This window comes from Microtus pennsylvanicus, chromosome 11 (genome assembly GCF_037038515.1).
Source record: "Microtus pennsylvanicus isolate mMicPen1 chromosome 11, mMicPen1.hap1, whole genome shotgun sequence".
Lineage (NCBI taxonomy): Eukaryota > Metazoa > Chordata > Mammalia > Rodentia > Cricetidae > Microtus > Microtus pennsylvanicus.
The window spans coordinates 62,929,349-63,001,437 of NC_134589.1; the positions used below are offsets into that span (position 1 = coordinate 62,929,349).

General features: G+C 41.8%; 4 protein-coding genes and 1 pseudogene across 4 annotated transcripts; 4 read left to right on the forward strand and 1 right to left on the reverse strand.

Annotated features, from left to right (window-relative positions):
• The first annotated feature begins 2,648 nt into the window (after window positions 1-2,648).
• LOC142860764 (olfactory receptor 2T29-like) lies at window positions 2,649-6,237 on the forward strand. Its single transcript, XM_075992484.1, has 3 exons — window positions 2,649-2,679; window positions 5,096-5,097; window positions 5,260-6,237. The coding sequence occupies exons 1-3, from the start codon at window positions 2,649-2,651 to the stop codon at window positions 6,235-6,237; spliced, it is 1,011 nt and encodes a 336-aa protein (XP_075848599.1).
• An 11,041-nt stretch (window positions 6,238-17,278) lies between these two features.
• LOC142860784 (olfactory receptor 2T29-like) lies at window positions 17,279-19,654 on the reverse strand. Its single transcript, XM_075992506.1, has 2 exons — window positions 19,637-19,654; window positions 17,279-18,250 (listed from the first exon to the last, which is right to left on the reverse strand). Exon 2 carries the CDS (start codon window positions 18,221-18,223, stop codon window positions 17,279-17,281), a length of 945 nt encoding a protein of 314 aa, XP_075848621.1. The 5' UTR covers window positions 18,224-18,250; window positions 19,637-19,654.
• Window positions 19,655-32,386: 12,732 nt separating this feature from the next.
• On the forward strand, window positions 32,387-34,253 carry LOC142860785 (olfactory receptor 2T29-like). The gene is made up of 2 exons (XM_075992507.1): window positions 32,387-32,408; window positions 33,289-34,253. Exon 2 carries the CDS (start codon window positions 33,297-33,299, stop codon window positions 34,251-34,253), a length of 957 nt encoding a protein of 318 aa, XP_075848622.1. The 5' UTR covers window positions 32,387-32,408; window positions 33,289-33,296.
• A 17,206-nt stretch (window positions 34,254-51,459) lies between these two features.
• Window positions 51,460-53,334, forward strand: LOC142860761 (olfactory receptor 2T29-like; annotated as a pseudogene).
• Window positions 53,335-67,693: 14,359 nt separating this feature from the next.
• Window positions 67,694-68,656, forward strand: LOC142860765 (olfactory receptor 2T29-like). Its single transcript, XM_075992485.1, has one exon. The coding sequence runs from the start codon at window positions 67,694-67,696 to the stop codon at window positions 68,654-68,656; it is 963 nt and encodes a 320-aa protein (XP_075848600.1).
• Window positions 68,657-72,089: the final 3,433 nt, after the last annotated feature.

Sequence of the window (72,089 nt, forward strand, 5' to 3'; positions counted from 1 at the left end):
AGCTCCAATGAACATGGCTTCTGACTGACAGCAGAACGCAGGGGTGAGTGATGGGGAGAGGACACGATGACACATGAGGATGGGTCCTCAGGGCCGGTCTGTGACATGCTAGGAAGGGGAGTTGAACGCCAGGCTTTGGACTCCACACCTATGAATGATAACATCTCAAAGAAATCTACTGAAAGTTTATATGAGCACACACACACACACACACACACACACACACACACACACACAGTGGCTGGAGAGGGAATAGAATTCTGTATAGTGAACAAGGTCCTATACATGTGATAACTGACTCACGCTGGACCAGAATCCTATTTATGATAGTGATTTCCAGGCTACTGCTGATAGTGGCTATGGCTTTGCACTTTAACAAACTGAACAGTAGATGAGGCTGTGGCTGAGGTTCAATCACCATCCCTAGCTCACTTAGTTACATCCTTCTTTAAAGTCCCACAGGGAATCTATTAACAATTCTTTATCCAGGAATGAACAGAGTCCAGCCAGGATGACGTCACTTGCTCCTGTGCCTTGTGCACTTAACCAGCTGCTGTCCCTTGGCCCATATGACCCAGGCTGCAGCTGCACCTGATGGTGAGTCCACCCGACAGGAGAGAATGCACGGCACAGGGTGGACGCTGCACAGGCTGTTCCTTCTTCAAGGGGTTTGATTATCATTTATTCTCTATTTATGTGAGAAATAAATTTCTGCCTTCTTTTATTTCCTTTTTGGATTTTTGGTTTTCTGAATTGTAGAATATGCTTTGTAGACCAGGCTGGCCTTGAACTGAGAAATCTATATGTCTCTGTCTCCCCAGTGCTGGGAATAAAGGAGTGTACCTCCACACCCAGCTTCTCCCTCATGTTTCCCTTTAGCACTTCCAAGTTACAAATGTACACACACACACACACACACACACACACACACACACACACACACCAGACCTGCATTGATTTCATTGCTGATCCCCAAGCCCCAGTCTCACGAGTGCTAGAATTTTAGTAGGCATCACCAACACACCCACCCTTCTTTCGGTATTTTTACAGTTCATATTACAATCCATTAGTTTTCCAAGACTGTCTCTTTTGTGGTTGATTTCATTTCAAGTGTGAGCAAAATTTAGTGTTACAGTAATGCAAAAATAATTGTCTTAATATTATCCATGGCTCATCATATAAAACAGACTGTGGATGATCTAAACAGAAACTATAAATTCCTGGGGACATGGTGTTTCCCATAGAAGCAGGCAGGTACCACTCTGTGCCTACCTGTAGGTTAAGCTCGTGTGATGTGAGGCAGATGCTGAGACCCTGAGCTTCTCCACTCTAAGGGAAGGAAACACGGTGACTCCTATGGAAGCACAGGGTGGTTCAGGGATGCTGCTGGCTTGGGATGATGCTTTGTCATTTCTCTGCCTTCACTGTTAGTAACACCCAGTGTTAGCAGTGCACCAAGCTGTTCACATGAGATCAAACAGCACAGCAGGTGTAAGGGCAAGGCAGCTGCTGGTCCCATGCCTTGTGCAGACACTACTTTTCTCTGTCATGTTCTCTGGGTGCCTTGTTGTCAGTGTCTCCAGTTCACCAGAGAGCGCTGCCTTCCCAGCTCACTGTCCTGTGTCTCCCCTGCCTCCTGACCTCCACTCACCCAGCAGACATGGTTCAGGGATCCTCATAGATCGTGGCACCCTCCCCAGTGCTTGTCCACTGTGTCCATAAATATAACTTAAGTCAGCATGAACCCTAAGGTGAATATGGGAAGCTTCAGTTTAGAACAGACGTAAGTTTCCTTTCACAAATTAACCTCCTTAAAGGGAAACTATCATGTGTCTTTCTGTCCCTCTGTTTCTTGTCTGTCTCTATCTCTCTCCATCTCTTTCCACAGCTCTAAGGTTTGTCTGACGTTTCTATGAGGGCATCAAGGACCTGGCCATGTTCTCTGCTCCATCAACAACTTGGCAGAACATGGCCCTTTGAGGACTTCAGTTTCAGGTGTTTTGTGTGTGTGTGTGTGTGTGTGTGTGTGTGTGTGTGTGTGTGTGTGTTTGTGTGTGTGTGTTTAGAATCTTGGCATAGATTAAAATGTTTCTGAGACTTGTGACTGGTGTCTCAGCAACCCCTCTCATGTAACTATTGTTAACATATCAGAAAGAAGAGATTTCATTTCCTTCCTATTGCTCTGAGCTGTCAAGATCCAGTATCTACTAATTGAGAAATAAAAAAGAAAAACTTCAATAAATCTCCTATCTTTGAGAAGAGGAGTTCACTGAGCCATGTTCTCTTTTTCTCACTATGCTTTCCCTATTTAAACCTTCAAATTTAATTTCCGTGTGTACTGTTTTCCCAGCACACGTGGACACTAACCTTGCAATGCAATCACAGTTACTGTTTCCTTAAATACACATACATACATACATAAATATTTGCATCCAACACAGAGGTAGCTTGTGAGCATGAAGCAGAGGGTGGTGAGCCACATTCAGGGACATCTCAAGGCTGTCTTCTCCCTGCTCCTTAGACTCCATGAAAACGTGGCTGATGGTCGTAAAGATGCTGTCATCACACCCTGGTCTGGACACCAGCAGTGACTGCTAAATCCTCTGCCTCCGCTGAGGCTTACAGACAATGATGGACTGTTTGAGGAGATGAATTTGGAGAAGCGGAGGTCAGAGAAGGGTGAGACTTCCCATTATCTCAGTCTAAGCAACGCTGCATGAGCAAGCATGTTCGTTGTATTGTGTGTCTATATTTGCATATGACTATGTTTATATGAATGTATATTTAAGGAGAATTCATCTTTCAAAACAATCATTTACCAACAAACTTCAAATCAAATTTAAGTGGACTATGCAAGTTTAAAAAATATTTATTTTATTCATTTATTTTGTGTGCAAAATTCTGCCTCCAGGCATGCCTGCGCCAAAAGACAGCACTGGAACTCATTATAGATGCTTGTGAGCCACAGTGAGGTTGCTGAGATTGAACTCAGCCAGTGCTTTTAACCTCTGAGCCATCTCTCCAGCCCTCCTGTGTGCATTTTTCAATTGAGAGTTTTTAGAAAATTCTTCTAAAGACCACGTTCTTCAATGAATATTAAAATGGAGAGTACATCTCATAAAGTGTTGATATTATAAGCATCTCTGTGATTCTTTTCTTTGGAGTTTGGCACCAGAATATAACATGTACTTAACATATAACTATTCAGAGTAAATTTTTACTAAAGAAAATTTTTTATTAAAGAAAAAATCCCTATGACTATTTCGTTGCCTGCAAAAATCCACTGATAGAATTCTGCTTCTTTTCAGCAAATATTAGAAAGAAATTTTGAAACAAAAAACTTAATATCAATTAAATAAATTATACTTTCCTTACCCTAAGAACAGAACAAAGATTGCAATCCTTAAAAATATATGCTGAAGTCCTTAGATTGTGCACTCAGACAAATGAAAACAATGATACAAATTGAAAAATATTCTTGTAGTTATGAAAATTCTCACCTTATCTGTGAAAGAACCACCATAATTGGTAAGTAGTATTTCACAATGTTGTGTAATATGAGGTAAATATAAAAAAAATGAATTGTATCTCTATGTAGTAGCAACTATTTTGTATTGTTTTTATTGAGCAATACATTTTTCTGCACTCCCCTCCCTTCCTTCTCTCTCCCCTTCTACCCTCTCCCATGATCCAATGCTCCCAATTTATTCGGGAGATCTTGTCTTTTTCTATGTCCCATGTAGTTCCATGTATGCCTCTCTTAAGGTCCTCTTTGCTGTCTAGGTTCTCTGGGGTTGTTGGCTGTAGGCTGGTTTTTCTTTGTTTCATAACTAAAAGCCACTTATGAGTGAGTACACATGATATTTGTCTTTCTGGGTCTAGGTTACCTCACTTGATATATTTTTTCTAGATCATACATTTACCTGCAAATTTCAAGATGTCATTATTCTTTACTGATGAATAGTACCCCATTGTGTAAATGTACTACATTTTCTTTATGCACTCTTTTGTTGATGGGCATCTAGGTTGTTTTCAGGTTCTGGCTATTAAATAATGCTGCTATTAACATAGTTGAACACATGTCCTTGAGGTATGATTGAGCATCTTTTTGGTACATACCCAATAGTGGTATTACTGAGTCTTGAAGTAGATTGTTTCCTAATTTTCTGAGAAATCACCATACCAATTTCTCAAGTGCTTGTACAAGTTTGTATGCCCACCAGCAATGAAGGAGAATTCCCCTTACCCCATATCCTCTACAAGATAATCTATCGTCAGTGTTTTTGATCTTGGCCATTCTGACAGGTGTAAGATGGAATCTCAGAGTTGTTTTGATTTGTATTTCTCTGATGGCTAAGGATGTTGAACATTTCCTTAAGTGTCTTTCAGTCATTTGAGATTCATCTGTTGAAAGTTCTTTGCTTAGGTCTGTACCCATTTTTTTATTGGATTATTGGTTCTTTTGATGTCAAATTCCTTTAGTTTTTGTATATTTTGGAGATCAGTCCTCTATTGATGTGGGGTTGGTAAAGATCTTTTCCCACTCAGTAGGCTGCTGCTTTGTCTTGTTGACTTTGTCTTTGCTTTAAGAAACTTCTCAGTTTCAGGAGGTCCCATTTATTAGTTGTTGCTCTCAGTGTCTGTGTTGGAGGGGTTATATTTAGGAAGTTGTCTCCTGTGTCAAAGCATTCACGTGTTCTTCCACTTTCTCTTCTATGAGGTTCAGTGTGGTTGGTTAAGGTCTTGGATCCATATGGACTTGAATTTTGTGCATGGGGATAGATATGGATCTATTTTCATTCTTCTACATGTTTATATCCAGTTATTCCAGCACCATTTGTCTGAAACTGTTTTTAAGAATAACTTTATTTATTAACTTTCTTAATAATGAGTTTGTGTCTTTCCTTATTTGCCTTTGTCTTTCATTTGTTTGTGTTTATTTCTTTTGGTCAGTAATTCACTCTTTTTGTTAATAGCGAAGAAAACAGCCTGTGGAACTCAAGGACTGACTAGTATAGGGCATTATGAGTCACCAGGAAGATCATGACCATGAACTGTGATAGACCTACTCTGGGTTGTGATGGAGCTACTACAGAGGTGAATTCCTACTCTTTTAAAATCCTTAAATTACAGTTAAATTATTCTTCCCATATCTAAAGGCCCAAGGAACCTTTTCAGGGTTAGTTCCTCAGCACACTAGACTTGTACACATATAAGTTTAGAGTCACTAACAGCAAAGCATTTTTGATTGCCTAGGAGACACCGATGAACATCATTTCCTGGATGAGTAACTATACTGGACAGTCAGATTTCACCCTGGTGGGATTATTCAGTCAATCCAAACACCCTGCTCTGCTTGCTGTGGTCATATTTGTGATTTTCCTGATGGCGCTCTCTGGCAATGCCCTCCTGATTCTTCTAATCCACTCTGACACCCGGCTCCACACACCCATGTATTTTTTCATCAGCCAGTTGTCCCTCATGGACATGATGTACATTTCTGTCACTGTGCCCAAGATGCTCATGGACCAGGTCCTGGGGAGCCACAGGATCTCAGCTGCTGCCTGTGGGATGCAGATGTTCCTGTACCTCACACTAGCAGGTTCAGAATTTTTCCTTCTGGCTGCCATGTCTTATGACCGCTATGTGGCCATCTGCCATCCACTCCGTTATCCTGTCCTCATGAACCGCAGGGTGTGTCTCCTCCTGATGTCTGTCTGCTGGTTCCTGGGATCCTTGGATGGTTTCATGTTCACCCCTGTCACCATGACCTTCCCGTTTTGTGGATCCAGGGAGATCCATCACTTCTTCTGTGAGGTCCCCGCTGTGACAAAGCTCTCCTGCTCAGACACCTGGCTCTATGAGACCTTCATGTACCTGTGCTGTGTGCTCATGCTTCTCATCCCTGTGACAGTCATCTCAAGCTCCTACTCCTTCATCCTCCTCACTGTTCTCAGGATGAACTCAGCAGAGGGCAGGAAGAAGGCCCTCGCCACCTGCTCCTCCCACATGACCGTGGTCATCCTCTTCTATGGTGCTGCTGTCTATAATTACATGTTCCCTGCCTCTTTCCACACTCCAAAGAAGGACATGGTGGTGTCTGTGTTTTACACGATACTCACCCCTCTGTTGAACCCACTAATCTACAGTCTGAGGAATAAGAATGTCACAGAGGCTCTGAAGAAGTTTGTGGGTGGGAAATCCCTTTTCATAGGAACGGTAAAGCAAGTAATGTAGAATGAATGTCTTCTTCTTGTCTCTAAACATCTGTTCCAGGTCTCACGCGGATGTCCTCGTGTTACAGGTCCTCATCCATCGTGTCTCGTTGCACAGTCATCCAATTTGAAGAATTATTTCTCTATTCTGAAAATTTCAATTACATACTTCTTGTACATTCAAAACCTTTGTCTTCTGCCAATGTTGTATTTTACGAAGTTGTTAGTGGCTCTTTAATTTTGTGGGACAATAGTCTTATCATTCAAAATCATGTTATACTGAGAAATAAATGGCCATGAGGTGTTCAACTGATAAAACATAGAGTAGGTTAGGAGCAAAGTGCTTATCCATGTTAAGAAGAGGTGAATTGATTAAATGACATATTGGATTAATTCTGTGAATTTTCTTGGTAATTTATGTATATTCAAAATTCAATAAAAATAAAGATGTAGTTTTATCCCTTCAGCTCATGTGTTTATGTTATAGTGAAAATATTGATTAAACGAAATTTAAGTCTGGCTAGTAAAAGTGGCCAGGAGGGTTTCAAATTGTCAGCATAACTGTATTCATATGTAAATGTGCTCTGGTTTCTCTCAAAACTAAACATAGCTCACACTTCAAGGGAATGAGTTATAGTTTTTTTTCTTGAGCCTAATGTGAATGACTATGGCCCAGGAGCATGGACTCAGGTTGCCTCCAAAACATGTTTCAAAGTTTGATAAAAAAAAAAATTACAAAGCACAAACAAGTCATAAGTCATAACTCAAGGCATTTGTCAAGTATGCCGTGGAGACATCAAGGGTTCAGGTTGTAGCAAAGTGGGAAAGTCTCTGCCACATTTCTCTGATGCTGTATAGGGACATGGAAAGTTTTTAGTTTTTTGTTTAGTATGTATTCTGACAGGCCAACACATTCCCAATGGTTTCACCTAATAGTTGAAAGGATTCTGGCTCCAAAACTGAAGCAAGGCTCACAGGGCCACAGACTCTGATAACTTCTCTCCGTAATTTTTTTCATATCCACTGCATTCCTTTCCTAAAAGCAGCTATGAGTATTGGCCCTGCTGCCTGTGTCTAAATCTCATGTATATATTCCATCTACTGAGAACACTTCTAGCTGTGGGTGGTCATGAAGATGATTTATGCTTATTTGATGAATAGAAATAAGACTAGGATTTTTGATGAATTTGATGAATTGAAATAATACTAGGATTTTTTTCAGCGCTCAGACTGACATAGAATAGTAATATTCTCTGTTACACAGACAGCTTTCCACACACATTTAGTTGATTTTAGACTTCCGAGCAGATTCAAAATAGACTAGCTGCTCCTCAAAAATATGCAAAGGGCAAATTCCCAGGTGTCTGCTTGCTGAACCAGAGTCAGGCTGATAACATTAAGACATAAGTCCCCACAGCATTTGACTTCTCCATGTGCTCCTAACCTCACTCTCATGATACAAGTCTCGAGGTTCAGCCAACCAACTGTTTATTACTTAGGTCCTGAATTTCAATGTCACTCCCCATGTTATCTCTCAGGTGACCTGTAGAGAGGCTTTGCCTCCCACCTGCATGACCAAGCATTGCCATGGAGACTCATTTCCTGCCAGTCACAATTCTAAGCATGAGAGAAACCATGTGATTCCTTGGGTATCAGAATGGTTCAGTTTTTTATTGTTTATTCAAGAAATGCTATGTGACCCTGAAAATGTAATTTGCATATTGTTCAGAGTTGGTTCTGAGAGCCAGTCTGTGAGGGAGTGAAACTGGACTGGGCAGCAGGTAAACAGTGAGGAAAAAGAAAAAAGAACACTAAGTAAACGGACGATGGTGCAACTTCTTCTGATCTTACAGCAAGGGTATTTTGAGTTATTTTCTCAGTTATATGAAACAATTAGTGCTGCGCTTAGAGTATTGTATCTGAAAGTCCAGGTGTGGTGGTACCTGCCTTTAATCCCAGCACTCAAGTAAGTCTCTGTGAGTTGGAGGCCTTGGGACTTCTAGGGCTACACAGAGACACAGAAGAAGTTTGATTTCCAAAAGAAGCAAGGCAAAAGAATACTAAATTTGAGCAATTTTCTTTCGTTTTTAGTTAAAAATATTTGTACAAGTGTATACTGTCTGCTGCCCATACCCCTTCCCCTCCCGTTGACTTTGGGTCTCACATCTGCTCCCCTCACTGCAGGAGTGTCTTCTAGTGCTGTGAAGAGACACCATGACCACTGCAACTCTTCTAAAGTAAACATTTGATTGAGGGGACTTGCTTACAGTCTCAGAGGTTCAGTCAATTATGATCATGAAGGGGAGCAAGGCAGCATACAGGCAGACATGGTACTGGGGCTGAGAGTCCTACATCTTGACTCAGAATCAACAGGAAGTCAACTGACTGTCACACTGACCGAAGCTTGAGAAAAGAGACCTCAAAGCCTGCCCCCACAGTGACACACATTGTCCAACAAGGCCACACCTCCTAACTATATATAGTAGGACATTTCAACACTTGATGCTCACCAATGGACAGGTCAACCAGACAGAAATTTAACAGAGAAATAAGAGAACTAACAGATGTCATGACTCAAATAGAATTAACAGGCATCTATAGAACATTTTATCCAAACACGAAAGAATATACCTTCTTCTCAGGTATATGGAACCTTCTCTAAAACTGACCACATGCTCAGTCACAAAGTAAACCTCAACAGATACAAAAAATTGGAATAGCCTCCTGTATTTTATCAGATTACCATGGCTTAAAGTTAAAATTCAGCAACAACACTAATTGCAGAAAGCCTCCAAACTCATGGAAAATGAACCATGCTCAGCTGAATCACTCTTGGTTCAGAGAAGAAATAAAGACAGAAATTAAAGCCTTCCTAGAATTCAACAAAAATAAATGCACAACATACCCAACCTATGGAACATTATGAAAGCAGTGCCAAGAGGAAAGTTCATAGCACTAAGTGCGTACCTAAAGAAAGTAGAGAAATTTCACAATAGCGACTTAACAGCATTCCTGAAAGCTCCAGAACAAAGAGAAACAGACTCACTCAGGAGAAGTAGACAATGGGAAATAAAAAAATTGGGGACTGAAATCAGAACAAGTCAGCTGACTGAAGCTTGATAAAAGAGACCTCAAAGACTGCCCCCACAGTGACAAGCATGCTCCAACAAGACCACACCTACTCCAACAAGACCACACCTACTCCAACAAGGCCATACCTCCTAATAGCAGCACACCCCTTATGGCCATTTTCTTTCAAACCACCACATGGAGGAAGCCTTTCTGATAGTGATCAGGAAAGACACAAATCTATGAACACAGCAGAATTTCAATAGTAAATATCTTATTGATTCTTTTGTAACCATTTTAAATCTTTGGGTTATATAGCCTCAGGTTCCTGATCATCCAGGCTGCATGGGCTCCCTTTTGCAGTGTGGGCCTCAAATTAGACCAGTCATTGTTGGTCACTCCCACAGGTTCTGTGCCTCATTACCCCAGTACTTCTTGCAGGCAGGATAAATTATAGTTTGAAGATTTTGTGGCTGGATTGGTGTCTTAGTCCTACCAATGGAAGTTACCTGGTTACAGAAGATGGCCAGTTAAGGTTCTGATTCCTCCATTACTAGGAGTCGTCTCTAGGATCACCCTCATAGAATCCTGGGGGTTTCTATTGCACTGGTTTCCACACCGTCCTCCCCCAAAATGCCCTCCAATTCCAGTCATCTCTCCCAGTGCTCTGTCCCTCCACCACCCCCAACCTGATTCTCCTGATCCCATTCCCTCCTGTCCCTAGTCCAAACACAAAGTCTTTTCAATTATCCTGCTCCAGGGAGATCCATTTGTCTCCCCCTAGGGCCTCTCTTTTTAGTTAGCTTTTCTGTGTTCTATGGTTATCAATTGCTTAATAGCAACTATCAACTTATATGTGAGTGCATACTGCAATATTGAGTTGGAAGTGCCACCCCAGCCTGCCAAGCATTCGGATGCCAATTTCCAGCCTGCCAAGGGCTGACCCTTCCAGGGGAGGGTCACGACCACTCCCCCAGGGTATTTAGGGTCGCACCAGAAAGAGTAACACTAGGTTTTGGGTTTGAGTGTTCTCTCTCTTTTCAACACACTCCTTCTGTCTTCCCCCAGCCCCCGTCATGCTCCCTACCACCTGGAACCGCCATCTATTAAACACAGGCATTTAAATTGGTTCAATCTGGTCTGATTGGAATTCTTTGGGCCAGCAGAAAGGCTCTGTTAGAAAATATTCCTAACATCTTGGAGGTTCCACAGAGATGGGTCTGTTTTTTCCCCACAGGCACAGCGCTGCCATGCTGGAAAACGCCCATTCCCTGTGCTCTCTTCCAGGCAGACAAGCTTCAAGTGACTTTCCCTTCTTTTATTCTATGCTGGTAAGGTCCCCAGGGGTGACCCATTCGTTTGAGGGGCTTCCACTGAAGCCTTGGCCTTGCCTGAAGCCTGATGCATGCAGCAAAAGCCAAGCCTTACACTGAGATGAGACCTGGGTGTCAGATGTCTCTCACTCACTTCTCATGCACCCCCATTCATGACTCAAGAGCTTTTTTTGGTGGACACATCACGACAGGCTTGAGTCACACAGACATGAGCTTCTAGGGGGTCCTGACAATTCCAAACTGATTATTCAAACACACTTAAGCAGCCTTTTACAAAAATTGGAGCTAACTTAAGCAAACAATGCTCCAAAAGTCTGAGGTCTGAGGTTTTTAGATGCACTCCCTTGCCCCCCCTTCTGCTTTTCTTTCTCTGCTCATTCGAGGCCAACTATTTGTCCTGTCCCCATTCTCTCTCTCTCTCTCTCTCTCTCTCTCTCTCTCTCTCTCTCTCTCTCTCCGTCTCCATCTCTGTCTCTCTGTATCTCTCTGCTTATTCAGGACCAGTGGTTTGTCCTGCCCCTACTTCTGTTCCTCTGCAGCCCACGGGGCCCCAACTCCATGCCCAAAGGTGCAGCAGGTTCCCAAGGTATTACTGAACACCTTTTCCATTGGCCTAGGGCAACTGAGGTCATTGCCCGTCCCTTCAGAATGGCACTCGCCCATCAGCTGTGTCCCTGGCCTCTGCTGCCTTTTGCTGAGATCACCCTGGCCCTGCTATGCTCATGTCCCCTCCATGCTGTTTGCCACTTGGGCAGGCTTTTACAAATATCCTTTTAAATTGACACTAACACCTAACTTAACCAAGGCTCCAAAAGCCCGCAGCTTCTGTCACTTGCTCCTACCCCTCTCCCTCTGTAGCTGTTTGCTGTGCTTCCCCACCAGGCCTAACTGCAGGGGGGTAGGAGTGGGGTTCGTCAGGTGACACAGGTTTCTAAAAATGTTTTGCTTGTTGGTCCATCATAATGATGTGGCCACAATATATCTATATGAGTGTGTAGATTTATGTTTCTGTGTGCATGTGTGCTTCCAGATTACAGCAGCTCTGGAAAAATACAAACACGTGGGTAGTCACCATTTTAACCTCACCGCCATCTTTGGTAAGAGTTCCCACGTGTGCTAGTATTCTACTAGCATTGGTAAACTGTAACTAATTGGATAAAATACACACCTAAATTTAGCTTGTATGCCCAGTTTAAAATAACAGGTAATGGTACCCAATTCTCAAATGCCTTTACAGATCTGAGATTATGGCATTTTAACAAGAGCTTCTAACACAGACATGCAGCTTCCACAGAATCCTTTAGCTCCTAAAAGAAGACAAAAGACCTTTTGCCTTTAGGCCTTGCCTCTGGGTTTGGCAAAACAACCCACACAGCAGCAAAAAGCAGCCTTCCATCTCTTCAGCTTCCAGGATGCCTTTTAGGAAATCGATTGACTCATCCTACCAAGACAGGTAGACTAAAATCTTCCCCCCACAGGAAAAATCTTTGGGCCTCTTGTGCTCAGCAGCTAACAACAAGCATTGCTTCTAAGACTGGTGTTCTCCAAGGACCAAGGAGAGGATTTGGGATTGCCTGTGTAGCTAAAAAGCTGTCTCATTTTTGCTCATTTACCCCTCCCAGATCTATCTAATGGCATTTGACAACCTAGGAACTGTTAACTTATTACTTCATCCATGAAATTTAATGAAGTTTCCTGCTAAAATACAGACAGGGATGCCTCTTTCACAGGCTTCATAGTCCAGGACTAACAAGTTTCAGAATGTCTTCAAAGGTCCAGGGTTCCCAATTCCTTAAATTGTCTTAACCTAAGACAATTTTACTATGACTCCAAGATGCAAATCTGTTCCAGTTCTCTTACACGTTCCTGGAAAGTTCTACTGCTATATCAAAATCAGGTCTGGAAAAAATAATAATAACAGTCTCCAGAGCCTTTTGCTAACCCTAGCCAGTTTCAAGCATATTTTACAGGTTACTCTGTAACAGGAGGAGTGGACTGCTTGTCATCCCGGCTGCCCAGCTATCTTATACCCAAAATAATTACACAGAAACTGTATTTATTTAAACACTGCTTGGTGCATTAGCTCTAACTTCTTATTGGGTAATTCTTACATCTTATTTTAATCCATTTCTATTCATCTGTGTATCACCACGTGACTGTGGCTTACTGGCAAGATTCTAACCAGCGTCTGTCCCAGGCAGGAGATCCATGGCATCTGCCACTCTGCCCTTCTTCCCAGCATCCAGTTCTGTCTACTCCACCTACCTAAGTTCTGTCCTATCAACTAGGCCAAGGCAGTTTCTTTATTCATTATCCAATGAAAGCAACTCACAAACAGAAGGACCTCCTACACCATTACTCCTGCTGCCTGAGTCAAGACCAACCTACAAAGTGCCCCCCAGACAACACCAAAAGACCTGCACCAGCTCCTGGGACTTCACCATTGGTACCCACTCTTCTGGATCAAGGACACCTGCCAACTAAAATCTGATTTTGTCTGCTATTGTGTTCCAGTCCATAGCTAGCCCCATTTCATAGACCCAATAATAATATTATTTTTTTCTTCCAGCCACCTGCCTTCTCCTCTCCCTCAAAAAGTAGCTGCCTGAGGACTCCGGGATGACAACAAACCAGATGCCGCTCCACCACACCTCTTGCTGAGCATGAGCATACCAACTCCCAGCTCTCCCCTCTCCCACCTTGCCCCATCTATGCAAGAAGTAGCCAGTCTTGAGTTGATGCCCCTATATCCAAGGACTCTGGGATGTTTAGTCAAAAGTGAGACCCCCATCCCTCTGACACCCCTCTATTCAAAGAGGCTGGGATGTAATAATGAGTTGGACATCACCTCAGCCTGCCAAGCTCATGGACTCCAACTCCCAGCCTGCCAAGAAGTGACCCCTCCCCGGGAAGGGTCAGGACCATTAATACAAGGTATTTATGGTCACACCAGAAAGAGGAACACATGGTTTGAAGTTTGCATGTGCACTCCCTCTGTCTTCCCCCTACCATGCTCTCAGCCACCTGGGACCACCACTATTAAAACACGGGCATTTAACTTGGTTCAATCTGGTCTGATTGGAATTCTTTGAGCCGGCTGGAGGCTCTGTTAGAAAATATTCCTAACATATACTATATTTGGTTTTCCAGGTCTGGGTTACCTCACTCAGGATTATTTTTTTTAGTTCCATCCATTTGCCTGCAAATTTCATGATGCCATTTTTTAAAATGCTAAATTATACTTCGTTGTGTAAATGTATCATGTTTTCTTCACCCATTGTTTGGGTGAGAAACATAAGTTTGTTTCCATTTTCTGGAAATTATGAATAAAGTCACTATGAATATAGTTGAGCAAGTATTTTTGTAGGATGGGTTGTCTTTGGGTATATGCCCAATAGTATTATAGTGGGGTCTTAAGTAGATTGATTCTCAAGATGTTGGAAACCACTGTATTGATTTCCATAGTAGCTGTACATGTTTGCACTCCCACCAGCAATGGAGGAGGGTTCCCCTTGCTCCACATCCCTACCAGCATTAGCTATCACTTGAGTTAATGATCTTGGCAATTCTGACAGGTATAAGATGGACTCTTCAAAGCAGTTTTGATTTGCATTTCCCTATGGCTAAGGAAGCTGAACATTTCTTTAAGTGTTTCTCACTCATTTGAGATTCCATTTTTGAGAAATCTGTTTAGATCATTATCCCACTTTTAAATGGATGATTTGGTGTCTAGTTTCTTGAGTTCTTTATGTATTTTGGATTTAACTCTATCTTCCCATTCTGTAGGCTGTTTTTTTGTCCTGTTGATGGTGTTTTTTGCCTTACATCAGCTTTTCGGTTTCATGAGGTCCCATTTAAAAATGTTGGTTGACCTTAATGCCTGTACTATCAGTGTTCCGCTCAGGATGCTGTCTCATATCCAAATGTGTTCAAGGAGTTCATCACTGATTTAATGAGCCCAGCTCAAAGTAATTATGACCAGCTCCCAAGAGTGGCCATACTGACCTTCACTTGGAGGGTCTCAAAGGCATCTCATCCTGCATTCCTTTCCCCATTCTGCATCCTCTTGGTCTTCCTTCCACCCTCTGAGAACTGTGTCTCTCTCTGCAATGCTTGCTGAACTCCTGTGTGTGCACCTGAGCTCTCTTTCTGTGATCCACACTATATTGGGGGTCTGGTATCAATCACAGGTTTGCTGTGACGACACTTCAAGGGGATCCTAGTTTCTCACATCTGGTTCCAGACCTGGACTGCAAACTAAAATCTTTCTTGTAGAAAATATAGACCGGTGGTTCTCAACCTGTGGGTTGTGCCCCCTTTGGAGGTTCAAGGGCTCTGTCACAGGGGTCAAGTAAAACAGTCCCAAATCACAGATATTTATGTTACAATTCATAACAACAGACAAACTACAGTTGTGAGGAGCAATGACATGATTTTATGGTTGGGGATATGATTTAAAACATATGTACTCACTAAATACCTATTCATCTGTGAAGCCGCCTCCTGCTCCCTTTGAGAGGAGGTTTTTTGATGACTCACTTAATCTTGTTATCAATTCTGTTAGGATCAGGTTTCTCTTTCTTCTGGACTCCATCTCAGTCATTATACACATCCAGGAATTTATTAATCCCCATACTTGTCACTATGGTCTGACTTCTCATTTCTCTCTCTGATAGCAGTGAACAATGAGGAAAAAGGGTGGGGACATAATTCAGTGCTCCTCTCCAATAAATGTACTTTAAAGGTTACAATTACAAATTTTTCAAAACATAATAAAGGTTAAAAGATAAAAAATGTGGTATCAAAATTTAAAATGTAGTGTAAAATTTGACATCTTAAATTTTATTTTTTGTTCTTGTTACCAAAATTATCATGTCTTTAAAATAATTGTTTTATTATAAGATTATTTCTTAGTTACATGATAACCACAAAGAAATACCTTGTACACAAACTGAAAACCAAAATAAAGAGATTTAAATAATGATAACAGAGAAAAATCATCTAACCACAAAAGAATACAGTAAGAGAACAGGAGGAATGTGCACAACAATTAGGAAGCAGGAGCTGGTGCAAACTTGTGCTCCTGTTCATGATATCACCATGAGTGACAGTGGACTGCGTTCTCCAAATGGAGCACAGGAAGCCACTGAATGGGAAAAGATCAGACCCCATTATGATGCCTGGATTAAACCCATCTCACCAATTATTTTAGTTTCCAGCACTCATGTCCCACAACCACCTGTAAATCAAGCTCCAGAGGCTCTGATGACCTCTGCTGGCCACCGTTGACGCTGCACTCACATGCAAATACACAATTACACACCAGACACACACATATACCCCCCCACACACAATTATACCCACACACACACATATACTCCCTCACACAATTATACCCCAGACACACACATATACCCACAGAGGACACACTCATACACACACATTCCCACAGAAACACCTACATACACACACAAACACAGACACACATCACAGACATACAAATATATACACACAGAGAGACCCACTCACTGTTAGGAATATTTTTTAGACGAGCCTCTCTGTTGATGCAAATAATTTGAATCAGACCAAATTAGACCAAATAAAAGATGCCCACGTTTAATGCAATGCTCCTGGGTGGCACTGAGAAAACATGGCGAGGGGAAAAGAGAGAAAAGGGGAGACTACACAAAACCCGGGGAACACGTGTTCATTCTCTGGGGGCGGGCAGCCTGTGGGAGTGGTCTTGACCTTTCCTGGGGAGGGTTTACTGTTTGGCGGGCTTTCTTGACCTTGGGTGGCTTTCTCTGAGGTGGAGTTTGGACTAATGCAACTCCCAGGGGAGGGGGCTTGAAATGGAGCTCCTTCCCAGTATTCCAAAGATGAGTGCCAAGGCTGGGATGAGGCCCCGACTATAATATTCCAGGCTCTTTGTAAAAAGGGATGTTGGGGAGCTGGGGTGATGATATTGTCTAAACACTCACAAGCACAAACACACAGAAACAATCAAACACATATATTTATAAACACAAACACAGATACTCTCTCGAGCAAAACCACACATTCATATACACACAAACAAATACACACAGACGTACATATGACTTTAAAAATAAAATCTTTGTTTAAAGCAAAGGAAAATGGTGTCATTACTGAACTCTAGCAAGTGTTTCAAGAGTAATAACAATTCTCCACAGTTCCAAATGCTACAGAAGGGGAACACTTGCCAAGCCTGCACTAGAGGCTGATACTATCTAATACATACAGCAAGGAATAACATAGCAAAAACCATGAAGCAACCTCTAATATAAACATTTATGACACCTTCTAACAGAATATTGGCAAACTATATATATATATATATAATATACATATACATATCCCATTAAAAATATTGTCCCAAGAATGCCAGGTTTTTCCATAGACAAATAAAACAATTGTGTCAAATATACACAGGAAACCTAATTCCGTGAGTCAGCATCTCTTCCTGATGAAACATTTCAGTAAAATAAAAAGCACCAAGTCAATATTACTACAAAATAAAATTACTTTATGAGAGCAAGTATCATGTTGTCAAGTCTGTGAGCATCACATAAATAACATAAGAGTCCTGGAAGAGCAGATGAGTAAAGGAAAAGAAAGCAGCTATTCATTTTAAATTACTTATTTTACTGTTTCTTGAAAGAGGGTTTTCACACCCAATAATTTCTTCAGAGCCTCTGTGACATTCTTATTCCTCAGACTGTAGATTAGTGGGTTCAACAGAGGGGTGAGTATTGTGTAAAACACAGACACCACCATGTCATTCTCTGCGGTGCGGAAGGAGACAGGGAGCATGTAGGTATAGACAGCAGCACCATAGAAGAGGATGACCACGGTCATGTGGGAGGAGCAGGTGGCGAGGGCCTTCTTCCTGCCCTCTGCCGAGTTCATCCTGATAACTGTGAGGAGGATGAAGGAGTAGGAGCTTGAGATGACTGTCACAGGGAAGAGAAGCATGGGCACACAGCAAATGTACATGAGGGTCTCATAGAGCCAAGTACCTGAGCAGGAGAGTTTTATCACAGCAGGGACCTCACAGAAGAAGTGATGGATCTCCCTGGATCCACAGAATGGGGAGGTCATGGTGATAGGGGTGAATATAAAACCATCCAAGGATCCCAGGAACCAGCAGGCAGACATCAGGTGGAGACACGCCCTGCGGTTCATGAGGACAGGATAACGGAGTGGATGGCAGATGGCCACATAGCGGTCATAAGACATGAGAGCCAGAATGAAAAATTCTGAACTTGCTAGTATTGTATAGAGGAACATCTGCATTCCACAGGCAGCAGCTGAGATCTTGTGGCTCCCCAGGACCTGGTCCATGAGCGTCTTGGGCACAGTGACAGAAATGTACATCATGTCCATGAGGGACAACTGGCTGATGAAAAAGTACATGGGTGTGTGGAGGCGGGTGTCAGAGAGTATCAGAAGGATCAGGAGGGAATTGCCAGACAAGGTCATCAGGAAAATCACAAATATGACCACAGCAAGCAGAGCAGGGTGTTTGAATTGACTGTAAAATCCCACTAGGGTGAAATCTGACAGTCCAGTGTAGTTGTTCATCTAGGAGATGATGTTTATGGGTATCTCCTAGGAAACCAAGAAAGCTTTGGGGTTAGTGTCATTATGTGGCCTTGTGACCTAACATACAGTTGTAGCCAAAGACTACTCATTTATTTTCTGGCTGTGCAGACCTGAATAACCACACAGAAACTATGTTAATTGTACACTCTTTGGCCTATTAATGAACACAGCAATCTGTAACTGGTTGTGATCAACTGTAAACCCCACTCAGTGATGTGCTATTCCCCTGACTGTGTTAACGGCATAGCTGGAGATTACATATCGTTCAATCAGTTGTGTTTTTTTTTCTGAAAACGTAGAATTCACATCTTGGATATTCAGGGAAAATTTTCCAAGTTCAAGGTAATGAAATTTCCTAAAGTCTAACAGCAAATTCTGTTCAGTACCACAGACTTGAGGAATGCTGCCCCATGCTAACACAAAGAGTGATTCAGTGACCAAAAAAAGTAAAATCAAAATTATTTTGAACGTTTTGAGTTTAAAATGAGCCTTGACCTCATGGGTTAAGGATGCAATCGGAATCTTAAAAACTCTGAGGTGTGTTTCATATAAAAACATTTTTAAAGGGTATAATTTAAGGGGGGGAATTTCAACAGGTGAACCTCCTTGATCTCCAAGATCTGGCTCCTGTGAGAATTTCTCTGCAGCTTGAAGAAGCTTCGCCTGCACACAAACACGACCAATGCTCAGAACCCTAAGAGGCTTGGGGCAAGGAGCCCACGCAGCAGCCAAATACTTCCCCAGCCCAGCTGTCACTCACCCATTGTTCCTCCATCTGCAGCCTAAAATAATGCTACTGATGATGGTGGTGGTGATGATGTTGATGATGATAATTTTGACTTTTGATATGGCCATAGTAAAATAAAGCAAAACAAGGGAAGTTCTCTCAGTATCCCAAAATAAAGACAGCTGATCAGACACACTGTTACAGTATTAAGAACTCACTATGCTGGAGAGCATCTTAGAGATGGGCTATATTATTGTACTATGGGTAGCATTACTTTTGATCTTCAGTTCAAGTATAGTGTACATATTTAAGAATTTGGTTTTCAAAATAATAAGGATGAAAACTTGAAATAAATAGTGCATAAAGCCTACTCAAAGAAGGCTTTGGATATGAAATGTCTATGTATTTACAAGTGTGCTTCTTTGGTATAATGTATAAAACATTAAATATATATTTATATAAATATTCATATATGTAGGGCACACGGGCAGCCATGATGGTGCTGCACGAAAGTCGCACAGGTGGGCCCTGATTTGTTTACCCCAAGACTGGATTAGACACCAGAACCAGGCAAGGTGATGTCTGCAGGTGAACAGCTCCTGATAATAGAGTAAAAGTAGGGTTCCTGAGTGCATGATAAGGTGACCTTTAAAATGACTGGCGGCTGACTTCTTTTCCAACCCCATGACCCTGTGGGTTTTTGCTTTAAAAGATGTTTACTGAGCAAATATAAAGGAGTTTCTCCTTAACTTGACTCCCCCACTACGTCTGGCTGTCTCCTGGGTCCAGGCAGGCTGGGGAAAGGGCAGGGAGAGCATTTACCTTTCCTGGGACCCAACTCATCCTCATCCGGGTGGGCTAAGACCCAGCACATATAAACTTAGGACTTTGCACAAGAATACATAACATATTTACACATTGAGCCCTGATTGGCAGAGTTAGGAGAAAAACTCACCTGTGTAAGTTCTCAGCTTCTCCAAGTTCAGCTCCTCACAAGTCCCACCACATCCTCTAACTCTACAGGACCTCAGGTGACTGTGCTCACCAGGCCAGGCCAGGCTGTGCTTGCAGAAGCATCCTCTTTGTGGATGAGAGACAACTGAGCAATGCTGAGATGCTCTGACCCATCTCCCTGGTCCCTACCTCAATGCTCACAGCCTGGCTCTCTGAACACAAGTCAAGGAGGCTTCGAACTTGATGATACTTAAGCAGTCTCCTGTCAGTCTTTGCTGGACAGCATGAAAATATGATAAAGTCAAATGTTAAATGACTGCAAAACATCAGGCACAAAATATGTCTAGTATTTCTAAAGCCAGGTAAAGTAATGCCTTTCCTTCTCCTTACACAGATCGAATTTTTCAATGAAAAAACATTAGATTTATTTATTTTAGCGTGTATGTGGGCTTTTTGCCTGCATGTATGAATGTGTGTGTATGTACACATATGCATTACATGTGTCAATATTGCCAAAGAGTTCAGAGGATGCTGTCAGATCCTCACAAACTGCCATGTGGATGCTGGGAGCTGAATCTGGGTTTTGAGCAAGAGCAGCAGTGATCTTAACACCTGAGCCATCCCTTCAGATTCTTTTCAACCTTTTGATTTCTGAAGCCTTAAATGTTGAGTTCTCGTAGCTCTCATTAACAAAGAACAAATATCTTACCTTTCTGATGTGAAATTAGCAGTGGTTACAGGGTAGGGGAGTTCAGAAAGATCTGCCGGCTACAGAGGCATTTACACCTTTGTGAGATTTCCCTAAGCTAATCCTGATACTGGACTGGTTAAAACCCTGGCTGCCTCTGATGCTCATGAAGCTGAGAGAGCTGGAGGTTCCCAATGCCTTCCTTAAAATGTTGGGCAAATTGAAGGCATCTTGCAAAAATGGATGGAGAGATAATATAGATAGATGACAAATAGATGCAAAGATAGACAGACAGACTGATTTCCTTTCTACCAAACTTACTTTCCCAGATGGAGAATAACTCACATTCAATATTCCAAAACACTGGAGTGACACCAGACTGATGGTTTCTATTTGTGGACGTGGTAGATCAGAGGCCAGGGTAGCGGCCACCACCTATGGAAACCTAAACACTGGGGTGAATGGAGGTCACGAGCAGCTGAGGGGCTGTGCTGGTCAGCTCAGTGCTGCACTCTATCAGATGGGAGTTTCTGACATCAAGACCCAGGACACCAGGATGACTAGGAACACGGTGCCTGGGGCACACATGGCGACTGCATCCTGTTCGGTCCTGTTCTGCCCCTCCAGTTTGCATCTCCTGGGGACAGCCAGATGCAGCCTCACACTGGGGTTGCTCGCAGAGTGACCCCAGGATACTGGAGCCAGCAGCATCGGAGTCGGTTCTCAACCCGTCCTACAGCACATCTCCCCTGGAGTCTGAGTACTTACCTTATTTCCTTCATTTTCACAGGGAAACTCGGATTCCAAAGTGCAGACCGAATATGAAACAACAGACCAGAGATGCACATCTCACCAGTCATGCCCCTGCCTCAGTATTCTTAGACACCCACTCCCCTCTGTAGTCTGCAGTCCAGTCTAGACAATGCCCTGCCCCTTTAATCATGGAAAACATGGGATGAGCGTGTAATTCCTAGTGTCATTGTGACACTCTGTAAGCTTGCAGTCCATGACTGCTAGTGAACACCCTAAGATTAGTTAGAAGGCCGCATACATGTTCCTCTAAGTAACTGGATAACTAAATAAATAGTACTTGAGGTTTTTGAAAGAAAGTGTATGTTCTTTTCTGCAGAAAATAAAAAAAGACAGGGGAAACACAAAGAATATTGTCAGGAGCTCTGAGAAGATTCAGAACGCAGATGTGAGTCGGGCGCAGTGAGTGCTGTGTGGTCTCCCTCAGCTCCAACTCACCCCAGGTGCTGCTGGTATCCTTGGCCGCATGGCCCAAGGGGCAGTGGCTGGATAAGAGCACAAGAAATAGCAGGGGAGTGATGTCATCCCTGGCTGGGCTCTGCTCATTAAGGGGTGGCATTATGAGGTTTTTTTAAAATAATGTTCCTTTGAGACATTGAAGATGTGCTAAAAGAAAAGCTAAAAGAAAAGAAAAGCTGAGAGACATCTCCATTACACAGCCGTGCTTTTCTCCTTGTGTCTTTTTAAATTTTTTCTTTATTTATTGATTTCATTAAGTTATACATTTTTCTCTGCTCCCCTCCCTTCCTCGCCCCACCCCTTCAACCTACACCCATATCCACATTCTCCCAATTTACTCAGAAGATCTTGTCTTTTTCTACTTCTCTAAGGGTCCTCTTTGTTGCCTAGGTTCTCTGGGATTGTGATTTGTAGGCTGATTATCTTTGCTTTATGTTTCAAAGCCACTGATTAGTGAGTACACATGATAATTGTCTTTTGGGGTCTGGATTACCTTGCTCAATATATTTTCTAGCTCCATACATTTCCCTGTAAATTTCAAGATATATTATTTTTCCTGTTGTGTAGTACTCCATTGTGTAAATGTAGATTTTCCTTATCCATTCTTTAGTTGTGGGGCATTTACGTTGTTTCCAGGTTCTGGCTATGATAAACAAAGCTGCTATGAGCATAGTTGAACACATGTCCTTGTGTCACGATCGAGCATCCTTTGAATGTATACCCAAAAGTGGTGGTATTACTGGGTCTTGAGGAAAGCTGTTTCCTAATTTTCTGAAAAATTGCCACACTGATATCCAAAGGGGCAGTACCAGCTTGTATTCCCACCAGCAATGCAGGAATGTTCCCTTTACCCCACAATCTCTCCAGCATAAGTTGTCATCAGTGTTTTTGATTTTGGCTATTCTCACAGTTGTTTTGGTTTGCATTTCTCTGATGTCTAAGGATGTTGAGCATTTCCTTCAGAGTCTTTCAGTCATTTTACATTCCTCTGTTGAGAGTTCTATGTTTAGGTCTGTATTCCATATTTTTATTGGGTTATTTGTTCTTTTGATGGCCAGTTTCTGGCGTTCTTTGTACATTTTGGAGATCAGCCCTCTGTCTGATGTGAGGTTGGTGAAGTTCATTCTGTAGGCTGTGGTTTTGTCTTGTTGACCATGTCCTTTGCTTTACAGAAGCTTTTCAGTTTCAGGAGTCCCATTTATTAATTGTTTCTCTCAGTGTCTGTTCTACTGGGGTTATATTTAGGAAGTGGTCTCCAGTGCCAAAGCATTCAAGTGTACTTTCCACTTTCTCTTCTATGAGGTTCAGTGTGGTTGGTTTGATGTTGAGGTCTTTGATCCATTTAAACTTAAGTTTTGTGTATGGTGATAGATATGGATCTATTCTCACTCTTCTACATGTTGATATCCAGTTATGCCCACACCATTTGTTAAATATGATTTCTTTTATCCAATTGATATTTTTTGCTTCTTTTTCAAAAATCAGGAGCTCAAAGGTGTGTGGACTAATATCCAGGTCTTCGATTCTGTCCCATTGGTCCTCCTGCCAGTTTTTATGCCAATACCAAACTGTTTTCAGTACTGTGGCTCTGTAATAGAGTTTGAAGTCAGGGATTGTGATGCCTCCAGAAGTTCTTTTATTGTACAGAATTGTTTTGGCTATCCTTGGTTTTTTGCTTTTCCATATAAAGTAGAGTACTGTTCTTTCGAGGTCTGTGAAGAATTCTGCTGCGATTTTGATGGGCATTGCATTGAATCTGTAGTTTGCTTTTGGTAAGATTACCATTTTTACTATGTTAATTCTGCCTACCCAAGAGCATGGGAGATCTTTCCACTTTCTGGTGTCTTCTTCAATTTTTTTTCTTCAAAGATTTAAAGTTCTTGTCATACAAGTCTTCCACTTGTTTGGTTAGAGTTACTCTGAGATATGTTATGCTATTTGTGGCTATTGTGAAGGGTGGTGTTTCTCTGATTTCTTTCTTGGCCCATTTATCATCTGTGTATAAAAGGGCTACTGATTTTTTTTTAGTTAATCTTGTATCCTGCTACATTACTGAAAGTGTTTATGAGCTGTAGAAGTTCCTTGGTAGAATTTTTGGGATCACTTATGTAAACTGTCATATCATCAGCAAATCATTAGAGTTTCTTCTTTTCTAATTTGTATCCCCTTGATCTCTTTTTGTTGTCTTATTGCTCTAAATAAGACCTCAAGAACTATATTGAATAGATATGGAGAGAGTAGACGACCTTGTCTTGTTTCGGATTTCAGTAGGATTGCTGAGTGTTTCTTTCCATTTAGTTTGATGTTGGCTGTTGACTTGCTGTATGTTGCCTTTACTATGTTTAGGTATGTTCCTTGTATCCCAGCTCTCTCCAAGACCTTTATCATGAAGGGATGCTGTATTTTGTTGAAAAATTTTTTAGCATCTAATGAGATGATCATGTGGTTCTTCTTATTTTTCAGTTTGTTAATATGGTGGATTATATTGACAGATTTTCATATGTTGAATGATCCCTGCATCTCTGGGATGAAGCCTATTTGACCATGGTGTATGATGGTTCTGATGTATTCTTGGATTCTATTTGCCAGTATTTTATTGATTATTTTTGCATCAGTGTTCATGAGTGAGATTGGTCTGTAATTCCCTTTCTTAGTAATGTCTTTCTGTGATTTGTGTATAAGAGTAATTGTAGCCTTATAAAAAGAGTTTGGCAATGTTCCTTCTGTTTCTATTGTGTGGAACAATTTGAGGAGTATTGGTATTAGTTCTTCTTTGAAAATCTTGTAGAATTCTGAATGAAACCTGGGCTTTTTGGTTGGGAGATTTTTGATGAGCATTTCTATTTTTTTAAGTAGTTATAGGTTTATTTAATTTGTTAATCTGGTTTTGATTTAATTTTGGTAAGTGATATTTATCCAGAAAGTTGTCCTTTTCCTTTATTTTTTCCAATTTTATGGAGTACAGGTTTTTGAAATATGCCCTGATGATTCTCCATATGTCCTTCATGTCTATTGTTATGTCCCCCTTTTCATTTCTGATTTTGTTAATTTGGATATTCTCTCTCTCTCTCTCTCTGCCTTTTGGTTGGTTTGGATAAGCTTTTGTCTATTTTGTTGATTTTCTCAAAGAACCAACCCTTTGTCTCATTGATTCTTTCTATTGTTTTCTTTGTTTCTATTTTATTGATTTCAGCTCTCTATTTGATTATTTCCTGCTGTCTAGCTCTCTTGGGTTAATTTACTTCTTTTTGTTCTAAAGTTTTTTAATGTTCTGTTAATTCACTAGCGTGGGATTTTTCCAGCTTCTTTATGTAAGCATCTAGTTCTATGAACTTTCCTGTTAACACTTCTTTCATTGCATCCCACAAATTTGGGTATCTTGTGTGGTCATTTTCCTTGAATTTTAGGAAGTCTTTAATTTCTCCCTTTATTTGTTCCTTGACCCATTGATGATTCAGGTGGACATTGTTTAATTTCCATGTTTGTGGGCTTTCTAGGAATTAGTGTTGCTGTTGAATTCTAGTTTTAAGCCATGGTGATTCAATAAGATATATGGGGTTATTCCAATTTTTTTTCTGTTGAGGTTTGCTTTGTTACATAGTATGCGGTCACTTTTTGAGTAGGTTCCAAAAGGTGCTGAGAAGAACTTATATTCTTTTATCTTTGGATGGACTATTCTATAGATGTCTGTTAATTCCTTTTGAGTCATAATATCTGTTAGTTCCCTATTTCTCTCTTAATTTTTTGTTCTGTCCAGTGGTGAATGTGAAGTGTTGAAATGTCCCACTATTGGCATGTGGGATTTAATATATGATTTAATATTTAGAAGTGTTTCTTTTACATGTGGGGGTGCCCTTGCATTTGGGGCATAGATGTTCAGTATTAAGATGTCCTCTTGATGGAATTTTCCTGTGACGAATATGAAATGTCCTTCTTTGTCTCTTTTGATTGATTTTAGTTTGAAGTCTATTTTGTTAGATATTAGGATAGCTACACCAGCTTGTTTCTTACATTCATTTGATTGGAAGATTTTTCCCAACCCTTTACTCTAAGGTGATGTCTGTTTTGAGTTTGAGGTTTGTTTCTTGCATTCAGCAAAAGAATGGATTCTGTTTTCGAGTCCAATCTGTTAGACTGCGTCTTTTTATAGGTGAGTTGAGTCCATTTATATTAAGTGATATTAATGACCAGTGATTGCTATCTCCTGTTAATTTAGTTTTTATTGTTGGTGATGTTATTTTGTGTGTTTTCCCTTCTTTGGGATTTGCTACCGTGAGATCATCAATTGTCTGTGTTTTTGTTGATGTGGCCAACTTCCTTGGGTTGGAGTTTTTTTTCTAGTACTTTGTGTAGGGCTGGGCTTGTGGCTAGATATTGGTGAAATCTGATTTTGTCATGGAATATCTTGTTTTGTCCTTCTATATTGATTGAAAGTTCACTGGGTATAGTAATCTGGGATGGCATCCATGGTCTCTTAATGTTTGCATAACACTTGACCATGGCCTTATGGCTTTTATTGTGTCCATTGAGAAGTCAGGTGTAATTCTGATAGGTCTGCCTGTATATGTTACTTGGCCTTTTTCCTTTGTAGCTCGGAATATTCTTTCTTTATTCTGTATGTTTAGTGTTTTGATTATTATGTGGTGAAGGAACTAGGTTTTTTGATCCATTCTATTTGGTGTTAAGAAAGCTGCTTTATCTTCACAGGCATATCTCTCTTTAGGTTGAAAAAGTTTTCTACTATGATTTTGTTAAATATATTTTCTGTGCGTTTGAGTTGAACTCCTTCTTGTATACCCATTATTCTTAGGTTTGGTCTTTTCATGGTGTCCCATATTTCCTGGATATTTTGTGTTAAGCTTTTGTTAGATTTAGTGTTTTCTTTGACTGATGAGTCTATTTGCTTTATTGAATCTTCAGCATTTGAGAAGCAAGAGAGCTTCCATCTCTTATATTCTGCTGTTTAAGCTTGTGTTTGTGGTTCCTGATCACATTCTCATAATTTCTCTCTCTATAATTCCCTTGACTTGTGTTTTCTTTATTGTATCTATTTCAGTTTTCAAGTTTTAAGTAGTTTCTTTCATATGCTTCATTGCTTTTTCTTGGTTTTCTTTAAGGGATTTGTTGATGTCTTCCAATTTTTTGTTTGTCTTTCCCTCTATTTCTTTGAGGGAATTTCTCATTTCCTCTTTAAGGGTCTCAAATATTCTCCTGAAGTTGTTTTTGTAGGTCATTTTCTTATCTATATTTGGTTGTTCAAGTCTTGCTGCTGTATGGCCACACTAGATTTTCAAGTGCTGTGCTGCTCTTTGTGGTGCTGCATCTTCTTACCCTGTCTACCCATCGTTTCCTCTAACTGGTGTAGCTGGGTGACTGGTGATCAATCTTCCAGGTGACAATAGATTCAAGGCTCAGATGGTTGCTTCCTGTGGTGCAGTCAGTATCAAGGTTCCAGTCACCCCTTTGGTCACTCTGTGTTCCTGGAGGTTGCTCAAAGCTCCCAGGGTTTGCTCTGCTCCCATGGAGTTTGCTATCTCAGACTGGCTCTGGCCTAAGTTGCTTGCTCAGAAATGTTTCTGTAAGTGTCCCCAATCTGGATCTGTTCTTGCAGAGGTCCCGGGCCTGGGGTTGGTCCCACTGAGGTCCTGTCTCAGGCCTACTCCCTTAGAGGTTTCAGACTCGCACTTGGACCTGCAGAGGTCTCTAGTTCTTGCCTACACCCCCATCTGTCCCACACTCATGTCTGAACCCACAAAGGTCCCTGACTCCATCCCACTCCCTCAGCAGTTGCTCCCTTGTACCTGCTCCTGTGGAGTTCTCTGCCTCAGGCCCACTCTGGCCCAGGCTGTTGGCTCAGTCCTACTCCTGTGGAGTTTGCTGCCTCAGACATGCTCCAGCCCATGTCACTGGTTCAGTCCTGCCCCTGTGGTGTTTGCCCTCCCAGGCTTGCTCCAGCCCATGTCATTGGCTCAGTCCTGCTCCTGTGGAATTTGCCATCCCCTCCATGTGTTTCTTTAATCTCCCAGATTAGTAACAGTGTAATTGTAACTAGAATTAAAGATCTGAAATTTGAACATTGTAGATAAATATCAAGCATGAGATACATAAGTAAGGTAATGCATGGCCATAGCCTGGGGCAGTTCTTAGAGTTTATTTTCCCTCTCTGTCTCTTGTCTCACTGTCTCTCCCTGTTTCTCTCTCTCTCTCTCTCTCTCTCTCTCTCTCTCTCTCTCTCTCTCTCTCTCATGCATGTGTGTGTGTATTCATAAAAACTTCTGGGAAATTTCACGGGTGTGGACTCCGAACTTGAAGTGGTGTGTAGGAGGTCCTTCTGTCTATGTATTGCTTTTATTGGTTGAATAAAGAAAACTGCCTTGGCCTTTTGATAGGGCAGCACTTAGGTAAGCAGAGTACACAGAACTGGGAAGAAAGGCAGAGAGAGAGAGAGAGCCACCATGGAGCTGCCAGGTCAGACATGCTGAATCTTTCCTGGTAAGCCACAATGTCACAGTGACATACAGATTATTAGAAATAGTTTGAATCAAGATGTGAGAGTTAGCCAATAAGAGGCTAGAACTAATGGGCCAGGCAGTGTTTAAATGAATACAGTTTCTGTGTGGTTATTTGGGTGTAAGCTCGCCGGGCAGCTGGGATGAAAAGCAGGCCCCTTCCTCCTGTTACATTGGAGTTCAGCTGTTAGTCATAGACACTGCCCTTACTAGTATCCAACAGACTGACTCAGAGTCCCATCCCTCATTTCCCATCTTGTCCTCTTTATTATGTCATTCCTGTGCTCTTCTGTCAATCACAAGCCATGTTTGGTCTGAATGCCTGTTTCACTGTAAATAGTGACATGAGAATTACAGAACAATCTACGAGGACAAGTGACTTCAGGGAAAATGTGGATATTTATATTACAGTCACTGGGACAAAATCCATAGACTTAAGAGACCACACATTCGGCTCACAGGATTTGGAGAAATGAAGCTGTACTCACCTTCATCCCTGCTAATGCCTTTCATTGTACCATGAGGTTCCATGTAGGCTTCAGAGGCAGAAAAGTCAGCAGCCATCTACAAGGCAGATGGAACTGTGGAAGCTAGCCAGCAGGGGACACTTCCTGTCAGTACTAACTTAATTTCTCCATGACCTGCGAACACTCCACATGGTGTCTTCTGCATTAAGGTCTTACCACCAAGTTCTAGGAGGTAACCAAGAGCAATGACCACAGCCTGTGCAGTTTTGAGAGTCTGTAAGACAGGCCTGAGAAACAAGTCTACAAAAGATATCTCACACCTGGCACTGGACTTTTGAGCTGTCCATGATTTCTGGGAGCCATGTCTCCTGTATAGAGTATGTAAATCCATATGAATACATGAAGAACAGCAAGATGTTTTTTTTGGCAGAGTGTTGCCAGACAGGGTTTTCTTGTTTAACAGTTCTAGCTGTCCTGGAACCAGCTCTTGAAGACCACATTGGTCTCGTACTCAAAGAAATCCACCGGCCTCAGCCTCTTGAGTGCTATGATTAAATGCGTGTGCCACCACTTACCCAGCTGCAAGTATTTTCAATATAACCTTTTCATAGTCCTTAGAGTTATTCTCTCTCCATCCTCACCCTCTCCCTTTCCCTACTTCAAATTCTTTCCCCATCACTCTTCTTTCCTTTGTGCCACCACACCCTACTCTCCCCTCTCCCCAAGACCTTTCTCTCCTTTCCTCCACAGATGTCTGCAGTGTAAGGCTCGTGTGACTTTCTGAAGTGTGACTTTTGTCCACATGATGGGAATATAAATATTCACATTTTCAACTAAATCATTTGTAATGGTACGTTGTTCTGTAATTTTCAGATCACTATTCAAAAAGAAACAAACATTTAAACTGACAGCAGCTCCAGTGAACATGGCTTCTGACTGACAGCAGAACTCAGGGGTGTGTTATGGGGAGAGAACACAATGGCACAAGAGGATGGGTCCTCAGGGCTGGTCTGTGACATGCTAGGAAGGGGAGTTGAACCCCAGGCTTTGGACTTCACACCTATGAATGATAATATCTCAAAAAAAAATCTGCTGAAAGTTTATATGAGCACACACACACACACACACACACACACACAGAGTGGGTGGAGAGGGATTGAGATTCTGTATAGTGAACAAGGTCCTGCACATAAACAATAACTGACTCATGTTGGACCATAATACTACACAGGATGGTGATTTCCAGGCTACTGCTGATAGTGGCTATGACTTTGCACTTTAACAAACTTAACAGTAGATGAGGCTGTGGCAGAGGTTCAATCACCATCCCTAGCTGGCTTAGTTACATCCTTCTTTAAAGTCCCACAGGGAATCTATTAACAATTCTTTATCCAGGAATGAACAGAGTCCAGCCAGGATGACGTCACTTGCTCCTGTGCCTTGTGCACTTAACCAGCTGCTGTCCCTTGGCCCATATGACCCAGGCTGCAGCTGCACCTGATGGTGAGTTCACCCGACAGGAGAGAATGCACGGCACAGGGTGGACGCTGCACAGGCTGTTCCTTCTTCAAGGGGTTTGATTATCATTTATTCTCTCATTTTCATGTGTAGAAATAAATTTCTGCCTTCTTTTATCTCCTCTTTGGTTTTTTTGGTTTTCTGGATTGCAGAACATGCTTTGTAGACCAGGCTGGCCTTGAACTGAGAAATCTATATGTCTCTGTCTCCCCAGTGCTGGGAATAAAGGAGTGTACCTTCATACCCAGCTTCTCCTTCATGCTTCCCTTTAGTACTTCCAAGTTACAAATGTACACACACACACACACACACACACATCAGACTTGCCTTTATTTCATTTCTGATCCCCTGCCCCAGTCTCACAAGTGCTAGGATTTTAGTAGGCGTCACCAACACACCCACACTTCTTTCTGTATTTTGGGGGTTCATATTATAATCCATTAGTTTTCAAAAGTGTCTTTTTTGTGGTTAATTTCATTTCAAGTGTGGGCAAAATTTAGTGTTGCAGTAATGAAAAAATAATTGTCTTAACCTTATTCATGGCTCAACATATAAAGCAGGCTGTGGATGATCTAAACAGAAACCATACATTCCTGGGGATATGGTGTTTCCCACAAAAGTAGGCAGGTACCACTCGGTGCCAACCCATCAGTTAAGCACTCACACTGTGTGCTATTGTGTGATGTGAGGCGGATGCTGAGACCCTGAGCTTCTCCACTGTAAGGGAAGGAAACATGGTGACTGCTATGGATGCACAGGGTGGATCAGAGATGCTGCTGGCTTAGGATGATGCTTTGTTATTTCTCTGCCTTCACTGTTAGTAACACCCAATGTTAACAGTGCACCGAGCTGTTCACATGAGATCAAACAGCACAGCAGGGGTAAGGGCAAGTCAGCTACTGGTCCAGTGCCTTGTGAAGACAGCACTTTTCTGTCCCATGGTCTCTGGATGCCTTGTTGTCAGTGTCCCCCATTTAACAGAGCGCACTGCCTTCCCAGCTCACTGTCCTGTGCCACCTGCCTCCTGATGTCTGCTCATCCAGCAGACACTGTTCAGGGATTCTCCATGACTATGGTACCCTCTGTAGTTTTTGTTCACTGTGTCCGTGAATATAATCTGAGTGCAGCAGGTACTGTCCAGCATTAGTTTTTTAATTGATGTAAGTTTCCTTTCACGTATAAGTCTTCTTCTTAAAATGGAAATCTGTCATGTGTCTTCCCATCCGTCTGTCTATTTGTCTGTCTCTATCTCTGTCCACCTCCTCCCAAAGGTTCATGTTTCTCTGACATTTCTACAAAGGCATCAAGAACCTGGCCATGTTCTCTGCTCCATCAGCAGCTTGGAAGAACATGGCTCTTTAAGGACTTCACTTTCAGGTGTGTTTTTCTCTTTTTTTGTTTTTGTAGAATCATGACATAGATGTAAAATATCCCTGAGACCTATGATTGGTATCTCAGCAGCCCCTTGAGTGTAACTAATGCTAACATCTCAGAAAGAGATTTCATTTCCTTCCTATTGATTAGAGCTATCGAAATGCATAACCTACTAGTTCAGAAACAAACTTTAAATATTTTCTCTCTTTGAGAAGCACGTGTGGAAGAGGCATTCACTGAACCTTGTCAGAAAGGCTGGGTGATTCTGTCTGCTGCTGTTTCTCACAATTGTGTACCTATTCAAATCTTCATTTTAATTCACATATGTACTATTTTCCTAGCACAGATGGATACTGACGTTATTTGTTGCAATCATGGTTAGGTTTCCTTATATACATGCATGCATACACAGATACATGTACATGTATATATTTACATCAAGCACAGAGATAGACTGTAAGAGTACAACGTTCAGGGACATGTCAGAGTTGTGTTCTCTCTGCTTCTCAGACTCCATGGACAATTGGCTGGCTGTCCATAAAGATGCTGCTGCCACACCCTGTCGCCAGCAGTGACTGCTAAATCCTCTTCCTCCTGATAAGGCTCAGAGACAATGGTGGACCCAGAGAGAACTTGGAGAAGCAGAAGCCAGAGAAGGGTGAGACTTCCCATCATCTCAGTCTAAGCAGCATTTGATGAGAAAGAATGTTCTTTTTAAAATAGTTTCCATTTGAATTTTATGTACATTGGTGTTCTGCCATTTGTGCAGTATGTCTATGTGTGTGAGGGTATCAGATACCCTGGAACAAAAATTATGGACAAATGTGAGCTGACGTGTGGGTGTTAAGACTTAAAACCAGGTCTCTGGAAGAGCAGCCAGCACTCCCAACCACTGAGTCATCTCTCCAGCCCCAGCAAGCATGTTCCATGTATTGTTGTATCTATATTAATAAATGACTATTTTTTATAAGAATGTATATTTAAAGACCATTTACATATTAAAACAAGTATATGTAAGAAACTTCAAATTCAATTTTAAATGGACTGTGTGCATTTTTTAGTGAAGATTTCTTACCACATTATTTTAAAAACCACATTCTTCAATGAATATGAACGTGGATACTGCGTCTCTCATAATGTGCTAATATTAAAATCAAATCTAAAATGGTTCTTAAAATACTTTATTCATTAACATTCTTAATAATGTTTGCATTTGACTCTCATTGGTTTTTGTTTCCTTGTTTTGCACAGTGATTCACTGTTTTTGCTACTAGCAAAAACTATCCTGCAAAATTAAGAACTTTTTGACAGAGCACACTAGTTTTCATCAGAAAAGACCATGACCATGAACTGCAGTAGCTCTAATCTGATTTGTGATGGCTTTATTCACAGGTGTGAATTCTTGCTTCTTTAATTTGCTTATTATAGGTAGATTATCACTCTTAGATCTATAGGCCCAGGGAATATTCTCAGACCGCTAGGCCTTTACACACATCAGTACACTGCCACTAAGCCCAGACCATTCCTGGTTGTCTAAAAGACACCCATGAACATCACCGTCTGGATTAACAACTACACTGGAGAATCAGACTTCACCCTGGTGGGATTCTTCAGTCAATCCAAACATCCGACTCTGCTTGCTGTGGTCATATTTGTGGTTTTCCTGATGGCGCTGTCTGGCAATGCCCTCCTGATTCTTCTGATCCACTCTGACACCCGGCTCCACACACCCATGTACTTTTTCATCAGCCAGTTGTCCCTCATGGACATGATGTACATTTCTGTCACTGTGCCCAAGATGCTCATGGACCAGGTCCTGGGGAGCCACAAGATCTCAGCTGCTGCCTGTGGGATGCAGATGTTCCTGTACTTGACACTAGTAGGTTCAGAATTTTTCCTTCTGGCTGCGATGTCTTATGACCGCTATGTGGCCATCTGCCATCCACTCCGTTACCCTGTCCTCATGAACCGCAGGGTGTGTCTCCTCCTGATGTCTGTCTGCTGGTTCCTGGGATCCTTGGATGGCTTCATGCTCACCCCTGTCACCATGACCTTCCCATTCTGTGGATCCCGGGAAATCCATCACTTCTTCTGTGAGGTCCCCGCTGTGACCAAGCTCTCCTGCTCAGACACCTGGCTCTATGAGACCCTCATGTACCTGTGCTGTGTGCTCATGCTTCTCATCCCTGTGACAGTCATCTCAAGCTCCTACTCCTTCATCCTCCTCACTGTTCTCAGGATGAACTCTGCAGAGGGCAGGAAGAAGGCCCTCGCCACCTGCTCCTCCCACATGACCGTGGTCATCCTCTTCTATGGTGCTGCTGTCTATACCTACATGCTCCCTGTCTCCTTCCACACCCCTGAAAAGGACATGGTGGTGTCTGTGTTTTACACGATACTCACCCCTCTGTTGAACCCACTAATCTACAGTCTGAGGAATAAGAATGTCACAGAGGCTCTGAAGAAATTGTTGGGTGTCAACCCCTCTTTCAAGGAACAGTAAAGTAATTGGACTCAATAGTTTCTTTCCTTTGTCTCCACATATCTGTTGTTCCAGGTCTCATGCTGACGTTGTTCCTCATGCATCATTGCACGGTCATTCCTTTTCAAGAATTAATTCTCTCTTTGAAAATATCCTCACTGATGTTCTTCTTGTACATTCAAAATCTTTATTTGTATCTTTTTGATATTACATTTTATGAAATTGATAGTGGCTGTTTAATTTTGTTGGACAATATGATTTTTTTCAGTGTCTTGAATTTTATTTTGGGGAGTATTGAAATATTTTTTAAATGAGTCATGTATATGTATATCATTTTATATATATATGGTAAAATTGATCTTGGGTATCATCAAATCACCCACAATAACGCTTTCTGTCAACAAACATTTCATGATGTGTGCTATGCTCATCAGTAATTTTCCTTCATTTATTTTGATAGATAAAGAATGTAAACATATATACCATAAATATCTTTTATTAGTAATTAATGTTAGATTTCCCTCATTAAGAGACCTCAGAAGCTACATGGGACTATGTCTTCATTCATACACATACCAGTAGCAACTTCTAGAATGGAAGTTAAGTGCATACCAGGAAAGCAATACAGGGTCTCAAAAGAAATTTATATTAAATTTACAACTACACAAGAAAAGATGGGTCTCATAAAAAAATGGTTTAAATCTACTGAAATCTATTGAAATCATTTGAGATTTTAAAATGACAATAGTCTTACTAAAAATATGCCTTATTGAGAAATAAATGGTCATGAGGTATTCAACTGTTAAGAGATAGAGGGAGTTAGAAAAAAATGGTGGCTAACAAAGTCAACAAGATGTGAATGAGGATAAATGGCATATTGAATTAACTGTGTGCTTTCATTATAATTTATGCATATTCAAAATTACATAAAAACAAAGAGCACAATACAGTTTTATCTTTTCATCTCCTTTATTATGGCATAATAAAAATAGTGGCCCAAAGAAACTTAAGTCTAGGTCATACAAGTGTCAAGGAGAGTTTCAAAGGTTCAGCACAGCTGTATTTGCAAACAGATACACTCATGTATCCCTCAAAACCAAACACAGCTCTTGCTTCAAGGGAATAAGGTACAGTTTATTCTGTGAGTGACCATGGCCCAGGAACATGGACTCAGGTGGACATGTTCCAAAGTTTCATGGAAACTCACAATCAAGCCATAACTCATAACTCTAGGCATTTTTCAACTACATCCTGGAGATATCAGAGGTTCAAGTTATAGCAAAGTGGGAAAATCTCTGCCATGGTTCTCAGATGCTGTCCGGTGACATGGAAAGATTTTAGTTTGTGGGTGCTAGCATTTGATAAGTCAATACATTCCAAATGATTTCAAATGATAGGCAGAGACAGGATTCTGGCTCAGAAACTAAAGCTGGCAATGAATGACTCCTAAGGGCCCAATGACAATTGGGATCATTTGGCTTTATGTCTTAAGGTTCTAAGCCTCCATAAGAGCTTCATAGGAGTTCTAGTCAGTTGACCTGTCTTGTAGTATTTTTGTTTGTTTGTTTCTGACTTTTTGGGGAATTCTTTGGTTAATCTTTAACATGTGTATGGCTTTGTCTTCTGGGAACCTCAGTGTGATGTTCACCAAGAGTCACACTAGGTGCAGGAAGAGGCCTAGGGTTCTTCTATGACCTGTGGAGATGAAGTCATTCCCAGAAGTCAGGTCAGTTGGGGCAGCAGTCCTTAGGAGAGAGAGGTAGCTGGTGCTGCCATTCTGATTTGAGACTGATTTGTTCCCACACTCTGTACTGAACACAGCATTTACATGTGACATGTAGCAGGAATGCTATATCTAAATTAAATTATTGAGAATGAAGTAAAGAAAGTAATGTAGCAAATGAAAGAAACAGGCTTCTTCATTGACAAGAACCAGAGTCATGAATCAAAAGAGACAGAGAAGGACACCTTATACTCATAACAGGAAAAATCCATCAAGATGAAGTCTCAATCCTGAACATCTATGCCCCAAATAAAAGAGCACCCACATATGTAAAAGAAACATTACTAAAGCTTAAATTACATATCAAACCCCACACACTAATAGTAGGAGACTTCAACACCCTACTCTCCCCAATGGATAGGTTAACCAGGCAGAAACCTAACAGAGAAATAAGAGAACTAACGGATGTCATGACTCAAATGGAATTAACAGACATCAACAGAACATTTCATCCAAACACAAAATAATATACCTTCTTCTCAGCACCTCATTAAACCTCTAAACTTTACCATATACTCAGTTAAAAAAAAAAAAGCAAATCTCAACAGAAACAAAAATATTGGAGTAACCCCCTGTATTTTATCAGATCATCATGGTTTAAAATTAGAATTCAACAGCAATGCCAAGTTCAGAAAACCCAGAAATAGATGGAAATTAAACAGTGCTCTATTCAACCAACCCTGGGTCAAGGAAGAAATAAAGAATGAAATTAAAGACTTCCTAGAATTCAACGAAAATGAAGGCACAACATACCCAAACCTATGGAACACTCTGAAAGCAGTGCTAAGAGGAAAGTTTATAGCACTAGGTGCCTACATAAAAAACCTGGAGAAAACTCACACTAGTGACTCAACAGCACTCCTGAAAGCTGGAGAACAGCAGCAACAACAAAAAGCAGAGTCATCCAAAAAGAGTAAAAGACAGGAAATGATCAAACTGAGGGCCGAAATTAACAAAACAGAGACAAAGAAAACAATACAAAGAATCAATGAAACAAAGAGCTGGTTCTTTGAGAAAATAAAAAAGATAGACAAACCCTCATGCAAACTAATCAAAAGGCAGAGAAAGAACAACCAAATTAACAAAATAAGAAATGAAAAGGGGGACATAATAAAAGACACTGAGGAAATCCAGAGAATTATTAGGTCATACTACAAAAAACTGTACTCCACAAAATTAGAAAATTTAAAAGAAATTGACAATTTTCTGGAAAGATACCACATACCAAAATTAAATCAAGACCAGGAGTACAATTTAAATTGACCTGTAACCTGCAAAGAATAGAAGCTGTCATCAAAAGCCTCCCAACCAAACAAAGCCCACAGCTGGATGGTTTCAGTGAAAATTTCTACAAGAACTTCCAAGAAGAGCTACCCATACTCCCCAAAATGTTCTACATAATAGAAACAGAAGGAACATTGCCAAACTCTTTTTATGAGGCTACAGTTAACCTGATACCAAAACCATACAAAGGCTCAACCAAGAAAGAGAATTATAAACCAATCTCATTCATGAATATAGATGCAAAAATACTCAATAAAATACTGGCAAACTGAATCCAAGAACACATCAAAAAGTCATCCATATCATCAAGTTGGCTTCATCCCAGAGATGCAGGGATGGTTCAACATATGAAAAATCTATCAATGTAATCCACCATATAAATAAACTGAAAGAAAAAAAAATATGATCAACTCATTAAATGCTGAATGTATTTGACAAAATCCAACACCCCTTTATGATAAAGATCTTGGAGAGACCAGGGATACAAGGAATATACCTAAACATAATAAAAGCAATATACAGCAAGCCAACAGTCAACATCAAAGTAAATAGAGAAACTCAAAGTAATTCTACTAAAATCAGGAACAAGACAAAGATGTCAACTCTCTCCATATTTGTTCAACATAGTTCTTGAAGTTCTGGCTAGAGCAATAAGACAACAAAAGGAGATTAAGGGTATACAAAATGGAAAGGAAAAAGTCAAACTTCTGCTATTTCAGATGATATGATAGTTTGCATAAGTGACACCAAAAACTCTACTAGGGAACTTCTACGGCTGATAAATACCTTCAGTAATGTGGCAGAATACAAGATCAACTCAAAAAAAAGCAGTAGCCCTCCTATACACAAAAGATAATGAAGCTGAGAAAAAAATCAGAAAAATATCACCTTTCACAATAGCTTCAAATAGCATAAAATTCTTGGGGTAACACTAACTAAAGAAGTGAAAGACCTGCTTAACAAAAACTTTAAGTCTTTGAAGAAAGAATTAAAGAAGATACCAGAAGATGGAAAGGTCACCCATGATCTTGGATGGGTAGGATCAACACAGTAAACACAGCAGTTCTGCCAATAGCAATCCATAGATTCACTGCAATCCTATCAAAATACCAGCACAATTCTTTACAGACCTTGAAAGAACAAAAATCAACTTCATATGGAAAAACAAAAACCCAGGATAGCCAAACCAGTCCTGTACAATAAAGGAACTTCGGGAGACATCACCACCCCTGACATCAAGCTCTATTACAGAGCAACAGTAATGAAAGCAGCTTGGTATTATCATATAATCAGACACAAGGACCAATGAAATTGCATCGAAGGTATTCACACACCTATAAATACCTGATTTCTGACAAAGAAGCTAAAATTATTCAATGGAAAAAAGATGCTGGCATAACTGGATATCAACAGGTAGAAAAATGAAAATAGATCCATATCTATTGCCATGCACGAAACTCAAGTCCAGATGGATTAAAGACTTCAATATAAATCCAACCACACTGACGCTGACAGAAGAAAGAGTGGGAAGTAGCCTTCAATGCATGGGCACAGAAGACCACTTCCTAAATAGCACAGGCACTGAGAGCAACAATAAACATATAGAACCGCTGGAAACTGAGAAGCTTCTGCAAAGCAAAGGACACAGTAAATAGGACAAAAAGGCAACCTACATAATGGAAAAAAATAGTCACCAACCCCACATCAGATAAAGGCCTGATCGCCAAGATATATAATGAACTCAAAAATTAGGCATCAAAATTCCAGATAACCCAAGTAAAAAATGGGGTACATAACCAGACAGAGAATTCTCAATAGAAGAAGCTCAAATAGCCAAAAAACATTTAAGGAAATGTTCTGTCCTGCCCAGTCCTGCAGTCGTTCAGTCCCAAAGAAACACACAGAGGTCTACATTATTTATAAAATGGTTGACTATTATCTCAGGATTTCTTATTAACTAATTCTTTTTTTTTTGCTTACATTTTTTTTAATTTATTTATTTATTAAAGATTTCTGTCTCTTCCCCGCCACCGCCTCCCATTTCCCTCCCCCTCCCCCAATTAAGTCTCCCCCCAGCCCGAAAAGCAATCAGGGTTCCCTGTCCTGTGGGAAGTCCAAGGAACCCCCACCTCCATCCAGGTCTAGTAAGTTGAGCATCCAAACTGCCTAGGCTCCCACAAAGCCAGTGCGTGCAGTAGGATCAGAAACCCATTGCCATTGTTCTTGAGTTCTCAGTAGTCCTCATTGTCCGCTATGTTCAGAGAGTCCGGTTTTATCCCAGGCTTTTCCAGACCCAGGCCAGCTGGCCTTGGTGAGTTCCCGATAGAACATCCCCATTGTCTCAGTGTGTGGGTGCACCCCTCGCGGTCCTGAGTTCCATGCTTGTGCTCTCTCTCCTTCTGCTCCTGATTTGGACCTTGAGATTTCAGTCCTGTGCTCCAATTTGGGTCTCTGTCTCTGTCTCCTTTCATCGCTTGCTGAAGGTTAATATTCAGGAGGATGCCTATATGTTTTTCTTTGGGTTCTCCTTATTTAGCTTCTCTAGGATCACTAATTATAAGCTCAATGTCCTTGGTTTATGGCTAGAAACCAAATATGAGTGAGTACATCCCATGTTCCTCTTTTTGGGTCTGGCTTACCTCACTCAGGATAGTGTTTTCTATTTCCATCCATTTGTATGCAAAATTCATGAAGTCCTTGTTTTTTATTGCTGAGTAGTACTCTAATATGTATAAATTCCATACTTTCTTCATCCATTCTTCCATTGAAGGGCATCTAGGTTGTTTCCAGGTTCTGGCTATCACAAACAATGCTGCTATGAACATTGTAGAGCATATACTTTTGTTATATGATAAGGCCTCTCTTGGGTATATTCCCAAGAGTGGTATTGCTGGGTCCAGGGGTAAGTTGATCCCGAATTTCCTGAGAAACCGCCATACTGCCTTCCAAAGTGGTTGCACAAGTTTGCATTCCCACCAGCAATGGATGAGTGTACCCCTTTCTCCACAACCTCTCCAACAAAGGCTATCATTGGTATTTTTGATTTTAGCCATTCTGACAGGTGTAAGATGGCATCTTAAAGTTGTCTTGATTTGCATTTCCCTGATCGCTAAGGAAGTTGAGCATGACCTTAAGTGTCTTTTGGCCATTTGAAGTTCTTCTGTTGAGAATTCTCTGTTCAGCTCAATGCCCCATTTTATAATTGGGTTGATTAGCCTTTTACGGTCTAGTTTCTTGAGTTCTTTATATATTTTGGAGATCAGACCTTTGTCAGTTGCGGGGTTGGTGAAGATCTTCTCCCAGTTGGTGGGTTGCCTTTGTGTCTTAGTGACAGTGTCCTTTGCTTTACAGAAGCTTCTCAGTCTCAGGAGGTCCCATTTATTCAATGAGGTCCTTAATGTCTGTGCTGCTGGGGTTATACGTAAGAAGTGGTCTCCTGTGCCCATGTGTTGTAGAGTACTTCCCACTTTCTCTTCTATCAGGTTCACTGTGTTCAAACTGATATTGAGGTCTTTAATCCATTTGGACTTGAGTTTTGTGCATGGTGATAGATATGGATCTATTTTCATTCTTCTACAGGTTGACATCCAGTTTTGCCAGCACAATTTGTTGAAGATGCTCTCTTTTTTCCATTGTATACTTTTAGCTCCTTTATCGAAAATCAGGTGTTCATAGGTTTGTGGGTTAATGTCAGGGTCTTCTATTCGATTCCATTGGTCAACTTTTCTGTTTTTATGCCAATACCAAGCTGTTTTCAATACTGTAGCTCTGTAGTAGAGTTTGAAGTCAGGGATGGTAATTCCTCCAGACGATCCTTTGTTGTATAAGATTGTTTTGGCTATCCTGGGTTTTTTGTTTTTCCATATAAAGTTGATTATTGTCTTCTCCAGATCTGTGAAGAATTTTGATGGGATTTTGATGGGGATTGCATTGAATCTATAGATTGCTTTTGGTAGAATTGCCATTTTTACTATGTTGATCCTCCCAATCCAGGAGCAAGGAAGATCTTTCCATTTTCTGGTGTCCTCTTCAATTTATTTCTTCAAAGACTTAAAGTTCTTGTCAAATAGATCTTTCACATCCTTGGTCAGAGTTACCCCAAGATATTTTATGCTATTTGTGGCTATCGTGAAAGGTGATGCTTCTCTAATTTCCCTCTCTGTTTCCTTATCCTTAGTGTATAGGAAGGCCACTAATTTTTTGGAGTTGATCTTGTATCCTGCCACATTACTAAAGGTGTTTATCAGCTGTAGGAGTTCTTTGGTAGAGTTTTTGGGGTCGCTTATGTATACTATCATATCATCTGCAAATAACGAGAGCTTAACTTCTTCTTTTCCGATACGAATCCCCTTGATCCCTTTATGTTGTCTTATTGCTATTGCTAGAACTTCAAGCACTATATTGAAGAGGTATGGAGAGAGTGGACAGCCTTGTCGTGTTCCTGATTTTAGTGGGATGGCTTTGAGTTTTTCTCCGTTTAATTTAATGTTAGCTGACGGCTTGCTGTAAATAGCTTTTATTATATTTAGGTATGACCCTTGTATCCCTAATCTCTCCAAGACTTTTAACATAAAGGGGTGTTGAATTTTGTCAAATGCTTTTTCAGCATCTAATGAAATGATCATATGGTTTTTTTCTTTCAGTTTATTTATATGCTGGATTACATTGATAGATTTTCGTATGTTGAACCAGCCCTGCATCTCTGGGATGAAGCCTACTTGATCATAATGGATAATTTTTCTAATGTGTTCTTGGATTCGGTTTGCCAGTATTTTATTGAGAATTTTTGCATCGATATTCATGAGTGAGATAGGCCTGTAATTCTCTTTCTTGGTTGGGTCTTTGTGTGGTTTTGGTATCAGGGTAACTGTAGCTTCATAAAAGGAATTTGGCAATGACTCTTCTGTTTCTATATTGTGAAATACATTAAGGAGTATAGGTATTAGCTCTTCTTGGAAGTTCTGGTAGAATTCTGCATTGAAACCATCTGGTCCTGGGCTTTTTTTGGAAGGGAGATTTTTGATAACGGTTTCTAGCTCTTCGCGACTAACAGGTCTATTTAGATCGTTCACCTGGTCTTGGTTTAGCTTTGGTATGTGGTACTTATCTAAAAAAATGTCCATTTCTTTTGCATTTTCTAGTTTTGTGGCATACAGGCTTTTGTAGTAAGATCTAATGAGTCTCTGAATTTCCTCTGTGTCTGTGGTTATGTCCCCCTTTTCATTTCTGATCTTATTTATTTGCGTGTTCTCTCTCTGTCGTTTAATTAGTTTGGATAGGGGTTTGTCGATCTTGTTGATTTTCTCTAAGAACCAACTTTTTGTTTCATTGATTCTTTGGACTGTTTTCTGCGTTTCTATTTTGTTGATTTCCGCCCTCAGTTTGATTATTTCCAATCTTCTACTCCTCCTGGGCGCATCTGCTTCTTTTTTTTCTAAAGCTTTCAGGTGTGCTGTTAAGTCTCCGATGTATGCTTTCTCTGTTTTCTTTAAGTGGGCACTTAGTGCTATGAACTTTCCTCTTAGCACTGCTTTCATAGTGTCCCATAGGTTTGAGTATGTTGTCACTTTATTTTCATTAAATTCAAGGAAGACTTTAATTTCTTTCTTGATTTCTTCCTTGACCCAGGTGTGGTTCAGTAGTTGACTGTTCAGTTTCCATGAGTTTGTCGGCTTTCTGGAGGTAGGATTGTTGTTGAATTCTAACTTTAATCCGTGGTGATCTGATAAGACACAGGTGGACACTGATATTTTTTTTGTATCTGTGGAGGTTTCCTTTGTTTCCGAGTATGTGGTCAATTTTCGAGAAGGTTCCATGGGCTGCAGAGAAGAAGGTATATTCTTTCCTATTTGGGTGGAATGTTCTATAGATGTCTCTTAAGTCCATTTGCTTCATTACCTCCAGTAGTTCTCTTACTTCTCTATTAGGTTTCTGTCTGATTGACCTGTCCATTGCTGAGAGAGGTGTATTGAAGTCTCCTACTACTAGTGTGTGTGGTTTGATGTCTGCCTTGAGTTTTAGTAATATTTCTTTTACATACGTGGGTGCTTTTATATTAGGGGCGTAAATATTCAGGATTGAGACTTCATCCTGACAAATTGTTCCTGTTATGAGTATAAAGTGTCCATCTCGATCTCTTCGGATTGATTTTAGTTTGAAGTCAGTTTTGTTAGAAATTAATATGGCCACACCTGCTTTTTTCTTAGGACCATTTGCTTGAAAGATCTTTTCCCAGCCCTTTACTCTGAGTAGATGCCTGTCTTTGTGGTTGAGATGTGTTTCTTGCAAACAGCAGAATGTTGGATCCTGTTTTCGTATCCAATCTCTTAGCCTGTGCCTTTTTATAGGTGAATTGAGACCATTAATATTAAGTGATATTAATGACCAGTAGTTGTTTACGCCAGATATTCTTATTGTTTTTGGAAGTAGAATTTGTGTGTCTCCCTTCTTTGAGTTGTGCTAGTGAAGGGTGGCTAGATGCCTGAGTTATTGTAAGCAGTGTTGGCAATGTTGGATTCCTTGGTTTGCGATTTTCCTTCTATTACTTTCTGTAGGGCTGGATTCGTGGCTACGTATTGTTTAAATTTGTTTTTATCCTGGAATGTCTTGATTTCTCCATTTATAGTGAACGAAAGCTTGGCTGGGTATAGTAGTCTGGGCTTGCATCCATGGTCTCTTAGCTTCTGCAGTACTTCTATCCAGGACCTTCTGGCTTTCATTGTTTCCATAGAGAAGTCAGGTGTAAGTCTGATCGGTTTACCTTTATAAGTTACTTGGCCTTTTTCCTTTGCAGCTCTTAGTATTCTTTCTTTAACCTGTATATTTTGTGTTTTGATTATTATATGGCGAGGGGATGTTTTCCTTTGATCCAGTCTGTTTGGTGTTCTATATGCTTCTTGAATATTCAAAGGAATATCTTTCTTTATGTTGGGAAAGTTTTCTTCCATAATTTTGTTCAAAATATTTTCTGGGCCTTTGAGCTGTGACTCTTCTCCTTCTTCTATTCCTATTATTCTTAGATTTGGTCTTTTTATTGTGTCCCATATTTCCTGAATTTTTTGTGATGAGAATTTGTTGGCTTTGCAGTTTTCTTTGATCAGAGCGTTTATTTTCTCTATGTTGTCCTCAGAATCTGAGATTCTTTCTTCTATTTCTTGTATTCTATTGATTATGCTTGTTTCTGTAGGCTCTGCTCGTTGACCTAGATTTTCCATATCCAGCTGGTCCTCAGTTTGTGTTTTCTTCCTTGCTTCCATTTCAGTTTTCAATTCTTGAACTGTTTCCATTACCTGTTTGATCGTTCTTTCTTGGTTTCCCAGGGTATTATGTACGTATTTACTCATTTCTTCAAATTTTTGGTTATACTTCTCATCCATTTCTATAAGGGCATTTTTCACATGTTGTTTAAGGGACTCTACAGCTTTCATAAAGTCAATTTTTTCCACTTCTTCTGTGTTATGGTGTTGGAGACCTTCTGTTGTAAGATCGTTGGGTTCTGGTGTTTTCATGTTGTTTTTCAGATTATTGGGTGAATTCTTTCCTTGGCGCCTGCCCATCTCCTCCTATCAATGCTATCTAAGGGGTCTTTTAAAACTGGTTCAGGTTCCCCTGCTGGCCAGGGGCTCCTCTTACAAAATGCCCTTGCTCTGTTTCCTGGTTCCTGCCGGGGGCCAAGATCCCTCTCACCCCTCAGAAAGGTCTTCAGGAATAGGACCCGGCTCCTCCTTTGCCAGGGACCTCCCCAACCGAAGGCCTACCTCTTTGGTTTAATTGTAGTGGGGCGATCTGTTCTTGGTGTTGCGCGCGGTCCCTGCAGCCTGCTTCTGCTGCTGGGACGGTTCCTGCCGCCAGCAGCCTGTGTCCTCTGCTGCCGCTCTGGTCCCAGTGGGTCCCCGCCGGCTGCGCTGGGCGTCCTCCGGCCGCGTTCCGCCGCCCGGTGTTCCGGCCGCGTTCCGCCGCCCGGTGTTCCGGCCGCGTTCCGCCGCCCGGTGTTCCGGCCGCGTTCCGCCGCCCGGTGTTCCGGCCGCGTTCCGCCGCCCGGTGTTCCGGCCGCGTTGCGTTCCGCCGCCCGGTGTTCCGGCCGCGTTCCGCCGCCCGGTGTTCCGGCCGCGTTCCGCCGCCCGGTGTTCCGGCCGCGTTCCGCCGCCCGGTGTTCCGGCCGCGTTGCGTTCCGCCGCCCGGTGTTCCGGCCGCGTTGCGTTCCGCCGCCCGGTGTTCCGGCCGCGTTGCGTTCCGCCGCCCGGTGTTCCGGCCGCGTTGCGTTCCGCCGCCCGGTGTTCCGGCCGCGTTGCGTTCCGCCGCCCGGTGTTCCGGCCGCGTTGCGTTCCGCCGCCCGGTGTTCCGGCCGCGTTGCGTTCCGCCGCCCGGTGTTCCGGCCGCGTTGCGTTCCGCCGCCCGGTGTTCCGGCCGCGTTGCGTTCCGCCGCCCGGTGTTCCGGCCGCGTTGCGTTCCGCCGCCCGGTGTTCCGGCCGCGTTGCGTTCCGCCGCCCGGTGTTCCGGCCGCGTTGCGTTCCGCCGCCCGGTGTTCCGGCCGCGTTGCGTTCCGCCGCCCGGTGTTCCGGCCGCGTTGCGTTCCGCCGCCCGGTGTTCCGGCCGCGTTGCGTTCCGCCGCCCGGTGTTCCGGCCGCGTTGCGTTCCGCCGCCCGGTGTTCCGGCCGCGTTGCGTTCCGCCGCCCGGTGTTCCGGCCGCGTTGCGTTCCGCCGCCCGGTGTTCCGGCCGCGTTGCGTTCCGCCGCCCGGTGTTCCGGCCGCGTTGCGTTCCGCCGCCCGGTGTTCCGGCCGCGTTGCGTTCCGCCGCCCGGTGTTCCGGCCGCGTTGCGTTCCGCCGCCCGGTGTTCCGGCCGCGTTGCGTTCCGCCGCCCGGTGTTCCGGCCGCGTTGCGTTCCGCCGCCCGGTGTTCCGGCCGCGTTGCGTTCCGCCGCCCGGTGTTCCGGCCGCGTTGCGTTCCGCCGCCCGGTGTTCCGGCCGCGTTGCGTTCCGCCGCCCGGTGTTCCGGCCGCGTTGCGTTCCGCCGCCCGGTGTTCCGGCCGCGTTGCGTTCCGCCGCCCGGTGTTCCGGCCGCGTTGCGTTCCGCCGCCCGGTGTTCCGGCCGCGTTGCGTTCCGCCGCCCGGTGTTCCGGCCGCGTTGCGTTCCGCCGCCCGGTGTTCCGGCCGCGTTGCGTTCCGCCGCCCGGTGTTCCGGCCGCGTTGCGTTCCACCGCCCGGTGTTCCGGCCTTATTAACTAATTCTTACATCTTACAGTAACCCATAATTCTTTTTCTTAAAGATTTATTTGTTTATTATATATACAACATTGCTTCCATGTGTGCCTGCAGGCCAGAAGAGGGCACCTGATCTCATTACAGATGGTTGTGAGCCACCATGTGGTTGCCGGGAATTGAATTCAGGATCTCCGGAAGAGGTCCTCTTATCCTCTGAGCCATCTCTCCAGCCCCAGTAACCCATAATTCTTATCTGTGTTAGCCACATGATTTGGTACCTTTTATCAATGAGACATTCTCATCTTGCTTCCTCTGTGTCTGGGTGATGACTGGAGACTGACCCTTTCCTCTTCACAGAATTCTCCTGTTCTTGTCACCCCAACTATACTTCCTGCTTGGCTACTGGACAATCAGCATTTTATTAAACCAATACAACTGATAGATCTTTACAGAGTAAAAGACCATTGTCCCATAGCATCCATCTGAATTTAGAGGTAAATGGAAAAGATCTTTTTACTAAAAATATCTTTATAGCTACTTCCTTGCAACATTTACTTCTCTGGAGAAAAATGTACAAATAGAAGCTGAGTTCTTATTCGGAGGGAGACATTGTAGAATGGAATAGGTGAAGGATTCAGAACTAGAAGCGGCCAGTCTTTGGGTGAAGGCTGCACTATAGCAATATAACATTTGTGAACCTCACTAAGCCCTGATTACTCTTCAACTCTTTGAACATGAACACAGAAAGACTTACTTCCTAGCGAAGTCTCCCCAGAAAGATGCAGGTGAGATGTGCAAACAGTGGCAGCATGTTTCCCACGGCCTGTGCATCACTAGGAACAACAGGCAGCTCAGTGTACTTGCACTCAGATTGTACCGTGCATAAGCTCCCTTACTCCTTAAATTGTTTCTATTACATTTCTATAACGCATCCACATTGTGGCGTGGTTCATAACTTGTTAATTAAGCAGGATTTGATAGTTTGATGAGACTGTTAGTTTTTCCCCCATCTCCAGCAAAGGTCCTCATGAATCAGTTTACAGGACTCAGCAAAGTCTTCACATTTCAACCTGGAGTAGTTCTTGCAGGACACAGGAGTGACAATCTGTAGAAAAGAGAGGTGACATTGGGGTGGAAGGCTGTCCCTTGGCATCTGCATGTATCCCTCTCTGTGCGTTAGATGCTGGATTCTATGAATCTTCTGGTGGCCCTGCCTGACAGCACACAGCACCTCAGACACCTGTGTCCTAACAGTGCTTAGTCAACTGCCTCAGTGCTGAACACAGCCTGGAGCCCCACGGAGCCTCTGTCACCTGCAGCTGATGCAGATGCCCCAAACCAGCAGGAACAGGGAAAGACCCCATTTCTCTCCCCTCCCCTCTTCTAAGTCCACCCTGGGCCTGCACTCAGACCCAGGTGGGGAAGGAGTCAGGACACTGCTCCATCTGCAGCTAAAGCCCTGGGAACCAGAGAGGGCTGAGCTCAGGAGAGGGACCTGATGACCAGAGGACACTGTGTGCTCCGAGGATGGATGGGAACACTGCCATGGTGTGGGAACACCATCAGAAACTTTAGGATTCAGAAAAAGTTCAGGGCAGTTCGACTGCAGGATCAAGAGTGCGGAGTTGGATCCATCTTCATCCCTGTTTTATACCATTGTCAGCTACACAGTTTACACATCACAGATGTCTGCAGTGTAAGGCTGGTGTGACTTTCTGAAGTGTGACTTTTCTCCATATAATGGTAATGTGAATATTCACATTTTTATATAAGCCTTTTGTACTTTTTTGTTGTTCTGTAATCTTCACGTCACTATTCAAAAAGAAACAAACATTTAAACTGACCGCAGCTCCAATGAACATGGCTTCTGACTGACAGCAGAACGCAGGGGTGAGTGATGGGGAGAGGACACGATGACACATGAGGATGGGTCCTCAGGGCCGGTCTGTGACATGCTAGGAAGGGGAGTTGAACGCCAGGCTTTGGACTCCACACCTATGAATGATAACATCTCAAAAAAAATCTACTGAAAGTTTATATGAGCACACACACAAACACACACACACACACACACAGTGGGTGGAGAGGGATGGAGATTCTGTATAGTGAACAAGGTCCTGCACATAAACAATAACTGACTCATGTTGGACCATAATACTACACAGGATGGTGATTTCCAGGCTACTGCTGATAGTGGCTATGGCTTTGTACTTTTACAAAACTGAAGAATAGATGAGGCTGTGGCTGAGGTTCAATCACCACCTCTGGCTCGCTTAGTTACATCCTTCTTTAAAGTCCCACAGGGAATCTATTAACAATTCTTTATCCAGGAATGAGCAGGGGCCAGCCAGGATGACGTCACTTGCTCCTGTGCCTTGTGCACTTAACCAGCTGCTGTCCCTTGGCCCATATGACCCAGGCTGCAGCTGCACCTGATGGTGAGTCCACCCGACAGGAGAGAATGCACGGCACAGGGTGGACGCTGCACAGGCTGTTCCTTCTTCAAGGGTTTGATTATCATTTATTCTCTCATTTTCATGTGTAGAAATAGATTTCTGCCTTCTTTTATCTCCTTTTTGGTTTTGTTTTATTTTCTGGATGTACAGAACATGCTTTGTAGACCAGGCTGGCCTTGAACTGAGAAATCTATATGTCTCTGTCTCCCCAGTGCTGGGAATAAAGGAGTATACCTTCATACCCAGCTTCTCCCTCATGCACTTTAGCATTTCCAAGTTACAAATGGAGCAATATTATTACACACACACACACACACACACACACACACACACACACACCTGCATTGATTTCATTTCTGATCCCCCGCCCCAGTCTCACAAGTGCTAGGATTTTAGTAGGCATCATCAACACACCCACACTTCTTTCTGTATTTTGGGGGTTCATATTATAATCCATTAGTTTTCCAAAAGTGACTCTTTTGCAGTTAATTTCACTTCAAGTGTGGGCAAAATTTAGTGTTGCAGTAATGAAAAAATAATTGTCTTAACCTTATTCATGGCTCAACATATAAAGCAGGCTGTGGATGATCTAAACAGAAACTATACTTTCCTGGGGACATGGTGTTTCCCACAGATCCAGGCAGGTCTCAGTCTGTGCCAAGCCATAGGTTAAGCATGCATACTGTGCGTTATTGTGTGATGTGAGGCAGATGCTGAGACCCTGAGCTTCTCCACTGTAAGGGAAGGAAACACGGTGACTCCTATGGAAGCACAGGGTAGCTCAGAGATGTTGCTGGCTGGGATGATGCTTTGTCATTTCTCTGCCTTCACTGTTAGTAACACCCAAGGTTAACAGTGCACTGAGCTGTTCACATGAAATCAAACAGCACAGCAGGTGTAAGGGCAAGGCAGCTGCTGGTCCCATGCCTTGTGCAGACAGCACTTTTCGGTCCCATGGTCTCTAGGTGCCTTGCTGTCAATGGTCCCTCACTTACTAGAGTGCACTGCCTTCCCAGCTCACTGTCCTGTGCCTCCCCTTCCTCCTGATCTCCACTCACCCACAGACACTGTTCAGAGATTCTCATAGACTGTGGCACCCTCCGCAGTTCTTGTCCACTGTGTGTACAGTTATAACCTGGGTTTAGCAGGTACCTTAAGGTATACACTGTGAAACTTCACTTTTAGAACAAATGTGTGTTTCTGTCAGGAGCCATTTCAGGCTTCTTTCTCACATCTCACAGGGCCTTGAGGTGGAAATCTTGAGACAAGAAAACTTAAAGTTAGCCAAAACATGACGTGCTGACCGTGGAGACTCAAGCTCTGGAAAGCACCACAGAGTGTCTTCAAGGCTTGCTGCTTATCACTAACAGCAGGTGTTCTAGCCACTGACCTTGCAACTGCCCTGCTTAGCTGCCAAACTGCTCCACTTAGTTGCCTAGCTACCGAGCCCCTCCTTCCCTTCCCTGTTTCCTCAGTTCCCCCTTGCCCTAGCTCCTTTCTGAGGAGTATTTAAGACATGAAACTTGCCTCAATAAAGGGACAAGGAATACTGCTTGGCGTCCGTTTCTCTCTTCTTCCATCTCTTTCAGAGAGTGCCTCTTCAAGACCCTGGAGTAACTTAGGACCTGCTGGGCAGGTCATGTTTCCTTTCACAAATAAGCTCTCTAAAAATGGAAATCTGTCATGTGTCTTCCCATTCCTCAGTCTGTCTGTCTCTATCTCTCTCCATCTCTTCCCACAGGTCTCTGGTTTGTCTGACGTTTATATGAGGGAATCAAGGACCTGGCCATGTTTTCTGCTCCGTCAGCAGCTTGGAAGAACATGGCCCTTTAAGGATTTCAGTTTCAGGTAGGTTTTTGTGGTTTGTTTTTTTGAATCTAGACATAGATATAAAATGTCCCTGAGACCTATGATTGGTATCTCAGCAGCCCCTTGCTTGTAACTATTGCTAACATCTCAGAAAGAGGAGATTTAATTCCCTTCCTATTGATTAGAGCTATCAAAATGCAGAACCTACTAGTTCAGAAATAAAAACCTTAAAAATCTCCGTTCTTTGAGAAGTACATGTGGAAGAGGCATTCACTGAGCCTTGTCAATAAGGCTGGGTACATTCTGTCTGCTGCTGTTTCTCACAATTGTGTACCTATTTGAATCTTCATTTTAATTCACATACGTACTATTTTCCCAACACAGGTGGACACTAACTTTATTTAATTCAGTCATGGTTACTGTTTTCTTAAATACATACATGCATACATATGTACATTATGTTTCCTTAAATATGTATGTATGTATGTATGTATGTATGTATGTATGTATTATGAAGCATAGAGGCAGGCTGTGAGCATGGAGCACAGGGAAAGGCGAATCACATTCAGGGACATCTCAGGACTAAATGAAGAAGTGGATGATGGTCCATAGATATGCTATGGCCACACCCTAGCCTGGTAACCAGCAGTGACTGAGGCTGAGGCTTAAAGACAATAATGGAACTTGTGAGATGATGAACTTGGAGTAGCAGAGGTCAGAGAAAGGTGGGATTTCCCATCATCTCAGTCTAAGCAATGCTAGATGAACAAGCATGTTATTTCTTTTTTAAAATAGTTTTTATTTGTATTTTATAAACATAAGTGTTCTGCCTATATGCAGTAAGTCTGTGTGAGGGTGTCAGATCCCCTGGAACAGCAATTATAGACAGATGTGAACTACTGTGTGTGTGCTGAGACTTGAACCCAGGTCCTCTGAAAGAATAGCTAGCTCTCTCAACCACTGAAGCATCTCTCCAGCCCCAGCAAGTATGTTCTTTGTATTGTTGTATCTATATTTTCATAGGACTATGTTTATATGAATGTATATTTAAATAACATTTACATATCACAACAAGCATGTAAGATTTACCAAAATCAATTTTAAGTGGACTGTTTGAATTTTTCAACTAAGATTTCTTATATTATTTTAAAAACCATATTATTTAATGAATATGAAAGTGGAGACTGCATCTCATAATGTGTTAATATTAAAGCGAATCTAAAATTGTTCTTGAAAATAACCTTATTCATTAATATTTTTAATAATGTGTTTGCTTATTTGCATTTGACTCTCATTGGTTTGTGTTTCTTTGTTTTGGTCAGGGATTCACTGTTTTTGTTACTAGTAAAAAATATTATCCTGCAAAATCAAGAACTTTTTGACAGAGGACACTAGTTTTCATCAGGAAAGACCATGACCATGAACTGTAGTATCTCTAGTTTGAGTTGTGATGGCTTTAACCACAGATGTGAATCCTTACTTCTTTAAATTGCTTATTATAGATAGATTATATACAATCACAGGGAATTTTCTCAGTCCACTAGGCTGTACACATCAGTAAGCAGCAACTAACCCCAAATCATTCCTGCTTGCCAAAGAGACACCCATGAACATCACCACCTGGATGAACAACTACACTGGACTGTCAGATTTCACCCTGGTGGGATTCTTCAGTCAATCCAAACATCCGACTCTGCTTGCTGTGGTCATATTTGTGATTTTCCTGATGGCCTTGTCAGGCAATGCTCTCCTGATTCTTCTGGTACTCTCTGACACCCGCCTCCACACACCCATGTACTTTTTCATCAGCCAGTTGTCCCTCATGGACATGATGTACATTTCTGTCACTGTGCCCAAGATGCTTATGGACCAGGTCCTGGGGAGCCACAAGATCTCAGCTGCTGCCTGTGGAATGCAGATGTTCCTCTATGCAACACTAGTAGGTTCAGAATTTTTTCTTTTGGCTGTTATGTCTTATGACCGCTATGTGGCCATCTGCCATCCACTCCGTTATCCTGTCCTCATGAACCGCAGGGTGTGTCTCCTCCTGATGTTTGCTTGTTGGTTCCTGGGATCCTTGGATGGCTTCATTCTCACTCCTATCTCCATGACCTTCCCATTCTGTGGATCCCGGGAGATCCATCACTTCTTCTGTGAGGTCCCCGCTGTGACCAAGCTCTCCTGCTCAGACACCTGGCTCTATGAGACCCTCATGTACCTGTGCTGTGTGCTCATGCTTCTCATCCCTGTGACAGTCATCTCAAGCTCCTACTCCTTCATCCTCCTCACAGTTCTCAGGATGAACTCGGCAGAGGGCAGGAAGAAGGCCCTCGCCACCTGCTCCTCCCACATGACCGTGGTCATCCTCTTCTATGGTGCTGCTGTCTATACCTACATGCTCCCTGCCTCCTTCCACACCCCAGAGAAGGACATGGTGGTGTCTGTGTTTTACACAATACTCACCCCTCTGTTGAACCCACTAATCTACAGTCTGAGGAATAAGAATGTCACAGAGGCTCTGAAGAAGTTGTTGGGTGTTCAACCCCTTTTTCAAGAAACAGTAAAGTAATTTGGAATGAACAGTTTCTTTCCTTTGTCTCCGCACATCTGTTGTTCCAGGTCTCATGCTGATGTTACCCTCATCCCTCCCTCACCCATCGTGTCTCATTGCCCAATCACCCTTTGGAAGAATTACTTCTCTATATGAAAATTTCCTCATTGATATCTTTCTTGTACATTCAAAATCTTTATTTGTATTCTATCGATATTACAATTTTTGACGTTGATAGTGGCAGTTTAATTTTCTTGGACAATAGTCTTATTTAAAAATTTTGCCATATTGAGGGCTGGAGAGATGGCTCAGAGGTTAAGAGCACTAGCTGCTCTTCCAGAGGTCCTGAGTTCAATTCCCAGCAACCACATGGTGGCTCACAACCATCTGTAATGAGATCTGGTGTATATATGTTAACAGAACATTGTATGCATAATAAATAAATCTTTAAAAAATTGCCATATTGAAAAATAAATGATCATGAAGTTTTCAACTGATAAAAGATAGAGTGAGTTAGGAAAAAGTTGGTTAACAAAGTTAACAAGACATGAATGGAGATAAAGACATATTGAATTAATTGTGTGTGCTTTCTTGATAATTTATGCATATTTAAAATTACATAAAAATAAAGAGCAAAATACAGTTTTATCCTTTCATATACTTTATTAAGATATAATAAAAATAATGTCTAAAGAAATTATGTCTAGGTAGTAAAAGTGTCCAGGAAGGTTTGAAATGTTCAATGTTGCTGTATTTCCATATAAATGCACTCATGTATCCCTCAAAACCAAACACAGTTGTCACTTCAAGGGAATGAAATACAGCTTATTCTTGAGCCTATTGTAGTGACCATGGCCCAAGAACATGGTCTCAGGTTGCCTCCAATGACATGTGCCAAAGTTCCATAGGAAGTCGCAAAGCACAAACAAGTCATAAGTCATAACTCAAGGCATTTTAAAACTACACCGTCAAGACATCAGGGTTTTAGGTTGTAGCAAAGTGGGAAAATCACTGCCATGGTTCTCAGATGCCTTCTGGTGATATGGAAAGATTTTAGTTTATGGATGCTAGAATTCGGATAAGTCAGAAATTGCAAAAGGTTTCACATGATAGGCACTGGGATCCTGGTTCAGAAAACAAGCTGGCCATGAATGACTCTTAAGAACCCACTGAGAGTTCCGGTCATTCGGCTTTGTATCTTAAGATTCTAACCCTTCATAAGAACTCCATGGGAGTTCTAACGAGTTGGCCTGTGTTGCAGAATTTTTCTTGGTTTTTTGTTTCTTTGTTTGTTGTTTGTTTTTCATTTGGTTTTGAGTTTTTTGTTTTGTTTGTTTGTTTGTCAATCTTTAACATGTGTATGGCTTTGTCCTCTGGGAACTTCAATTTGATGTTCACCAAGAGTCACAGTAGGTGCAGGAAGAGGCCAGGTGTTCTTCTCTGACCTGTGGAGAGGAAGCTCATTCCTAGAAGTCAGGTCAGTCAGGGCAGGAGTCTTTAGGAGGGAGAGGGAGCTGGTGCTGCCATTCTGATTTGGGACTGATTTGTTCCCAGGCTCTGTATCTGTTACAGCATATACATATGACATGTTACAGGAATGCTATACCTGACGTTAAACTATCGAGAATGAACTGAAGAAATTAAAGTAGCAAATGAGACAAACAGGTTTTTTTTTTCATTGACAAGAACCAGAATCATCTTTCAGCCAGGCTAACTGTATGCTTCCTCTCTGTCCTTTAGTTATTTTAACTTTATGAATTATTTTATTTGATTATTAGGATATTTGAAATAATTTTATTACAGAATAATAAATTAATCTGTTTTCACTTGACCTATCTAGTTTCATAGTTATAAATTCATATCATGTGGTTAGTTCTAACTTTAAGAAAGATTCTTCTTCAGTTTCTAAGGTTTTGTAACTCTTATTTATAGGTTGTATTTTGATTTGTTGTGTTGAGGTGACTTTGTACCAGACTGCAGCTTGGGGAAATAAATACAAATCCACCTTGTCTAAGAAATCAGACAGCAACATGATATCATTTTGACTTCTCTCCTAAAGGAACTGTCCTTTCCCCCATATACCAAACAAGAGTAAAGGGCTATAGGATATCATCATTTGAGGATAGGGAACCTGAAATGGCCCTATCCTATAGCAATACTGACGAATACCTTGCATATCACCATAGAACCTTCATCTGGTGATGGATGGTGATAGAGACAGAGACCCACACTGGAGCACCGGACTGAGCTCCCAAGGTCCCAATGAGGAGCAGAAGGAGGGAGAACATGAGCAAGGAAATCAGGACCACGAGGGGTGCACCCATCCACTGAGACAGTGGGGCTGATCTATTGGGAGCTCACCAAGGCCAGCTGGACTGGGACTGAAAAAGCATGGGATAAAACCGGACTCTCTGAACATGGCGAACAATGAGGGCTGATGAGAAGCCAAGGACAATGGCACAGGGTTTTGATCCTACTTCATGTTCTGGCTTTGTGGGAGCCTAGCCAGTTTGGATGTTCACCTTTCTAGACATGGTTGGAGGGGGGAGGACCTTGGAATTTTCACAAGGCAGGGAACCCTGACTGCTCTTTGGACTGGAGAGAGAGGGGGAGAGGAGTGGGGGGAGGGGGAGAAGGGTGGGAGAAGGGGGAGGGAAATGGGAGGCTGGGAAGAGTCGGAAACTTTTTTTTTTCTCAATAAAAAATTTAAAAAAAATAAATAAAATAAATAAAAACCCACTGGGGAAAATACCACTGAAATTTGATACAATTCTAATTAAAATAAAATAGACAAAAATGAAAAAAAAAGAGTAAAGGGCTGGGGAAGGACTTTCCAATCTAATGAACCTAAGAAGCAAGCTGGTGTAGCTATCCTAATATCTAACAAAATAGACTCCAAATTGAAGGCAATCAAATGAGATGAAGGACATTTCATATTGATCACAGGAAAATTCCATCAAGACAATGTCTCAATTCTGAACATTTATGTCCCAAATACAAGGGCACCCTCATTTATATAAGAAACATTACTAAAGCTTAAATCACACATTAAACCCCGCACACTAATAGTAGGAGACTTTAACACCCCACTCTCACCAATGGATAGGTCTGACAGACAGAAAATAACATTGAAGTAAGGGAGTTAACAGATGTTATGACTCTATAGGTTTTAACATACACCTATAGAACATTCCACACAAACACCAAAGAATATACCTTCTTCTCAGCACCTCTTGGAACCTTCTCTAAAACTGATCACATTCTCGGTAACAAAGCAAATCTCAACAGATACAAAAAAGATGGGATAAACCCTTGTATCTTGTTGGATCACCATGGCTTAAAGTTAAGATACAACAACAACATAAATTCCAGGAAGCTTACAATATTGTGGATACTGAATAACGCTCAACTGAATCACCACTGGGTCAAGAAATAAATAAGAAAAGAAATTAAAGACTTCTTAAAATTCAATTAAAAGGAAGGTTCAACGCACCCAAACTTATGGGACACTATGATGCAAGCACCAAGAGGAAAGTTCATAGCGCGAAGTGCCTACATAAAAAAGCTGGAGAAATCCCACACTAGTGAATTAACAGCCCACATGAAAGGTCTAGAACAAAAAGAAACAAATTCACCCAGGAGGATCAGATACCAGGAAATGATCAATTAAGGGATGAAATCAATAAAATAGAAACAAAGGGGACAATATAAATAATAATAAAACGAGTTAGTTCTTTGAGAAAGTCAACAAGATAGACAAACTCCTATCTGAACTAACCAAAAGGCAAAGAGAGAATGTCCAAATTAACAAAATCAGAAATGAAACAGGGGACATAACAGCAGACATCAAAGAAATTCAAGGAATTATTAGGTCATATTTCAAAAACCTTTATTCTACAAAATCAGAAAATCCAAAAGAAATGGAAAGTTTTCTGGATAGATCCCACATACCAAAATTATATCAAGACCAGATAAACAATTTAAATAGACCTATAACCCCTAAGGAAATACATGCAGTCGTTAAAAGTCTCCCAAACAAAAAATCCCAGGACCAGAATGCTTCAGCAAAGAATTCTATAGGAATTTCAAAGAAGAACTAGTTTCGATACTCCTCAAATTGTTACACACAATAGAAACAGAAGGAATATTGTCAAACTCCTTTTATGAGGCTATAGTTACTCTGATAAACAAACCACACAAATATGCGACAGAGAAAGAGAATTACAGACCAATCTCCCTAATGAGCATTGATGAAAATACTCAGTGAAATACTGGCAAACCAATTCCAAGAACAAAGCATAAAAAAAATCATCCACCATAACCAAGCAGGCTTCATACCAGAGACGCAAGGATGGTAATATGGAAATCTGTCAAAGTAATTCACCACATAAACAAACTGAAAGAAAAAAACTACATGATAATCTCATTGGATGTTGAAAAAGCCTCCGACAAAATACAACACTCCTTCATAACAAAGGTTTTGGAGAGATCAGGGATACAGGGATACAGGGAACATATCAAAACATAATAAGAGTAATTTAAATAACCTGACAGCCAACATCAAATTAAATGGAGAAAAACTCAAAGAGAGCCCACTAAAATGACGAACAAGACAAGGCTGTCCACTTGCTCCATATTTATTCAGTATAGAACTTGAAATTCTAGACAGAGCAAGAAGACAACAAAAGGATGAAAAGAGGATGCAATTGGAAAGGAAGAAATCACACCACCACTATTCACAGATGATATCATAGTATACTAAATGACTGATGTAGGATTTCCCTCTGTATGTTTTAATGCCATTATTAATAAAGAAGCTGCAGTCTGGTCGGTGGTGGCACACACCTTTAATCCCAGCACTCGGGAGGCAGAGGCAGACACAGGTGGATCTCTGTGAGTTCCAGGTCAGCCTGGTCTACAAAAGCCAGTTCCAAGTCAAGCTACAGAAAAACCATGTCTTGAAAGGACACTTGCTCGATAATGTTCATAATACCGTTCTTTGTAATAGTCAAAACCTCGAAACAATCTAGATGCCTCTCAACTGAAGAATAGATAAAGAAAATGTGGTACATTTACACAATGGAGTATTACTCAGCTGTAAAAAAAATGACATCATGAAATTTACAGGCAAATGGATGGACCTAGAAAAAAATCCCAAGTGAGGTAACCCAGACTCAGAAAGAGAGACATGGTATATACTCACTCATACATGGATATTAAAGGTAAAGCAAAGGACAACCAGACTACAGTCTACAGCTCCAGAGAAGTTAGAGCCTTCTTCCAGTAATTGATGGAACCAGAAGCAGAAATCCACAACCAAGCACCAGGCTGAGCTCTGGAAATCCAGTCAAAGAGAGGGGAGAGGGAATATATGAGCAAGAAAGGTGAAGATCATGAAGGAGAAATCTACAGAGACAGCTGAACCAAGCTCGTGGAAACTCATGGAGCCTCCATGGGACCAAATTAGGCCCTCCATATATGGAAGACAGTGATGAAGCTTGGACTGCCTGAGGGGCCTCTAGAAGTAGGACCAGAATCTAATCCTAGCTTGTTGGAGCCCATTCCTTATGGTGGGATGCCATGCTCGGCCTTCATGCAGGATGGAGGGACTTTGTCCTGCCCCGAGTTGATGTGCCAGACTTTGCTGACTTCCAATGGGAGCCCTTGTCTATTGAAGGAGGAGATGGCATGGGAGAGGCAAAAGGAGTGGGAACAGGGGCGGGAGGGAGAACTGTGCTTGGAATGTAAAATAAAGAAAAATTAAAAATGACCACTGCTAGAGATGCTTTTCAGACTGTTCACAATTTTAAATACAACTACTCACTAAATGCCTCTTTATCTTGTGAGGTTTCCTCCTCCTCGTGTGCCCCCTTTGACAGGAGGGTTTGCTTTGTTTTGTTTTGAATTGTGGTGATTTCAAAACATTTTGCAATTTTCAACAATTAAAATTATGAAAATATACAAAATTGATGTCAGCACACCTAGGTTTGTGTACACTCTCTATTATGTGGAGATACTACAGGACTCTCAGTCCACATCAGAGGAGTACTTTGAACCCAACGCCTACTTTGGGAAGTCTTGACTTAGGATCTTGGTGAATTTTCAGTCTCTAAACAGTAGTTGTGGTTATTTTTGTTTTTCTGGTTTTTTAAATATCAATTTACCACACAAAAACAACACAGAACAAAACTCTTATGAACCAGAATAGCAGCAGCAATGGGTCACTGAGCATTCTCCTCAAATATTAAGCCATACAGCCGTGGGGAGAGGGTGCTTTTTACTCAGTAAATACATATACTTTAACTATACACAATTTATAGTGCATGACAGCTTCCAAAAGAACAGGCTGATAAAAGATATTGGCCAATTCTTCATAATTTCATGCGAACATATCCTGACTTATCAGGAAGCCAGGCTATACTTAGCGCTGCACCAGGGCAGCTCTGGAGGCTGGAGCCACAATAGGGCAGCTCAGTGCTGGAGGGGAAGGCATCCTCAACTGTCAAAAGCCAGACTACCTTAGCTGGGGTATAGTAAAGGATGGTCTCCCTGCAGGATATAGCAATCCCACCCTCTCCTGGAGAGCCGCTACATCTGAACTCTACTCTTCTCCTGTAAGGGAGCATCCTAACAGAGATCTCAGCTTGTTCTTTCTTCTTCCAAGATGTTACTTTTGCTAACACTCTGCTAAAGGGGAAGCCAGTACAGAAATGTAGCAATCTCTTCCAGCTCCTAGGAAAAGTTGTTACTCTTTCTGCTCAGCCTTGTTCATGCACACACACACCCCCAAAGGAAGCATCTCAGCAAGGTTTTTCAGTTCAGTCCCCTAAGAGACCCCCCAATCAGGTTCTTCTATTCTGTGCTGGAGAATGAAGATCGTCACCCAAGACTCTTTAGAGAAAGAGATTTATTTGAGAAGGAGGAGTCCAGGGAGAGGGATGCCTGTGACCAGGGAGTAAAAGACAGCCTCCTACTAAACAGGCAGAGAGGCTTATATAGGGTTTCTTAGGAGCGGAGTTTTCCCAGGGAGAATTTCCCTGGGATTGGTCAGTTTTCCCTGCTCAGGGATTGGTTAGTTTAGTTGGTCAGGGGCAGGGATGGCTGTGATTTCAGGGTCAAACGGTGCTTCTTTCACTGGTCATTTTTAGCCTTTTGGCTCTAATCTTAGGGCCAGGGCATATTTCTCTTACTGGTTCTAATTCTAGAAACAAAGCGTGTTTCTTTGGTATTGCTTTCAGAGTCAGGATATGTTTCTTTGGTTCTGGGTTCTGAGTTAAGTGTGTTTCTTTTTCTGGCTCAGGTCTCAGATCCAGGGTGTGTTTCTTTCACTGGCTCTGGGTTCAGAGTCAGGGTGCTCAGAGATTGGATGGTTTCCTGCTCAGAGACTGATTGATTTCCCTGCTTTCAGTTGGCCATTTACTGAGAAGTTGAACTCCACGCCTATAAAAGATAACATGTCACAAAAACTTCTGACAATTTATATGAGCGCACATACACACACACACTCACGGATGGGTGGATAGGGAATAGAATTCTGTATAGTGAACAAGGGCCTGCACATACAATAAGTGACTCACATGGGACCAGAATCCTATGTATGATAGTGATTTCCAGGCTATTGGTAACACTGGCTATAACTTTGCACTTTTACAAAGCTGAAGAGTAGATGAGGCTGTGGCTGAGGTTCAATCACCATCCCTGGCTTGCTTAGTTACATCCTTCTTTAAAGTCCCATAGGGGAGTTATTAATGATTCTTTATCCAGGAATGAGCAGGGTCCAGCCAGGATGACGTCACTTGCTCCTGTGCCTTGTGCACTTAACCAGCTGCTGTCCCTTGGCCCATATGACCCAGGCTGCAGCTGCATCTGATGGTGAGTCCACCCGACAGGAGAGAATGCACGGCACAGGGTGGACACTGCACAGTCTGTTCCTGCTTCAAGGGGTTTGATTATCATTTATTCTCTCATTTTTATGTATAGAAATAAATTTCTGCCTTCTTTTATCTCCTTTTTGGTATTTTGAGATAGGGTTTCTCTGTGCATCCTTGGCTATCCTGAACTTGCTTTGTAGAACAGGCTGGGCTTGAACTGTGAGATCTATATGCTTCTGCCACCCCAGTGCTGGGATAAAGATGTACACTGGCACACCCAGCGCCTTCCTAAAGCTTCCTTTACTGAAATTTTGTTTCTAAATTAGGAGTGATAAACACACACACACACACACACACACACACACACACACACAAATAAACGTCTTGCCTTGATTTCATTGCTGATTCTGCCCCGGTCTCACAAGAGCTAGGATTATAGTAGGCATCTGTCAGGACACCCGCCCTTCCTTCTGTATTTTTAGTGTTCATATGACAATGCATTCGGAGGTTTTCAGATTTTGTCTTTTATGGTTTATTTAACTTCAAGTGTGGAAAATATTTGAGGGACACAACAATGACAAAATAATTGTCTGAATCTTATTCATGATACATCATACGAAGCAGACTGTGGATGATCTAAACAGAAACTATGCATTCCCGGGGAAATGGTGTTTCCCATAGAAGCCCATAGAAGCAGGAAGGTACCAATCTGTTCCTACCTGTAGGTTAAGCTCTCAGACTGTGCGTTATAGTGTGATGTGAGGCAGATGCTGAGACCCTGAGCTTCTCCACTCTAAGGGAAGGAAACACGGTGACTCCTATGGACGCACAGGTGGATCAGGGATGCTGCTGGCTTGGGAAGATGCTTTGTCATTTCTCTGCCTTCACTGTTAGTATCACCCAGTGTTAACAGTGCACCGAGTTGTTCACATGAGATCAAACAGCAGAGCATGTGTAAGGGCAAACCAGCTGCTGGTCCCATGCTGTGTGCAGACAGCACTTTTCTGTGCCATGTTCTCTGTGTGTCCTGTTGTCAGGGTCCCCAAGTTAACAGAGTGCACTGCCTTCCAAAACACCTCCTGTGCCTCCCCTTCTTCCTGACCTCCACTTACTCAGAAAACATGTTTCAGGGATCCTCACAGACTGTGTCACCATCCCCAGTGCTTGTCCACTGTGTCCATGAATATACGTTAAGTCAGCAGGAACCTTAAGGTGAACATTGGCAAGCATCAGTTCTTTAATTGATGTAAGTTTCTTCACAAATAGCCTTCTTAAAATAGACATCTGTCGTGTGTCTTACCATTCCTCAGTCTGTTTGTCTGTCTCTATCTCTCTCCATCTCTTCCCACAGGTCTCAGGTTTCTCTGACATTTATATGAAGGCATCAAGGGCCTGGCCATGTTCTCTGCTCCATCAGCAGCTTGGAAGGACATGGCCCTTTAAGGATTTCAGTTTCAGGTAGGTTTTTGTGGTTTGGTTTTTTGAATCTTGACATAGATGTAAAATGTTCCTGAGACTTGTGATTGGTGTCTCACCATTCCTCCCATGTAACTATTGCTAACATCTCAGAAAGAGATTTCATTCCCTTCCTATTGCTTAGAGCTATCAAAATGCAGAACCTACTAGTTCAGAAATAAAACTTTTAAAAATATCCTCTCTTTGAGAAGTACATGTGGAAGAGGCATTCACTGAGTCTTATCAGAAAGGCTGGGTACATTCTATCTGCTGCTGTTTATCACTATGGTGTAACTATTTAAACCTTCAAATTTAATTCATGTGTATACTATTTTATCAGCACAGGTGGACACTGACCTTGTTTAATGCAGTCATGGTTACTGTTTCCTTAAATGCATGCATACATAAATGCACACACACACACACACACTTGCATCAAGCCCAGAGGCAGGCTGTGAACATGGAGCAGAGGGAATGGTGAACCACATTCAGGGACATCTTAGCCCCGTGTTCTCTCTTCTCAGACTCAGTGGAGAAGTGGATGCTGGTCCATAGGGATGCTATAACCATACCCTGGCCTGGTAATCAGCAGTGACTGAGACTGAGGCTTACAGACAATAGTGGAACTTGTGAGATGATGAACTTGGAGAAGCAGAGGTCAGAGAAAAGTTAAACTTCCCATCACCTCAGGCTAAGCAACACTAGATGAACAAGCATGTTCTGACTCATTTAAAAATAGCTTTTATTTGCATTTTATAACTATTGGTGTTCTGCCTACATGAAATAAGTCTGTGTGAGGGTGTCAGATGCCCTGGAACAGCAATTATAGACAATTGTGAGCTGCTGGGGTGTGGGTGCTGGGACTTAAACCCAGGTTCTCTGCAAGAGCAGCCAGCTCTCTCAACCACTGAATCATCTCCCCAGCCCCAGCAAGCATGTTCTGTGTATTGTTGTGTCTATATTTTCATATGGCTAGCGTTGTATGAATGTATTTTTAAATAGCCGTTTACATATCAAAACATATGTAAGAAACCTCAAATTCAATTTTAAATGAAGTGTATGAGATTTTTAATTAAGATTTCTTACCATATTATTTTAAAAATAACATTCTTCAATGAATATGAAAGGGGAGACTGCATCATAATGTGTTAACATTAAAAGTAAATCTAAAGTTGTTCTTGAAAAATAACTGTATTCGTCTATTCGTCAACATCCTTAATAATATGTTTGCTTATTCTATTTGACTTTCATTGTTTTTTGTTTGTTTTGGTCAGTAATTCACTATTTTTGTTACTAGTAAAGAAAATTATCCTGCAAAATCAAGAACTTTTTGATAGAGGACAGTATTTTTCTTTCTTTTCATTTTTTTTCTTTTTTTCCCCGTTTATTTATTTATTAAAGATTGTCTCTTCCCCGCCACCGACTCCTATTTCTCTTCCCCTCCCCCAATCAAGTTCCCCTCCCTTGTCAGCCCATAGAGCTATTAGGGTTCCCTGTCCTGTGGGAAATCCAAGGACCACCCACCTCCATCCAGGTCTAGTTAGGTGAGCATCCAAACTGCCTAGGCTCCCCCAAAGCCAGTACGTGCAGTAGAATCAAAACCCACTGCCATTGTTCTTGAGTTCTCAGTAGTCCTCATTGTCCGCTGTGTTCAGCTAGTCCGGTTTTATCCCAGGTTTTTTCAGCCCCAGGCCACCTGGCCTTGGTGAGATCCTGATAGAACATCCCCATTGTCTCAGTGTGTGGGTGCACCCCTCGCGGTCCTGAGTTCCATGCTCGTACTCTCTCTCCTTCTGCTCCTGATTTGGACCTTGAGATTTCTGTCCGGTGCTCCAAAGTGGGTCTCTGTCTCTGTCTCCTTTCATCGCCTGATGAAGGTTAATATTCAGGAGGATGCCTGTATGTTTTTCTTTGGGTTCTCCTTCTTATTTAGCTTCTCTAGGATCACTAATTATAGGCTCAATGTCCTTTGTTTATGGCTAGAAACCAAATATGAGTGAGTACATCCCATGTTCCTCTTTTTGGGTCTGGCTTACCTCACTCGGGATAGTGTTTTCTATTTCCATCCATTTGTATACAAAATTCAAGAAGTCCTTGTTTTTTACTGCTGAGTAGTACTCGAATATGTATACATTCCATACTTTCTTCATCCATTCTTCCATTGAAGGGCATCTAGGTTGTTTCCAGGTTCTGGCTATTACAAACAATGCTGCTATGAACATAGTAGAGCATATACTTTTGTTGTATGATAAGGCCTCTCTTGGGTATATTCCCAAGAGTGGTATTGCTGGGTCCAGGGGTAGGTTGATCCCAAATTTCCTGAGAAACCACCATACTGTTTCCAAAGTGGTTGCACAAGTTTTCATTCCCACCAGCAATGGATGAGTGTACCCCTTTCTCCACAACCTCTCCAGCAAAGGCTATCATTGGTGTTTTTGATTTTAGCCATTCTGACAGGTGTAAGATGGTATCTTAAAGTTGTCTTGATTTGCATTTCCCTGATCGCTAAGGAAGTTGAGCATGACCTTAAGTGTCTTTTGGCCATTTGAACTTCTTCTGTTGAGAATTCTCTGTTCAGCTCAGTGCCCCGTTTTATAATTGGGTTGATTAGCCTTTTGCGGTCTAGTTTCTTGATTTCTTTATATATTTTAGAGATCAGACCTTTGTTAGTTGCGGGGTTGGTGAAGATCTTCTCCCAGTCAGTGGGTTGCCTTTGTGTCTTAGTGACAGTGTCCTTTGCTTTACAGAAGTTTCTCAGTCTCAGGAGGTCCCATTTATTCAATGAGGCCCTTAATGTCTGTGCTGCTAGGGTTATACGTAGGAAGTGGTCTCCTGTGCCCATGTGTTGTAGAGTACTTCCCACTTTCTCTTCTATCAGATTCAGTGTGTTCAGACTGATATTGAGGTCTTTAATCCATTTGGACTTGAGTTTTGTGCATGGTGATAGATATGGATCTATTTTCATGCTTCTATAGATTGACATCCAGTTTTGCCAGCACAATTTGTTGAAGATGCTGTCTTTTTTCCATTGTATACTTTTAGCTCCTTTATCGAAAATCAGGTGTTCATATGTTTGTGGGTTAATGTCAGGGTCTTCTATTTGATTCCATTGGTCGACTTCCCTGTTTTTATGCCAATACCAAGCTGTTTTCAATACTGTAGCTCTGTAATAGAGTTTGAAGTCAGGGGATGGTAATGCCTCCAGACAATCCTTTATTGTATAAGGATGTTTTGGCTATCCTGGGTTTTTTGTTTTTCCATATAAAGTTGATTATTGTCTTCTCCAGAACTGTGAAGAATTTTGATGGGAGTTTGATGGGGATTGCATTGAATCTATAGATTGCTTTTGGTAGAATTGCCAGTTTTACTATGTTGATCCTCCCAATCCAAGAGCAGGGGAGATCCTTCCATTTTCTGGTGTCCTCTTCAATTTCTTTCTTCAAAGACTTAAAGTTCTTGTCAAATAGGTCTTTCACTTCCTTGGTCAGAGTTACCCCAAGATATTTTATGCTGTTTGTGGCTATTGTGAAAGGTGATGCTTCTCTGATTTCCCTCTCTGCTTCCTTATCCTTTGTGTATAGGAAGGCAACTGATTTTTTGGAGTTGATCTTGTATCCTGCCACATTACTAAAGGTGTTTATCAGCTGTATAAGTTCTTTGGTAGAGTTTTTGGGGTCGCTTATGTATACTATCATATCATCTGCAAATAACGAAAGCTTAACTTCTTCCTTTCCAATATGAATCCCCTTAATCCCTTTATGTTGTCTTATTGCTATTGCTGAAACTTCAAGCACTATATTGAAGAGGTATGGAGAGAGTGGATATCCTTGTCGTGTTCCTGATTTTAGTGGGATGGCTTTGAGTTTTTCTCCGTTTAATTTAATGTTACCTGTCGGCTTGCTGTAAATAGCTTTTATTATATTTAGGTATGACCCTTGTATCCCTAGTCTCTCCAAGACCTTTATCATAAGGGGGTGTTGAATTTTGTCAAATGCTTTTTCAGCATCTAATGTAATGATCATATGGTTTTTTTCTTTCAGTTTATTTATATGGTGGATTACATTGATAGATTTGCGTATGTTGAACCAGCCCTTCATCTCTGGGATGAAGCCTACTTGATCATAATGGATAATTTTTCTAATGTGTTCTTGGATTTGGTTTGCCAGTATTTTGTTGAGAATTTTTGCATCGATATTCATGAGTGAGATAGGCCTGTAATTCTCTTTCTTGGTTGGGTCTTTGTGTGGTTTTGGTATCAGGGTAACTGTAGCTTCATAAAAGGAATTTGGTAATGACTCTTCTGTTTCTATATTGTGAAATACATTAAGGAGTATAGGTATTAGCTCTTCTTGGAAGTTCTGGTAGAATTCTGCAATGAAACCATCTGGTCCTGGGCTTTTTTTGGAAGGGAGATTTTTGATAACAGTTTGTACTTCTTCACAACTAGCAGGTCTATTTAGATTGTTCACCTGTTCCTGGTTTAACTTTGGTATATGGTATTTATCTAAAAAAGTGTCCATTTCTTTTACATTTTCGAGTTTTGTAGCATACAGGCTTTTGTAGTAAGATCTAATGATTCTCTGAAGTTCCTCTGTGTCTGTGGTTATGTCCCCCTTTTCATTTCTGATCTTATTTATTTGCGTGTTCTCTCTCTGTTATTTAATTAGTTTGGATAGGGGTTTGTCGATCTTGTTGATTTTCTCCAAAAACCAACTTTTTGTTTCATTGATTCTTTGGACTGTTTTCTGTGTTTTTATTTTGTTGATTTCCGCCCTCAGTTTGATTATTTCCAGTCTTCTGCTCCTCCTGGGCGCGGAGGACACTATTTTTCATCAGGAAAGACCATGACCATGAGTTGTCGTATCTCTAATCTGACTTGTGATGGTTCTAACCACAGAAGCGAATTCTCACTTTTTTAAATTGCTTATCATAGGTAGATTATCATTCTCAGATCTACTGGCCCAGGGAATTTTCTCAACCTACTAGGCCTGTGCACACATCAGTAAGCAGCAACTAACCCCAAACCATTGCTGGTTTCCTAGGAGACACCCATGAACATCATCACCTGGATGAACAACTACACTGGACTGTCAGATTTCACCCTGGTGGGATTATTCAGTCAATCCAAACACCCTGCTCTGCTTGCTGTGGTCATATTTGTGGTTTTCCTGGTGGCCTTGTCTGGCAATTCCCTCCTGATCCTTTTGATCCACTCTGACACCCGCCTCCACACACCCATGTACTTTTTCATCAGCCAGTTGTCCCTCATGGACATGATGTACATTTCTGTCACTGTGCCCAAGATGCTCATGGACCAGGTCCTGGGGAGCCACAAGATCTCAGCTGCTGCCTGTGGGATGCAGATGTTCCTGTACCTCACACTAGGAGGTTCAGAATATTTCCTTCTGGCTGCCATGTCTTATGACCGCTATGTGGCCATCTGCCATCCACTCCATTACCCTGTCCTCATGAACCGCAGGGTGTGTCTCCTCCTGATGTCTGTCTGTTGGTTCCTGGGATCCTTGGATGGCTTCATGCTCACACCTGTCACCATGACTTTCCCATTCTGTGGGTCCCGGGAGATCCATCACTTCTTCTGTGAGGTCCCCGCTGTGACCAAGCTCTCCTGCTCAGACACCTGGCTCTATGAGACCCTCATGTACCTGTGCTGTGTGCTCATGCTTCTCATCCCTGTGACAGTCATCTCAAGCTCCTACTCCTTCATCCTCCTCACTGTTCTCAGGATGAACTCGGCAGAGGGCAGGAAGAAGGCCCTCGCCACCTGCTCCTCCCACATGACCGTGGTCATCCTCTTCTACGGTGCTGCTGTCTACACCTACATGCTCCCTGTCTCCTTCCACACCCCTGAAAAGGACATGGTGGTGTCTGTGTTTTACACGATACTCACCCCGCTGTTGAACCCACTAATCTACAGTCTGAGGAATAAGAATGTCACAGAGGCTCTGAAGAAGTTGTTGGGTGTTAAACCCCCTTTTCAAGAAACAGTAAAGTAATTTGGAATGAACAGTTTCTTTCCTTTGTCTCCACACATCTGTTGTTCCAGGTCTCATGCTGATGTTACCCTCATCCTTCCCTCATCCATGGTGTCTCATTGGAAGAATTACTTCTTTATATGAAAATTTCCTCATTGATATCTTTCTTGTACATTCAAAATCTTTATTTGTATCCTATTGACATTACATTTTTTGAAGTTGATAATGACTGTTTAATTTTCTTGGGCAATAGTCTTACTAAAAATTTATGCCATATTGAGAAATGAATGATCATGAGATGTTCAACTGATAAAAGACAGAGTGAATTAGGAAAAAAAGGTGGCTAACAAAGTCAACAAGATGTAAATGGAGATACATTGCATTTTGAATTAATTGTGTGTGTTCTTGATAATTTATGTATGTTTAAAAATAAATAAAAGTAAAAAGCAAAATATAGTTTTATTTTTTCATCTCCTTTATTATGATGTAATAAAAAATAGTGGCCCAAGTATCCAGGAGGGTTTCAAATGTTTGGCACAACTGTATTTGCAAATAGATGCACTCATGTATCCCTCAAAACCAAACACAGCTCTCTCTTCAAGAAAATGAGGTACAGCTTATTCTGGAGCTTAATATGAGTGACCCTGGCCCAGGAACATGGACTCAGGTGGACATGTTCTAAAGTTTCATGGAAGGCTACAAAGCGCAAACAAGCCATAAGTCATAAATATGGGCATTTTTCAACTACACCCTGGAGACATCAGAGGTTCAGATTATAGCAAAGTGGGAAAATCTCTGCCATGGTTCTCAGATGTCTTCAGGTGACATGGAAAGTTTTTGGTTTGTGGGTGCTAGAATTTTGATAAGTCAGTGCATTGCATAATGTTTCACATGATAGGCACAGACAGGATGCTGGCTCAGAAGCTAAAGCTGGCAATGAATGACTCCTAAGGGCCCAATGACAGGCAGAGTCATTTGACTTTGTATCTTAAGGTTGTAACTCTCATTCAGAACTCCATGGGAGTTCTAACCAGTTGGCCCATCTTGCAGAATTTTTCTTGGTTGGTTGGTTGATTATTTTCTAATTGTTTGTTTTTTGATGTTGTCGTTGTTGTTTCAATCTTTAACAGGCATACGGCTTTGTCCTCTGCGAAGTTCAATGTTGTGTTCAGCGGGTGCCACATTCCATGCAGAAAGAGTTCAAGTGCTCTTTATGTCCCGTGGTAGGAAGCTCATTCCTAGAATTCGGGATAATCAGGACAGCAGTCTTTAGGAGACAGTGGGAGCTGGTGCTACCATTCTGGTTTGGGACTGATTTGTTCCCATGCTCTGTATTGAACACAGAATTTACATGTGACATGTTCAGGAGTGTTATCCCTGAAGTTAAATCTATCAAGAATGAATTAAAGAATATAAAGGAGCAAATGAGAGAAACAGGTTTCTTTGTTGATGAAAACTAGAATCAATTTGAACAGGCTACCTGTATGCTTCCTCTCTGCCCTTGTCTGTACTCTATGAAATATTTTATTTGGTGATTAGAATATTTAAAATAATTTCATTGCAGAATAATAAATTAATCCGCTTTCATTTGGCCTGTCTGGTTTTATAGCTGTAATTTCATATTGAGTGGCTTGTTCTAACTTTAAGAAAGATTATCCTTCAATTTCTAAACTTTGTAACTCTTACTTATAGGTCATATTTTGATTTGCTGTGTTGTGGTGGCATTGCACCAGACTTCAGCTTGGGGAAGTAAATACAAATCAACCTAGTAGAAAAATATCAGATGACAACAACATGGTATCATTTTGGTTTCTTTCCTTACAGAACTGTCCTTTCCCCATGTATCCCCAATAACATTGGGGGTAGTGATGGGAAGAAGAAGCCAAATTCATGAGAAGTGGGAAACCTACAGGTTACTGGAGACATTACTAAATCATTTATGTCACAATCATTTATGTCACCCACTGCGTGGACTCTCATCCACCAAGGCCCCTCTCCCGCAGAACCATTACATTGGTGCATGAGTCTCGGCAGACTCTCCTGGCAGTTCCTCCTGCCTGCTGGCAGTTTGAGGGCCATCAGAACCCTGTAACCTTTACCAACCTCTCTCATTTTTCCAACTAAAGGATTTCCAGAGCTCTCCTCTCAACACTGGCATACTCAGCAGTAGAAGCAGGCCCATCCCATCTCTGGCAATGTTTTCATGACTAAGGAGTCCTCTATTAACGTGGTGTCTCACATTTTGTCTTTGCTCTAAAGACCCAGTCCTGGGCAGCCACAGTCTCAGTCTTGGAGCCCTGGCCCCTGGCCTAGTGCTTAACGGACCACAAAAGCAGCCAGTGCCTCTCTTATCAGATCCTCCCTCCGTCTCTGGGACGCTGGTGATTACTGACTTTAGATCTTCTCTTCCTCATTCGTGAAAACTGCGCCCCCCACCCCCCACCAAAACCACATGGCCACTTATCAGCACCCTTCATTCTGCCTGTGATCTGGCTGTTGAAAGTGTGTACTTCCGTCCTTTTTCCCTGTTCTCTTTACTTGTCTGTCTGCTTCTTGCCCCCCCCCGCCCCCGTGATCTAGCCTTAATGAGGCTCCCCGTCTCCCTCCTACCACCACTGCCACCCTCATCCCACCCATGGGGGAGGGGTCCCCCTTTCTACTCTGTTTCCCTTTTCCCAGCTCCCACCCATGAGGCACCCACCACCTGTGCTGCGAATGCGTGACCACCCCGCCCGCAGTGATTCATATGTATGAAAGATATGTGTGAGTGGTGTGGCCACACGCGTCTGTTTCTGAATGTCGTGTGTGTGTGTGTGTGTGTCTTGTTAACTGGTACAACTGATCTAAAAAAAAAAGCACTTGGTTTGTCACAGGCCTTTTACTCACTTCTTTGATTCTCTACTTCTTTTTTCTTTGCTCCAACGTCATGCTATGTCTGTGTACTCTCTCTTTAAATGTTCTGTCTGTTTGCTACAACATGCGATTCAGAGATGCAGAAGCCAGCTTCGTCTTGATCAACACACACTGGTTCTCCCTTTCTTCTTATTTTACTCAACTCCTGTTTAATGTGTGGGTACGCATGTGATTTGGATTTAGCTCTCTATGTATGAATGTAAGCTAGTTTTAACTCTGTCTCTATGCACTTACATTCAACTGTGCATATGTGTTCATATAATTATTGTTCATATAATTATTGTCAAAAATACTTTACGCAGACCTAATGAGCTCTGTTCATTGTATCTCTTTCCAGACTAAGAAAACAAGTATCAAATATTTTAAATTGGTATGTACTTTTAGATAATGATAAAAATATATGATTAGATCTGTTACAACATACTATATATGTAATGCAACTGTTTTAAAATATATTCTATATACTAATAAAAATGTAAGTTATTAAGATCTATTTCAGATTAACAAAAGCTAACTTAGAGGGCTGGAGAGATGGCTCAGA

Bases quoted from the DNA above. Each gene is read 5' to 3' on its own strand.
- LOC142860764 (XM_075992484.1), top strand. From the start codon at position 2,649: ATGAATTTGGAGAAGCGGAGGTCAGAGAAGG.
- LOC142860784 (XM_075992506.1), bottom strand. From the start codon at position 18,223: ATGAACAACTACACTGGACTGTCAGATTTCACCCTAGTGGGATTTTAC.
- LOC142860785 (XM_075992507.1), top strand. From the start codon at position 33,297: ATGAACATCACCGTCTGGATTAACAACTACACTGGAGAATCAGACTTC.
- LOC142860765 (XM_075992485.1), top strand. From the start codon at position 67,694: ATGAACATCATCACCTGGATGAACAACTACACTGGACTGTCAGATTTC.